The sequence below is a fragment of the Netta rufina genome (genome assembly GCF_964035555.1).
Source record: "Netta rufina genome assembly, chromosome: 21".
NCBI lineage: Eukaryota > Metazoa > Chordata > Aves > Anseriformes > Anatidae > Netta > Netta rufina.
In genome coordinates, this window is record NC_140145.1 from 11,974,836 (window position 1) to 12,046,924 (window position 72,089).

At 43.2% G+C, this 72,089-nt stretch overlaps 1 protein-coding gene across 1 annotated transcript; it reads left to right on the forward strand.

Annotated features, from left to right (window-relative positions):
• Positions 1–11,851: 11,851 nt before the first annotated feature.
• Positions 11,852–32,439, forward strand: WSCD1 (WSC domain containing 1; the record flags this gene model as incomplete). Its single annotated transcript, XM_084299865.1, has 8 exons — positions 11,852–12,272; positions 15,609–15,723; positions 16,999–17,183; positions 20,217–20,338; positions 27,380–27,545; positions 29,066–29,230; positions 30,034–30,234; positions 32,087–32,439. 8 exons carry the CDS (start codon positions 11,852–11,854, stop codon positions 32,437–32,439), a joined length of 1,728 nt encoding a protein of 575 aa, XP_084155991.1.
• Between the last annotated feature and the right edge of the window lie 39,650 nt (positions 32,440–72,089).

Sequence of the window (72,089 nt, forward strand, 5' to 3'; positions counted from 1 at the left end):
AGTGTTGTCCGATGTAATGCAGGTCTTCCCATTGCTGAGGATGGTGATAAGAAAGCACTTCACAGTGGCATCTAATCTGGTGGCCTTGTAAAAAAAGCATACACAGTTCAATTCAGATGGCTTAATTAACCTTTTGCAAGCCCTACGTAGACAACCTTACTTTAAGTTATGAATGCCTTGCTTTGTTTAACTGAAACTACTTTATAATTTATATCTTCACAGAACTAAGATTTCAAGGCTCCCACTGACAATTAACATCACCCATTCCAAAGAATTTACCAACTGCTTGTCTAGCCTCAACAGGTAAGCTACACTGAAACAATAAGATAAGCTTTGAAATTGTCTTTTGAACATGTAACTAAATTCAATTAACCAAGGAACCTGTGTACAGAAAGGCCCTGCACACACGGCACTGTGCCTGAGCAGTGCGAGCAGTGTGGCTGAGCCCATCCCTAAGCCACCTCCCAGGGCGCTGCCGATGCCTCTTCCTACTGGGCCATGTGGTACCATCACAAACCTTTGAAAGGCTGCAGAAATTAGCTGTGACCAGGTCAAATATTTCATGAAAAAAAAAAAAAGTGGATGCTATTAAGGTGTGGCTGTATGTGTCTTGTGTAAGCAGCATTTGGGGTGGGTGCAAAGCAGAATCCCCAGCTCCAGGCCTGCAGAACCTTGCATGCAGGACAGCTCTCTACTACAGGGGGGAGAAATATTTACACTGAAAAACAAGTCTGCTGAAAAAAAAATAAATATTAATTTTCCCAAAATTATGCTGTGTGAGCCATTTGCCAAAGGAAGACCTACCCAAGGCTGCACTTGAATGACAGAGCAGCAGGGGTCCTCCCGGGGAACTCAGGGAAAGCCCCGGGAAAGCATTTTGCTGTTTATCTCACAGGATATTGCTGTGGGTGTCACAGTGCAACAGGGGCACAGAACACTCCCTGATGCTCCACTGCAGTGACTCTAGGGGAGACGAGTGGTACCACCCACCCTGGGTTACAGCTCTACCTTCCGTGGCTTTCCTTGAAGATCCTAAAACAATGGTGCAGGTTTGGGTCTCAAACTAGCACAGCACTGCTGTTTGCAGCTCAAGGTCGGCTCAATGCCATTGCCTCAAGGCATGTGTCATGCTGCTGATACTCCATAGTGCAAATCTGGGGTTTGGAACATTTTATGGCATCGTTTCATTTGTAATGGTCATGTTGAACTTAATTTCCTGCCACTGTTTCACCTGGGCAGGTTCCTGTAGTCCTATCGATTTAGGCCTCAACCCAACATAACATTTAAAAATATTATTACATTAAGCATTTGATTAATTTTATTTCTGTAAAATTAAATTAATTTAAGACTTTTGCAATCTTAAAGCTGTATACACAATTTAAAGGTTGGATGGGTTGCAGTGTTACATTGCTAAATCCTGGGGTTCTCTGTTATTCATAATTCAAAAAAAATCACTGTACAATTCAACTCCTATCAACATATTAAGTCCCAGAAAATGTTTGCTAAGAGCAAAACTATTTTAGCTATTCATTTTCACATCTTATCAAGTCTGAAGGATCATCAGACTTATGTGAATGCTGTAACAGCTTGAAACTCTTTATATTTCATTCCTGAATTTCTGTATATGACAACTATTTGCAACTACTGCAAATCTGTTCACAGAAGCATCTTCTGTCAGCAACTGGCATTTTTTCTCCATAGGCAAAGACAGGCATAGCTTGTGGTCAAACGCATTCGCAGTTTCCAGTGCACCTTACATTGTTAAATTCTATCGCGAGCCCTACTGCACGATGCGCAGGCGGGCACACAAGGGGCACGCAGGGCAGGGCTGCGTGCGCGGTGCAAGGCACCGTGCGGCTTCCCAGGTTCTGCTGACGCCTTGTAGACAGAGCTGGGAAGAGACCCCCATGGCCCGGGTGTGCCCGAGGTGCTGGTCCCTGCCTCGCCACTCCCCTCGCTGCCCAGGAGCAATGGGAATAGCGCGGCACAAAGCGCCCCGCTCGCTGTGTGCAGAGGTGATGCTCAGGACAGCGGCAGCACCTGGTGCTGGGCCCATGGCAGCACCTGGGGCTTTGCTCCTGCTGCCAGGCATGGGCTCTGGTGCTGTCCCAGCTGAGTGACCGCCACCTGGTCCTAAGCCACATCCAGAGGGGATTTCTGTATTTCTGAGGGTGTCACAGATCTGACCCTCAAAAAAAAAAAAAAAAAAAAAAAGCACATCAGAAGTGCAAATTCCTTCCTCCACTACAAGTGCAGATTATTTTCCCACATTCTGTAGCCAGAAATAGAAGTTCCTGCATTTGTTTGCTTTTAAAGGAAAATAAGACAAGACATCCTTCAAAAAAGGAAAGAAAGAAAAGTAATCTGACCAACTCCACTAGCCACTGGTCACTGAAATTCTCAGGCTGGTCGGACAGCTAAGTACTGTGCAGCATGCTGATGTGAAACAGCAGCAGCCCCCACAAGGCATCTGAACTCCCTCTTCCCTCGCAGATCCCAACAAAGCAGAGTGCCGGCATTCAGTGTGGCACGACTGACCTAACCACAGGAAGTAAACCGTGGTCCAGATAACTGCATCCGAATTTAGCTTGGAGACACGGATCTCCACAGGTCTGATTTAAATATGCAAAGACTATGAGGTGCTTCAAAAGCCACATGCAGTTAAGTGCAGTAAGTGTGTAGCCTACTGCCATTTAAGTGCAGATGCTTTAAAAATAATTATAAAATGATAGATCTTCCTGCGAACCAGCAGCAGAAAAGAGTCTGTCCTTGCAGTGAAGGCGGCAGATGAGCCAGTCCTAAGGACAGCGCGCAATCCGCCGCTCTGCTCTCACGCTTAGGAATCATTTGCTTCTCTCCACCTGTGCCCAGCCTGCCGCCCCGCTGCCTGAAGCCCCCAGCCGGGGCCGGGAGCTGCCGGGACGGGTTGCCCGCCCCCCCCCCGGCCTGGGGGAAGGGGCCTGGAGCTCGGTAGGGGCTGCCCCTAGTGGGAAGAGGCACGGAGGAACAAAACCAGTTCCGATCCGTTCAGCCGATCGTATTCGGTCCACGCTGCCGCCACTTAGCGATCTGCCCATGCAGCCATCCGCGCATTCAGGCAGACGCACGGACGGATTTTGCGGGTAGAGCTGCAAGCGCCCGTAGCGGCCAAAGCCTGCAAAGCTCCTCTGCGAAGCAGGCGTAGGAGAGAGGCTGCTTCCCGAAGAGCGGAGGAAGGCAGCCCTACGAAAGGCCAGGGGCCGGCTGCGGCTGGCGGCCCCGGCCCGGCCGCGGGGGAGCCCCCCGGGAGCCCCGAGCCCGGCGGGGCCGCGGGGCAGGAGCGGGGCCGGGCTCGGCGGCGGGGTCCGCGCCGAGGGCAGCGCAGGGCTCAGCCGCCTCTCGGGCGTGTTCCGGCTCCTTGCGATTCCACCGGGTCGGCTGGGACTTTGCCTCACTACACCGGGAGTTCCTTGACCGCTAAAGAAAGGTGAGGCTTTTTTCCCCCCTCTTTTTCTTACCCAGTTACGTTATCTGCTCCTGCGAGCTGTTTGTCTGCTGGCCTTGATGCGAGTAATAACCGGACAACTTTTCGCAGATGCTGGGGTATTAACATACAGTCTGAATGGCTGCCTGATCTGTTACATTTATCCGTGCCATCTAAGAACACGAGGCTTGGCTGCGTTATTTATGAAGACTGCAGTTTACTGTCGAGATGCCCTTTTCTGAGCATCCACAAAATACTGGACTTGAAAAGTAGGAATGGATGATGCAAGTGTGTGTTTGTGTCACAGAGCCTGGCGAAGCAGACTGGAAGGCTCTGTTTCTCTAAACAGTTTCTGAAGCATCATTGTGCTAAATAGACTAAGGATTTTTAGTGGGTGGATGTTGCAGGGATTTGGGGCTGTTTATGAAAGACACCTAAATACCAATGTTCTAATTACAGATCTGCATGTTATTTTAATTTCAATAGATTACATTGCCTGCAGGCTAAGATCTCTAGCTACGATAGGATAAGGCAAAAAAAAATACACAGTGCATTTTTTTATAACAAGCTCTTGGAAAACTTCAACCTATAGCCACAGAACCATATTGTCTGGTTGTTGTTGTTTGTTTTTAATTGTGCACACAGCATCATCTGCTGGGTGTTTGAGCTCTTAATACCAAAGGAATGTACATTATACATGTATGGTTTATTATTGTTCAAAATACTTTCTAGGTTCAAGAATACTGTTTGCTGACCAGGCTCAGATTGTCAGTGAATGATTCCAGTAGACAGTATGTGCTTGTGGTTATCTTTTGAGTACACATCCCTTTATGTACAAAATACATACACACATACATGTGTATGTACGTACAAATAAAATGCAAGCTTTTATATATTTATATTTGCTTCTTGTCCATACTGGCATGGAATTGCTCCTCCTGATTTACTATTTTATCATTGACCTAGGTAAAAGTATTAGACTCTCAGAAAAAATACTGTATCGCCGTGATGTGCTTTCTGTTACAAGCTGTCACTGGAGTACTTTCCAAGTCAGTGCTGTCTCACAACAAACGTTCCTGGACCAGCTGCCTCCTGCAGGCCCTTCTGCATCCCTCTGCATAGTGTTCATAGTCTTCATAGTGTTCATCAATGTTATTTTCTAGATTTACACCTAGATATGCTAGCAAACTGGTCTTGAACAAGTGGCGTATCTAGTAAAAGAGATGCAGTGACCAAATTTGCACAAGTTAGCACTGACAACCCAGCACACTCAGGCTGCAGCTCTGTTCTGTGATATCACCTTTCATTTCCAAAGCTGAAGTATCTATCAGCTGTAGAACACCTCCTATATTGTACAGGCTGCTGTGTGCAGTGGATACTATGTTGGTGTGTATGTTTTCAACATGATTTGACTATGGTTTACAAACTATACATTTTTTCTCCACCCCCCTGCCATTTCTACATAAATATTTTTTTTCTGCTTGATCACAGTCATCATTATTTAACAGTTTTAACACCGTATCAGCATCAAAGTCAGCTTTGCAATCTGATAAATCATGTAGAAGCACATGTGTAGGAAAAAAGAACAGATGAGGGAGGAAAGAGTAAACTTGCTAGAAAGCCCTCTCAAGCTGCAATGTTTGCCACTACACCCTGTGGAGAAACTGTGGTGCTTCTTCCTTGCTTCCAGTTTGTTGACAGACCTTATGTTGTGCTTGAAGTAATGCTCAAGAAGCATTGTGTCTGCAGAGAGCTTGTCACAGCAGGGGCATGTGGATACAGGGTCAGCATGGATCCACCCTCCAGCAAGTAAAACTTCCTGAGTTGGAAGAAGCTCATTGCTTCTGAAAGCCCAGATATCAAGGCCAGATCTCTCGTTAGGGAAGATGTCATGCCACATGAGAGCATCAGTGGTCAGCACAGGCTGAAGGTCCCTTCACCTGTGTTCTTGTATTTGTGGTTTCTTTATTTATTTTTAATAAAAGGAGTTAAATTCCTTTAAAATATGATATGCTGCCTGAAAGTTAACATGGAAAAACCTCATTGGTTGCCTCTTTAATTTACTGAAAATCCCAAGAGGATGAGCTTCATTTTGATGGGAAAGGGTGGGAGGGGTAGTATGCAGAAATATTTAAAAGCCAAATTATGCTCTAAGTCAGACAATTGGCGGTGACTTGGGAAGAGATGTGGAAGAAACCCTTTCACAGCATTTCATACAAGCCCTCAGCAAGTCCCACAGAAGCAGACCGAATGACTTGGTGGGTTTCACATGAATGGCGATGCAGGATGTGCATTGGCCCTGGCTCATCTTCAGCCGCACATGTCTGAGACATCCTGCCTTGGAACAAAAGAAAAAAAGCCGCCCCAGTTTCCCACCTGTATGGGCAGGAGGGCAGAAACGAGAAGGACTGAGGAGCAGCCACAGCGGGGTGAGTGGGGTGCATGGGAGCAGTGGCATGGTGCCTGCATGCTACCCTGTGGGACGGGGATGCGTCCTCAGCAGTCGCTGTCCAGGTGCCGTGCATTTGGCCTGGCAGAGGTCCCTGGCCAGGGGTCCAGCCTCACGGGAGCAAGGCCAAGGCACGGCACCCTCTGCTCTGCACAGTGCCTGTCCCTTTCCACAGCAGCACTGTGGTGTCCTCTCCTTTGCATGGCTCCAACGACCCTGAAAAGGATTGTTCCCGTGCTGCTGGGCAGTTACATCCCTAAACTGCAATTTTTGAGTTAGAGAAGCATCCTCAAGATTCAGCTTGCTTTCCTTCAACATGATTGTGCAAGATTGGACCCAACCCTAGAGCCCAGTCAGCCACAAGTCCTCCACGAGCAGTTCAGCCCACAGCCCTGCTCCCCCACCAGCTGGTGGCCAAGCTTCCTCTGGCCGTGGTGCAGACGCACGAGGCTGGGCAGCCAGACGGGGGTTTCCCCAGGCTAGTGGCAAGCATACCTGCGTGGCCCTGTGGAGCTGGGACGGGTGTGCCCGCCTGCACTAGGGCTGGGTGTTGCTGCCTCTTCGCCTAAAGCCACAGGGCGGATTACTGGATTCCGGATGATGCTGATCTGAGCAAGGCTTTGTAACTGCCAGAAAGATCAATGATCAGTCTATGTACTCCACAGACCTTATCTCATAGAAAAGAATGTTTTTAAATTGGGAAAGTAAAAAAATAATATTACAGTAAGGTTTCATTGAAAAAAAATCCTTTTTTTTTTTTTTTCTTTTGTGTGTGTGAAAGAATAACTTTAGAAGGGTGCTGGAATTCAGAAATTACCTGTTTTTGTTTCACTTGCATAAATTTCTAAGTTACATCGTTAAGTTAGTGAGATGATGCTGCATGACACTACCTAAAGGAGCTAGAAAAACTAACAATGGACCTGAGCCAAAATCCATCAACATCAAAGTATATCTTGATCTGATTGTATTTTGGCTTAAGACAGCAGACAGGACATGTCTTCTCAGCCTTACTTTCAACATGTGCTGCTTTATACACAGCTTAATTTTGCTCCCATACCCTGTGATTCTGAAACTGGGATAATGTGGCATTTATCTGCTGAGACCATTCAAGGTACAGGGTGTAGACTGTAGATAACTCACCTTTGGCTTCTTTTCTAACCACTTCCCCAGAACCTGAGATGGCGTTGGCCATGCACAGAAGTACCACTGTGATAAGCACTTGCTGCCTGCCTGATGGGGACCAGCACTGGCAGACACTGAGGGTGCCTTTAGCTTTAGGAATAACGAAAACTGCAAATTTTTGACAGGATCCCAATTTTCAAATCATGCCTTCTTGAATATTTTTCTTCCTGCCCTACATACATGAATTTGTGAAGTATGATGTTGGCCTTGACTTTCCAAACAGAGCCTCCAGAAAATGGCATGCAAAGTCACCAGGCGAGGGTAAATGTCCAGAGTAAGCTGCAGTGAGCAGCAGACACAGCCACCTCCCTTCTGCCTCCCTGGCACCCACCAGATTTAGAGGAATCTTTCTGTTAAGTTGCTGGCTGTCCCAGAGACAGTGAAAGTAGTCAGAGCATTGCCCGTGTTAGGAAACGGATCAGAACAAATACATATTTGGAGATTCTGGAATTTGGGGTTAGAGGCATCTTTTAGCTCTGCATTTAGTCCTGCTGGTAAACACAGCATTGCAAGGTTTCCTCACAGGGTATTTCTAGCTGTGCCATAAACAGAAATACTAGAGATCTCACAGAAAAACATAAATGATATTCTTTCTAATGATGTTTTCAGGCAAAAATTTCTAGGCACAAATAGCTAAAACCCACCGTTCAAACAAATGAATGGTTATCTGACTTCCATACAGTTAAAAAATCACCTGTGGCTAGTAAAGTAAATAAATTAATATTTTATAAAATAAGATCACTCAATGCTTCTCTGAACTCCACCAGATTCTTGCCCTCAATAATTTATGGAAGTGAGCTACCTCACGTAATTATCCATTTCACAAACAGGCATCACCTCATTGTGAGCCACGCCACTTCAGCAGTGGCGGAGGGCACCCTTCCCTCACTACAGGCAGAGCACCCAAAATACCGTCCAAAGCAGCGCTCACTGCCTCCACAGCTGAACCACCAACCCTAGCCACAGCTCATTATCTTCCATTTTCCCATTGCAGTGTTAACCCTTCCATTTCTCTCTTCACCTACAGGTCTTTTCTGCTGTAAAACGGTTCTCATTATCCAGCTCAAAGTCCTTCCTATAATCATTTCATGATTGTACTGACTTTAGCTTAACTGTCAATTAATGTGGTCCTCAAAAACCCTTTGGCTATGAGAACTGATAAATAGGAATAGAAGACTCTACTTCTCTTCCATTTTACTTCATTCATTTTACGTGAAACTTGTATAAAGAGGAAATATGATACATTTTCTATAACCAGATACTACTTCATGTCCTCCTTACTCTTTCCTTTTTAATCTCATCATCAAAAGTGATGCACTCGAATTCTTTCAGGCATACTCTGATGATACTGCAGTACGTAGTTTATGGAAAAATCAAATTACTTTTTTTTTTTTTAAATGTCAGCAGCACTCTGATATTTCACCACTAAAAAGCAACATTTAATTTTTGAGTTGTACATTTGCAGCAGTTGCTGTGGGTGGAGAGTCTGCTTATTTATTTCGTTGGGTTTTACTACAATGTACTGTCATGGCAACTGTAGTGAGGGCGAATGCATCTGGAGGTAATTTATATATGTCATATTGACTGCAGTAAAATTGGCTTGTACCATTTAAACTTTTTCAACCACTGGGCAAAGGCAGAGTTAGCCTTTTGAGACCCAGAGGCAGTTTCTCCTTAGAAAGTAAATAAATAAATAACCCTTCCTTTCAGGCAGATCAGCAGGAGCTATGCCAAACGTTTCTTGGTGCCTGGATACAGAACTTGCTTCATGCTTTAGTTCGGTCCGACAACCCGGGCAGTCACCCAGTGATGCTGATGTGCAGCAGGACGCCAGCCCTGTGGTCACACAAGGCGGTGCTGGGGCGGCGTTGGCTGGATCCTGCCTGGGCACTGGGATGCAGTGTCTCAATGGCAGTGCGGCATCCTGCCCCGGCGAAGCAGATCCCCTCCTGACGGGGATGATGCAGCTTCAAGCTGCTTCAGCTGTGCATCATTGTGAACATGGAGAAACTGGACTGGAATCAGCTGAAAGACTGGGGTGCGCAGTGGTGATAAAAGGGTCTAAATCAGGCTGCTGATGCAGTTTCAGGCATAACACTGACACCTCCACTGCACAGCTCTGATGGTTCTTCTCCACCAAGCTGCTGGTCTTAGACAAAATTTGTCCTGCTGCTACAGCACTTCCTTTCTAATGCAAATGACTTAGGCACACTTGGGAACCTTGGCTGTAAGCATTTCTTGATGTTGTAACTCAATCACATTATGAACAAACCAGAAAAGCTAAGAAATACAGAATTACGATTGGGCAAAGATGATTGAAACTTTGTTAACTTTATTTACCCTCATCTTACTGCTAGGGGAAAAAAACCTTCTGAATACCTGCACGACTGCAGCCATCATTAATTCCCCAATGAAACTTTGCAGCACCACTTGATTAAGAGGCACCATACTTCTGCATTGTAGATGGCAAAACGAGAAGAGTGTGCTCAGCCGCCAGCCACCAAGGCATGCAGCTGCCTCCTCCACTGGCCAAGCCTTACCTCGAAGCACTGTATGCTTCCAGGAACACCATAATTTCCCATCAGAATTTCAAATGGCTGATACACGCACCCATCTTTCTTTTAGATTAGACAGGTTCTACTGGGAGTAGCTCTAAAGCTTCCAGTAGCCCTGTGTTAGGAGCGACTAGTGAATCAAATGGTACCTGTGCTGATAGATATTACTTCTTCAGATAAATTAGCACGGTAACAATCTGCAGTGTGTAATTATAGCTAATTTTCTGTTCATCTGTCTAGGTACTCCTGACCCTTTAACTGTAATTTCTGAGCACTCACAACGTTGATCAGAGATTTTCAATAATTTAAATCTAAGGGTCAGCTCTTCAGCTAGTGTAAATCAATTCATTTTCTTTGGCTTTGGAGCTGATCAGAAGGGAGTTGTGGTAACTTTTACAGTGGAGAAAATGATCTTAATTTATTAAAGCACACTACTGCCACACAGCCTTTGGTACTGCTTCTTTCCTAGAGTTCATCAGCTGCTGATAGACCCACAGGTGTGGTGGATGGAGAATAAGTCCTTGTCAGACCAAGCTCTTGGAGAAAGTGTAGAAAAAGAGATAAAGACATCCAATATTTTTTGATACTACATTTGAGACCAGTATAAAGCAACAACAACAAAAACAAGGAACCTCAATCAGGTCCTTAAGACCACCCGAACTGCAAACTGCCTTGTGCCAACTCCACTTAGCAATCAATGCTGAAAGGTCACACAAAAAGAATTCAGGCTCAACTGACAAAAGATTCAGCTGGGCTTTAATGTATTTTTGGCCTAGAAGTTTCTGAGCTTTGTTTCTGATTGCTGCTTAAGAGAGAAAGAAATGGTGTAACTAAATGAAAAAGGAAATGAGTGCAGACTTTTAATTGGTGCCATCTATTTAAGAAAGAGGTGTAAGTGACTATCAACAAAATAATAAATCACACATGGAAACGGGGAACACAGAGAACAGATATTTCTTTGCCAGGACTGGGAATTTCAAGAGTGTGCCCCAACTGCAAGTTAAGCAAAAGCCATAATATTTTCTTTTCTGGAAAACATTGCATCTTTTCTCAATGCTTGCCTGGCTCCACAGAGAAGTGATTGACTGGGAAAATAGGAACTTATGGGGAGATGCCAGATTGTATTTGTTACAGGAGGTCAAAGGTTCCCTAGAGCACAAAGGATCTTTTCTTACCCAGACAATCCCATCATGGTACACATCAGCAGAACTAAAGCCTGCAAAGCTCAGAAACAGCCAGGACTATTTGGTGATACTTGAAATTATTATTTTTTTTTTCCAGACATTCACTGATTTTTTTTTCTCTATGCACATCTACATATCAATATTTGTTAATAGAAATTACTTTAAACACAGTAGAATCTCTGTGGTTTCTTTTAAAGTGATGTGCACAGTACCTCACACAGGGGTGCATGTAAGTGCAGAACCACAGATAGCCTTCCAACACAATGACTGACTTTACTGTGCTGCAAAGAGATTAATAATTATCTTATCTATTGTGAGTTGATGCAATTGCCCCCCCCCCCCCCCCCCCATTCCTTCTGTTCTGCATTTGTAGCCTAGCTACTGTTCAACTGAAAAGAAAGAATTTGATAATACTTCCCTAAAAAGATGTCTATACTGTGGCGGCCTGTTCCAGTCACTGACAAAGAATGGAGATGTTGGCAATTGACAAAAGAAAATAAAGAACTTTTTTTCCAAACCCCCAAGAGAAATAGCCTCATTATAAAGGCATTTCTTGCACATTTCTAGTTAAAAAAAAAAAAAAAAAAGTAATGCTGAAGAGCTGAAGCTACCTTCTGCTTAATCAATTATTCTCACAGGATTATTGTCATTAAAGTGCACAATTATAAACAGCAGATGGAGAAATGCTCAGCTGAAGAAAAAGGCACGGGGGGAAGGAAGTCGCCCTGAAGACCAGCATTTTCTGCACGGCGCTGACCCTCTTCCCCTTGATGTTGCAGGTGTGGGCGCCAGCCATGGGCAGCTGGGCGATGGCACCAGCCCGGGGCTGCGCCCAGCCCGTCGGCTGCCTGGGAGCCTGATGGCCACAAGGGTCCGGCCATGGGTGGCCGGAGAGGAGACCACACATCTGGAGACGGCACCGAAGTGATGGGCTGAACTTATGGGAGGAACCAGCACCCATCCAGGCGGGGGTCTGGGGGCCCACTGGGAAGCGTGAAGGGCCCATTTCAGTAAGGGCATGGCCAAAGCTTTCTTCAGGCTACAGAAGTTTCTTCGGCGGACCCAATTTCTGCTCTTTTTCCTGACAGCTGCTTACCTCATGGCCGGCAGCCTCCTGCTGCTGCAGCGGACCCGCCTGGTGGTCCAGCAGGGGCCACGCGGGACCTCGGCCGGCCAGGCCCTGCTGGTGCCGGAGGCGGTGCCGGGGGCTGGGCTGGCAGAGCCTCGGGGGGCACAGAGCCCCAGTCCCAGGCTGCTGGCGGGCACGGCTGCACTGCGGGAGCTGGCGCCGTCCCAGCGGCACGGCCCGCACTGGCTCATGGCCCGCAACTCGGAGCTGAGGCAGCTGCGAAGAAGGTGGTTCCACAGGTTCATCAGCGATCAGGAGCCCATGCAAACAGCAGGACTCAAAGCAATGAAGCGTACTGCTGAACACAAAGGTAAGGGATCTGCCCTCTGGCTCATTTTCTGGCATGCATGTAAACCACCTCCTTCCAGGTCTGTTCCAGGCACAAACTAACGAGCATCACGAGCATCACAAAGTCTGCCTGTGGAAATGCCTTCCTTCTGGCTCAGCACCACTTTCAAACTAATTCTAAAACGCATACACAGTCCAGAGTAATGTTCTGATGTCCCCAGTCATGCTGAGCTGTAGCTTCCTCCAAAAATATATTCCTGTTGATTGAATTGATGCCTAGACAGTGAAATTTGCTTCCTTGATTTAAATGGTTTCCTCTTCAAGCAGGCAGAGATGAATGCTGTTTAACAATAATTATCTTTCTCAGAACAGAGAAAATTTTTAAAGTGAGCTTTTTTTTTTTTTTTTAATTACATGTCCAAAACCATGCAAGAGGCATGTATTTTACTTGTGCAAAAAGCATACCTGGAGGCAAAGAACCAGGAGCGCAAAGCTGGGGTGTCTCAGGGAACCCCACTGCATTTCCTAGCTTGCCCTGAGCACACCACCAGGGTGCTCAGAGTTCAATGGCAGCACAAAAGCGAGGCGCAGCCACCCCGAGCTGACGCCATCAATGGCACCAACCCAAGCCCAGGGTGGGGGCATTGGAGGCTGTGGGGAGCCTGGTGCCGCTCCCATTGGGGTATCTGACCGTGCACCACTGGTGCAGCCTCGCCTCCAGCAGATACACCTGGTGCCGGCCACCACCTACTTTAAGGGGCCCTTCACAGCCCTGCAAGGCTGTGCAATGACAGTGTGCCCGGTTCTCTTCTCACTGACTGTGGCTGCTCTCGTGCCCCTTGGGGCTCGGATTATTTTTTCTGTGGTTAATGTAACAGTAGACAAAAAGTAGAGAAACACAGTGTGTGTTTATGAGCTACTCTAATACGAGGCTGAGCATGAACCTGTTCTTCCACAGATTTCATGAATAACTTTTAAAGCTTCAATTAAAAACAAAAGGATTAATTTTCAAAATTATCCATAAAATTAGTTAAGGCTAGTGCCCATATCAGTCATTAAGCTAGTGCCTTGCTCAAGTTCTAATTGCTGACTGAAAGGGAGCCAGAAGGACTATTTATTGCTACAAGCCATTGAGTTATGTTGATTCAAATATGCATCATTTGAATATCTGACTGAACATGAAGTGACATTATTAATAACAGTATTGTTAACAAGCATTGGAAAGCCTTTGGAAATTAGGATCAATTAAAATTTTAACTTCCTGCATAGAGCATGTTATCTTCCTCCCCTCACTTCTCCCAGTAAACTTACAGGCTTGTTATTTCATTATGGATCCCTTCCAAGATATAATGAACTCCTCTGCGACTGTAGCACTTGTTAAAGTTCCAGCATTGCCCTACGATTCACGCCTTGCAAGGCAGTGGGGTGAGCAAGGCAGTGCTTACGATGGAAGTTGTGCTTGGCACTGCTCCTCAGCACTGTGCTGGTACCACGGGACTCCCAGTGGGCCACTTCCACACAGGTACAGTGGCCAGCCCTGGGCACAGACTCTAACCCAAAACAGAAATGACCACATCTGCTCCAGCACTCTGTATCACCTCCAGTTCCCTTTGCCTTGCCCCATGCTCACCCAGCATCCAGTGACCTTGACAGAGAAAATTCAACTTTTTATTTTTCTTTACTTTAAGCTATTTTGCTTGCTTACTTCAAAAATTGCTTAGGGCAGGGATCACATTGTACCCTGCCAGGGCAACTGGCAAATACAGTGGCAAATAGCAGTGCAACAAGTACCAGTAAAACAACAAAAAGTAGCACTTCATTAAGTAAAAAAAAAAAAAAAAAAAAAAAAAAAAGAATAATTCTGTTAAGAATGGTCCAGCTAGTGGGGCATTTTATGTTGTTTCTCCTGACCTGGTTAGAAGCAGCTATGCCATTGCAGAGGATGGCAGACGTGGCAGGACCACCGGTTCTGGTCACAGAACCACTGATGTGATGCTTGGCTCTAAGACTGCGAGCTGACAGCAGCAGGTGAGGGATGCAGGCAGAGGTGGGATGTCCTGTGCCAGCTGGTGTGCCCCTGCCCCTGGGTCAGGCACCCTGGCCCCATGCACTGAGTTTTCATCTATTGCTGGTCTGAATCAACATCCCCAAACCACAAGTCTCCAGTAAAGTACAGAGCATCCTCATTGCAGGTGTATAACTCCCATCTCGTTAACAGAGTACTGTGGGTGTATATTCACAGCTTGTGAATTTTCTAATTGCATGTTTGCAAATTACCAACGTGCTGTTCTCTGAATCCACTGTTGTGTTTGTGATGTTTAAATGTCTTTTTTTTCTTTGTTTTTTTTTTTTTCTAGCTGCAAAATCTCTCTTAGAATGGCTTGAACTTTCTTTTTCTTGTGAATTATTTTATTCTTAATATAATGCTTTTTAATTTCAGTTTTCATTGTATATTCTCTTCCTGCGCACAGCTGACATTATTTAATTTCCCAGCATTGTTACTTTAATATTGCTACTTCCAAAATCAAATTTCCCTTTTCCTTCATATTTTAATGGTAACATGCACTTATATACACAAAATCACTGTATAACAGTGGGCTGCTACATTGTCCTTCCAATCATATACTAAAAAAAAAAAAAAAAAGGCTAGGTTTTTATTGTGTTTTGTTCAAGAGAAAAAAAAAAAAAGAGGCTTAACATGGATGCAGTCTAACAGAAATACTTACCTTTCATATGCTAACTAAAGCAAGGCATATTCTAAAATACTCACTTGCACCAGAGAGAAAGAGATAGTTTAATGCAATAGGTAGACAGTGCTGCCTAGTTAAGGATGAAGTTATCTTTCCATTATAGCTTTAATATAACTCTACATACCCAAAGGAAATTGATTTTCTTAACAATTTTCTTGCACTATCTTATTCTCAACTTGAGATTTTCAAGGAAACCTGGGAGAAACGCATCAAGATTCCCCCAAGTTTCTTTTTAAAAGATTGCCTTCACTGTTCCTGCACAAACTGGCCATGTTTTACCCCCGGAGGGAGGGAGCCTAGCAGCTGGCAGCTGCCCTTGGGTGCTAGGACCAGTGAAGGCTTCCCAGTGTGCTGTCAGCACCTTGCCCAGGGAGAAGCCTGGCTTTCTGGCCCTTCCTTTCCATCGCTCATCCCAGCTTGCCCTTCTCTAGCACATACACATATTCAATACCAGCAGACAGGTCAACAGAGCGGTCAGGGCTCCAGACATGTTGCAGCTCGATCAAACACAGCCTTGTTTGCGATTTATGGCTGTGAATCACCACCAGAAGTCTCCCCTCTCCTGGAGCCTGTGCACATTTCCTGACTCTGGTCTTACATGCACATAGGTACCTACATGGGATGCTTCAGTGATGATTCGAGGGAAAGGACACTGAAGGGTGCTGTGTTTTATGACTTAAGAAAAATGACAGTATCTCACTGTCAGGAAGCTTGTGCTGAGAGGTAAGTGATATCTTTTTACTGCAACTTTTTTCTGACACTGAGCAAGGATGAATTTGAAATGGAAATGCGTGCATATATTAAACATACAGCATCTGTGAAAACTGTGATTATCTCATACCTTCAGGCATGGAGCAGCTCTGCTACCTTGCTTCAAGTAGACTGTTTCACTGCTGCCTATCTATTGCTTTTTATTATAGCATGACTATTTAAATATATTTTCTGCTGTTCTGGTCAAAAATTGGTGTTTTGTTAGACAGTTGTTAGCTATTACCCCTTGGCCCCTGGTCTGAACCATAACCCTGGGAGCAGTGCGGCATTCCCAAGGGCAGGACCGCACAGAGGAGCAGGCTTGCGGCTGCACGTGTGGCCACCCCCAGCAGTGGGGCTCACCAGGGCGGAGCCCGTTGGCCATGGACCCATGCTGGTGCTCAGGGCACAGCCACCTGAATACTCTTTGCATGAAAACGTCTTCCTGTCACTCCCAAGCATGAGAGAAAGCAGAAGTAGCACCACAATTTCGAGCTATTTCTGTGAACATTCCCTCCTCTGCAAGACAATGCAGTGTCCATGCAGCCTGCTGCTCTGGGGGGCTTCACCACAGCTTCACACCCCTGTCCCCCCCGACCTTGGGTCTCCCCATGCCAGCCCCTCAGCAGCAGCCACCCGGAGCTGTCCTGCGATGCTGGGGGCAGGCCCCAGCCGACCACCCACACGGGGCAGGGGGTGGTGGGCAGCAGCTGCTACTGGGGTCAGGGTGGGTGGGAGGCAGCCCATGGCCTGACCACCCCAAGAGAAGCAGTGAACCGCCATGCCGTGCCTTCACTCTCAGCACTTGAAAACAGCCCAATGTATCCAAAGTGCCCACATTTAAATGCTGGTTAGTGGAACCTCTGAAATGGGCCTTTCTTCTCTGCCACTCTAAATGGTCCTAAATATTTCTGGCAAAAACCCCAAGTGCTGGCTTGGGGTAGGGCTGGCTGTCACCTCTGCAGTGCCAAATTGTCACTGCCACAGGAGCCAGGGCTGCCACCTGGGTGCCCACGCCACCCGGTGAAACTGAGGGTGAGGCCACCCTGGGGCACGGCCTGGCTCCCTTTGCCCACCGTTGCTCCCTGCCCATCACCCATGGCACGGGCTCCTTGCTGCTGAGCCCCAGGGGCCAGCTGTACCTCTGGAGCAGCGGCAGGCAGAATACATGGAGGGGATCTCACATTTGTTAGGTAGGAGACAGCCCGGGGCACCCATGCTGACTGTGTCTCATTCTGCCACCCACAGGGCCTACACCTACGCGGGCCTGGCATATGGAGCAGAGTGCTACTGCGGGAACAAGCTCCCAGTCACTGCCTCCAGGCCTGAGGAGTGCAACAGCGAGTGCAAGGGCGAGAAGGGCTCCATCTGTGGCGGGGTGAACCGGCTGTCTGTCTACAGGGTGGAGGAGCTGTGGGCAGCAGCACCACGACGTAAGTGGGCGGTGGCTGCTCTTGGGTGGTGATGCTGGCACTGCAGCTGGAGCGAGCATGATGTCCTGGGCTCGTCTCGTTCCACTTGCCACCAGCGCCAGAAGCAGCAGAGGATGAAGGTACCTGCTGGGCACGGTGCCTGCTTGCTGTTGGCCCAGTCCCTGGCTCCCTCCCCAATACAGCAGTGCTGCTCAGCTGCTGGTAGCATCCACCTGAGAAAGCTAGTGGCACTAGGGGAGGAAGGGCAGTGCAGTGACTGTGAGAGCAGCAGAATTTCAGCTGAGGAAATACTGCACCCTTCTGCACCTGCTGCAAAGGCACAAAACGACGTGTTTAAGAAGCAGCCCTAGAAAGGGGTGCCTTGTAACAGAAGGGCAGAAAAATCACACCCACTAATATAATCTTTAGCTCAGACATGATCCTAAGCAAAGTAAATACTATGTGAGTGCAGCAGGAGAATAAATAGAGGCCAGAGAGAGAATTGCACTGGTACCTCTCTTAAGAGACAAGAACAAGACCACAGAGTTCTGCTTTTCCAAGGACTTCTTTCAGGCAGCAGCTGATTTTTTTGTTTCATGTTTAGATGGCAATACTTGTCATCTACTCGCTACGAGTCGTCTGTTCTCTAGTTGTCATTCAATTAGCTGTCATGGGAGACACAATAGATAAACCTTTGGGCCAACACAAGGCATATAAAATACCCCAACAGCTGAGCAGTCTTTTGGCAAGCTCACAAGACCCTTCGGCTGTTATTTGCTGAGAATAAGCACCAAGACCTTAGGTTGTGCCAGTATTGATGGTACTTCAGATCTTAAAGACAAGTCAAGGTTTGTACAATCATCTACCCAGCTACATATAAATTATATATCAAAGGCACACAGACCTAAATTGCTAGTGTCAGACTGACAGGCACATTGGCAGGTTTCCCAGGACATGCATCACTGTTTAAATCATCAGTGTAAAAATACATATATATATTTTACAGGAGAAAATGGCTTTTTTTTTTTTTTTTTTTTTTTAAGTATTAATGAATAAGTCATCAAATTAATCTAGCCTGGAGCTAGATTTGTATTTTGTTTGCCCTTAGTAATACCTGATATTTGACTGTTTGAAGAATCCTACTGACACAAGTTAGCTGAGGGGCCAACAAAAGTATTAATCATGATGACTAATTGTGAAAATATATTGGAAGTAACTCTGAAACCGATACCATCTGTGATTTACAACAGGCAACACAGAAAACAGTTCTGGCACAAGGATGCTCCTAATGCAGAGCAGATGCAGAGGTGCCCCTGTTCAAACCTCTTGCAGCCAGGGGCTTTGCTGGCTGCTGCCCCACCCAGCTCCATAAGCTGCACAGCCTCTGTGCTGCAGGACTCGTGCTCCACCTCACGCTAAATAAAATGGAGTTCCAAGTCTGCAGCCTGGGACATTCCCTGGGGCAGGACATGGCCCTCCTCACCACCAGAAAGCAGGAGATGACACAAATGCAGCCGCTTCCAGTGTGAGCCATGTATTCCCTGGGAGCCCTGCTCCCTCTTGCATGTTGATAGGGGCAGGTAAAGTCACCTGCCTGAGCAGCTGATATCACTCTATGCTCATAAAACAAATATGTCCAAAATTAAATATTAGTGTGAGTTTTAGCAGGAAGTCTTTCAACAGCATCTTGCAAAACTGCTCTTTTATTCCTCGGTGCCATGCTTGCAATGACCTGATTGATCGCCAGGAGATTCCTGTTCCTTCCCCAGCTTGCATTAAATTATTTGCACATCTCCTGAGTGATCCCAATATATAATACTGCTTCTAGTAACTGCTTTGAACAGTTATTACAGCAGTTATTGGGCAGCTTCTCCAAAGATTTGTTCTTGGTGCATGCTAGAGAACCTGGGCCCTTCTGCCTGAAAATTCACACAAACAAATTTTCCCCTCAAAACTGTACTACATCTCTCCTGTCTTCCACCACAATACATCAGTTCTGGTGAGTGTTATTTAAGGCAGCCAGTGGGCACAGACCAGGATTTGGAAGACCCAAATTCATTTCCAAATTGACCTTTCTTCCTGTTAAGTCTTGTTAGGTAAATTATGTCAATAGAGTTGAGTTGGTAAAAAGACTTTTTCCACCTTTGTAAAGCCCACAGAATCTAATGAATTACATAAATGTGTGCATGCAGACATTTTCCGTTTTCTAACCCAGCCACACAGTGTTATTTTCTTCATCATCATTAGCTCATCTGTGCAAATGCATTGCCTCACCTGAGATAGTGACAGCTTTGATTTTTTGTTTGATTCCCTCAGGGGACATTTCTCTCTAAGAGGAGGGAAAATTGTACTACTGCTTGTAAAAAGCATTTGGGCCAAATCCTGAGTTCACTCACAGTGACGCAAAAAAAATGGAGCAGTTCTGCCAAGCTCTGTGGCATTTATACAGGAGCAGGTCAGATCAGAGGCTGATGCTAAAGACTTCAAGAAAGCTATTCTCCCTGAACAGCTTACAAAAGCCTAGTTCAGATTCTGAAGACTGCAGCAAACTCCCTTGCCCTGAAAAGAAAGCGAGTGAGTGGGAAGAGGAGAGGGATATCTGCAATCGAGCAGATGTGCAGGAAGGTGAGTCCCTGTGGGGGCTTTCAGGATTCATTTAAATTCCTCTCCTTTTCTGGTGCAGATGATGTGAAGCTTTGTAGCTTTTTATCAGGGCTTTTAAGTCTTTCAGGGGAAAGCATGTCTTCAAAAGAAAACTGGCAGCTGCAAACAATAGCAATGCCCTCCACTGGTGGAATTTAATTTAAACTCTTTGCTGAAGCCCTATTTTCAGTGGTTAGTACAAAGCTAAAGGCATGTGCTCCTTTCAATACCACAGGATTTGCAACACATTTTTCTAGTGTATATCATGGTTTCTCTTATTTCTAAAGCATTTGGAATATAAAATTTATTTCATTATTCTTTAGCTTCTGAACCTAATATTGTTCTTTGTGATAGAGACAGGATACTATGGACATTGTTTTCTCAAGAGAAACCTATTTCATATCCCTGCAGGGAGGAATGTTATCTATCGAGGATGTTTTAGAGCTCCAGAAAATTTAACAGACACCTTTCCAGCCTCTTTGATACAGCCCAATTTGACGGTGGAGATGTGCTCTGAATTTTGCTCCAAGAAAGTAAGAACAGTTCTCATTTCACATCCTTTCTTCTTTTTGTTATTTTAAGTTTTAATCTACTAAGAGAATAGCAAAGATTAGTGCCTTAGAGCTCTGAATTTGTGAATGAATTTCTAAAGGACAAATCTCACCATGGTAAATACCCAGTGATGCATCTGGTCTGACCGTTCTGGAGTGGGGCAGGTGGGAGGGCAAACTACAGAGCCATGACACTGTATCATGCACAGAGAAGCCATTCCAAGTGACATTCTTCAACCCCAAGGAAACTGGTACCATTTCTGTGCCCCCATTCAAAGCACACCCAGCGCAGGATGTGGCCCCAGAGAGGTTTTGGCAGCTGCGGTTCATGTGGGAGATGTGTTGCCAGGGGACAGATGTGGGTCAGCAGCACCTCTAACATAGCTCCAGTGCTTTGGGGAGGCTCAACGGGCACACATGCAAAGCAGGCAGGACACCCACTGTGTCCCCAGCAGGAGTCTATCCCCATTTGCTCCCTTATGAGGACAAACCATGGATTTTAGTTTTGAGGTATCAGCACACAGTATTCTATAGCAGTGTAACTGGGTCAGCTAGGAAAAAGATACAATCTTCATTAAAAAAAAAAAAAAAAAAGCTGCCAGAGGAGGAAAAAAAAAAAAGCAGATAAGCTTACTAAGAGCAGGTGGGCTTTCCAGGTACTTCAATACACACATCTCTTTCCTCACAAAAAGAATTTTTGCCACTTTCACTGTAACACAAAGAATTTAAATCTAATTTATTTTAACTTCAAATGGAGTCATTGTAGAACTTCTTCATTCCAAGACAGAAGACCACCAGAAAGCAACTAAGGAGTTCAGTTGTGTGCTTACTGGCTTTTGGACAGAAGGTGTGAATGGACATGCTAGCATCTGCCTTTGTGCATGCCCTGGGGTTACATCATCACCTTTGTGCTCCCATTTATCAGTGTTATACCATGGACGTGAAAACAGAAGTTTGGTGAGCTTGGGTATCCCTGTGGGAAAAAATGTTTGGCCCATGACTATATCTGCTCTGTGGCTGTTGCTGTGGTTGGGTTCCCCCCCTCACCCCTAACTCCCATTGGGCCTGTTTGTATCTGTAGAGTAGCGTTTTCTCAGTGGTCAGATTTAGCCTGCAGCCACGTGCAGCCTTAGAACTAAGCCGAGCATTCAATTATTTTGTCTTCTGGCATCACAAAATTTATTAAAACTATTATGGCAAGAACAAAAATTCTTCTTAGTTACTACATAATTTTAGTTGCTTTTATACCATGATGGGAAAGCTTTTCCTAGTCAACCCATTGTCTATACCAGCTCATCAGTACAGTGTTTTGAGAATGCATTATGGAACTAATTCTGCGCAGTGAGCTGCAGTTAATCACCTTTATATCCTACACGCAGTGCCTCACAAACATGCATACACACACACACCCTCCATCCACATAAACATTTTGTAAAGCAGGACTTTGTGAGCAATTCTTTCCAAGATCTGCAACTGATGTATTTCTTAACCGTAGGGGAAAAAACATTGAATCTTTCTGTATTGAAGTTTACCCACAGGTAACATTTTATTAATATTTATTGATGGTGCAATTACTGCTTCTATACCTAGGAAAGTGTACAAAAACTCAGGATGATTTTTTTTAGATGTGCTTATACACAAAGTTAGTAATTTTTAAGCATAGTCATAATATTGTGGTTTTGGGAGATGGCTTTTCTGAAGAAGTGGACTTTCCGAAGTTTATGTTCCTTCAAAGTTTTCTGGCCCAAAAATGGAAGCATCTGAAATTCCTGCTGAGAAGTGTAGGTAAAAGACCAATACCAAATGTTCCTCATTAGCCTAGCAATTGAACAGGACCAGGAGAGCAGCAGGAGACTATTCATCTCCAAGCAAAACACTACAAAAAACAAACAAACACACACACAAACACACACAAAAAAAAAACAAAACAAAAAAAAAAAAAAACAACAAAAAAAAAAAAACAGACAAACAAACCCACAGAATTACACCTTTGGTGAAGGAACATGAAAAACCAGTATCAGCTTTAAATGCTACCAAAGCAAGTCCTATTATGACGGTGGAAACATTCATCCCAACTTTGGTTCCTTTCCTTTCAAAATAAGTTGGACAACTTCCCAACTGTTATAGACCTTCTACGGAATTAGGAAAGCACTGTCATTTCTGTCTTTTTAGTCTAAACTATTATGCTGTAAAGAATAATCCCACCAAATCCTATACAACCTGAAAACCTAGTGGGCTTTTTAATAGGACTAGTCTGATGCCTAAATTTAAATACATAAATAAGTCCTTTCCTATTTGGGACTCAGAAGAAAAGCAAACAGACATACCACATCAATTTGTGAGCCTCAGAAATGGCAGCTCCATCCTTTGGAAATGTATGAGATATGAATTCAAGGAAACAACTTTAGATGATACCTGCTAAATAGCCTTAATTATCTATTTCTTTCTTAATTAACAGAATGATGACATGTCTTAATTGCAACCTAGTATTGCCCTGTAACAGAGCCATGAATGTGTTTCTTTGCCAGGTCCCTTGGCCAGAAGTCATAATTTTCATATATATTATTTTATAAGCCAACATACATAATAAATAAGCCATCTCCACTTGAATTTATACTTTTAAGTAATCATTCCTTTTAACTCCCAGCTGCTGTATATAGTTATATATAATCAAAAAAAACCTGAAAGTACACTAAGTCTGGAAGAGAAAACCCCACCATTTCAATGCATCCAAAAACCATGGCAGCAAATTTGCAAACATGACCACCTCCAAAGTGTTTCTTCTGGTTTTTCATTTGTTTTGTTTTCCAAGAACACACAAAAATTCTAATTTCAAAAACAGACATGCTATTTTGGTTTCCAGATGTAGATACATCTGTTTTTTACTCATAAAAAAAAGACTCTTGGGATTTTGATTAAAATCCCATTATAGAATATTTCCATATCCTCATTTGGATTTATTTATTTATCTTAATAAAGGCAATAAAATGGATAAGTAGGCCAGAACCTCAAATGGCACAGATAACTACAGCCCCAGTGACTTTATTCCAGCACTGGGAGAGGAGTATTTCAGATCAGGGTCACACTGGGTATAGCAGTGCATTGATCTATTGTCCCCTGGCCCTAATGGATTACAACATAAAACAAGTCAGCATTTTTACCCAAGCGGTGATTTGCTCTCTGGTGTTTTATTCCTTGCTCTTATAATATCCAGGTCAATGAAAATTTGATGAATGACTTCTAGGCTCATTGTAAAGTGAACACGCCGTTTTTTAAAGTAAACCAAACCCATCATTTTTACTTAGGAGAGAAATTTTCATCTACAATTAGCCCCCATTCTCTTATTCTTTTCTGTAGATTGAGAGAAATAAAAATAACTATCAGACAGAAAAGTTAGCAAAGGAAGTTGGAAAGGAGTTGAATTTAGCAAAGTAATCAGAGTGAATCCAGTTGTGTATTTTTAACCTATTCATAACTCTTAATTTGAAAACAATCTAATAAAAACAATCAGTATCTGAATCATCATAGTATCTGTGTTGCTCTTGGAGAATGACAGTGTAAGTGCTGTAAGGAAATTTATCTAACATTCAACGTTCTTTTAGATGTTACCTGACATCAACTCTCACTGTGCTACAGCTTGCAGGATGGACACCCTAGCCTGTCAGTGCATGCTCTAAAGCTCCATCCAGAAAAATGCCCCTTCAGGCACCCACAGATTTCCCTCGCATTGCATGTGTTTAACTGAAGTGACGCATTGAGGATTTGTGCATTGGACCTGAGAAGGACTAGTCCTGCACTTAGGAGTGTGGTTGGTTAAAGCAGTAACCACAACGTGGGGCTGAGTGCAGTTGATGGCTTGTAGCTGCTGATTAAATGCGGACAGGAAGACAAGGCTGAATACACTGTTTTACAATCATTCAGTGTGCTGCTTCAGTTAGATGCAGAGTATGAATAATGAGTTGCTGAACACAGTACTTTGCACTGATGCTGTGGGTCCAGGTACGATCCCCTCAAATACCATAGCACCTCTTCCATCATGCCTTATGATCTGAGACCTGCTACTCATCAGGCCAGCTCCCAGCTTCTCCCCTTTCCCCAAGCACATGCTGAAGCTCAGAGAGCAGGCACCTGTGTGGTTAATTTTTATGTAAATAAATGTAAATGTCCATTACTGAACCAAGAAAGGCTCTGCTTTTCAGGGTCCAATCATGCTGCTGAAACCTTAGTGTTGTAAATAAAGCAACTTTATTGTCTGAAATTTTCCAGTCACTTTACAAACATACAGGTACGTCAGTTTAAAATACTTGATGAAATAAAACAATTCAAATTGCTGAAAGTAAGATAATCTTCTTTTGATTTAAAAATTGCTATCATATTAAAGCTAGTAGAACTGAAGGAGTAGGGAAAGAGAGGTGAAAGAAGCAACTTTTTTTTTGTTGTTGTTGTTGATTGCTGTTTGCAGTTGGCAAATATGCAAGGATTTGACACTTCAATGGAAAAAGGCACTGTGTCCTAAGTGTAAATTAGTGACCAAAATGTTGTTCTTACCCTAAGCAATGACATTTTATGTCGCTAGAGAAAGGATTCCTGAAATGCGCTAACAGCATGATTTCTCCTTTCAAGACAATTTTCAGACTTTCCTTGAGTCTGAAAGGCCACCTAACACCACAGGAACAGGAGGGAGATGGACTGAACTCTTCCAGAGCATCGGTAATAAGTTTTGCCAGTGCCTGTGTTTGCACATTAGGGTTGTACTGCCTATGCTAAATTTACATCAGGGTGCTTAAACACTCACAGTTAGCAAAGTATCCACAAAGAAGTGTCAGAGGTGGCATCAGGTGTGAGATCGCATCAGCACTTCCAGCTGTGCAGGATAGCACACTCAAGCAGCAGGAGATACAAGAAACATCCCCCATCACTTGTATCGCAGCCAGCTCTATTAGGTCACAAATACATGACAGAGGCAAATACATCCTTCTCTCTTGGTTAATCTGTGCTGGTAAGGACAGCCCTTCACCCTCTGCCAGCCTGGTGCTAGGACACTCATTTGTTTGAGGTCTTTTCCAATTCCTCTTCCTGAAGGTTGATTTAAATGAGTGATACAAGTAGGAGACACCCATGTTTTTCATTCCCCATCCCAGAAATACCTCTTTGCTAGATGCTTCATATGGTATATACCACTAGGATTACCAGACTTTGAAGTTAGGTGCTGATAAGAAGAAACAGTGGAGGCAAGAGGCGTAGCATCAGTAGTAAGGCTACAGGAGACAGCAGGAGCTGAGTCCAGATAAAGGTCAATGCTGCTGTTTATGGCCAAAACCAGAGCCCTGCTGCAGGAAAGCTTGGGAAAGACATTGAAAGACCCACACAAAGAAACACAAAATAGAAAAACAGCAAGAGATTGCTCTCATAATACTGCCTGACCAGCAGAGAGGCCACACACATGTGGGGGATTAGCCTGGCCACTCATGACCTCTACAAGGGCCAAACACTAGCCCCGAATCTCTCTGTCCTTAACTACCTTTAGTCACAAACAGCATTTCAGAGTGATTCCAAAACAGTACTATATTATCCCAGGCTTTTTTGCCTTCACAAAAATGATTGCACAAAGATGCAGAAGTAGAAAGATGCACATGCTTAAGTCTTGTAAAAAAAATCTCCGACCTTCCAGAAGAGTAAATCCTTTGCAGGTGCCACTTGGCATGAGGTAAAAGGCCCACTGTTATTCTAGGCTGTGCTTGAGGGCCAGGATGTTTATTAATTTCTCCAATGGAGAGACACTGCTTCAAAATAAAGGGAAAAATCTGTTTGCAAGCAGACACAGAACTCTCGCCCTTGGATCAAATCTGTAAATAGTTTTTGACAATGTCATATCTCATTCACTAAGCAAATGTTGGCTGTTTGGGCACAGATGGCACATGTGTTTTATTTGACTCCTTATCAGAGAAGGAACGCGTGGGGAAGAGTGAGAGATAAGATGCTCAGCAGTCCTGGCATGTGCTTCCAGAGGCCAGAAGACTTTTAAAAGACAAAAAGTGTTGGTAGGGAATAGGTGGAATTGAATGCTCTGTGCTTGAATAACCTGACCTTCCCTCGGCCACTGTCACCGAGGCCGGGCCCTTCCCCGCATGCTGATGTGCAGCATGTCACCCAGCGAGCTGTCTGGGAGGCTTCCAAAGTCTGAGAAAACGAAAGCCCAGTCTTCCTAGTAAAGAGGAGGAAGGCTGAATTTTAGGGCAAATTTTTGCCAACTAATGAATGATTTTTTCATGTGGAGCATGTAATCACTTCCAAATTTCTTCAGCAAGCAACTAGCACACATTTCCCTCTAAAACTGGTAGTTACTTGGAATAAAAGTTACTTGGCAGTTTGAGTAATTTTTCCAAAACATGTACACAGTAGCACTCAAACCCTACACCAACCCCTCTATACACAGTAGTGTTTTTCAAACTGTGAAGGTGTCACAGCAAAATGCGTACCTTATGGCTTTATTTTATTTTTATTTTAAACATGATTGCAGCAGTTAGTGGGTCTAAGTTCCTTTTTCCTTTTAATTTTTTAAGGTTTCTTCTGCACAAACTCTGGTGAAGTCAACAGAATGTGTCCAACCTTTTACCAGATGACTCCTCAGTTTGGAGGACTATAAATGGAAGTTTAAAACATGATACAAGTCAAAATGCTCATTTTGGGGGTAAACACCTTTTCCCATACTGCAGTTTCAAATGGAGTTACATACTAAAGACTGCAGGAATATTACCAAATGATATATTTAAGAATAATGAAAAGATAGTATCGTGACTTTTCAAACTTTACAAGATCTGTCTAAAAGCTATTTTTAAAGAAATTGCCATGTTAAAGGCAGTAGTATATAAGAAGCGAGATTTACAATGATATATCAAAGACTGCTTTGATCTTGACAGTGGCCTCGTGAAAATTTATTTTTCCTTTGCATAACAGGAGTATTCCCCACAGGCTGCTGATGCTGTGGCATTTATGCACTGATCTATTTTCTCTCATTAACAGGAATTTCCCTTGGCAGTCATCCGAGGGCGGGAGTGCTACTGCGGCTACCCCACTGGGCGCTTCTCACTGCACGGTGGCGCAGACAGGCAGCTCTGCAGCGGGATGCTCAACGTCAGCTCTGCTGCCGGGGGGAAGTACTGCCTGGTCTACCAGACGCCGGTGCAAGGTACAGCTCCAGCCCTGCCATGCCAGGACTGGACCCCCTACTGCGGGAAAGAGCCCCCCGCACTCCTTCTGCCTCTCCCTCCTGCAGCAGGTGGGAGCCATTCAGTTTACAGCAGTCTTACCCTGTATGACTAATATCACAACAGGAATTTAGATGGCATCCCTGCTCTAAATTCCCTTCTTGCAGTCATGTTCGTAAACATGCATCTTTCCAGGTATTATTTCCAATCATTCTCTTGTTAAATAGTACAGCTTCCCCATCAGAAAAATGATTTCGCAGATGGAGAGAGAAGGTAGAGCCTGGGGAGCCAAACCCCGAGACACCTGGGGACAAGGACCCTGTAGTCTGGTTTGAGTCCTGTTCATTGAGCGTACGCCCAGCCCCCTGTTAAGCAGAGACATCAAGACAGCACTGCAAACTCTAATTCTTCTCTGCCCACCTTCCTCCAAAATATTAATCTTCACGTGTGTCAAAGCCAGAAAATAAAGCAGACAGTAAGGCCCTAATCCTGTAAACTATCAAGGCAGAACCTGTAGCTTTTTCCATGTGGTGATTTACACCAAGTTCAGCAAAACTATTCACAAATTTAAAATTAAATTCTGTGCTAGGTTGGTGCAGTTCCCCATCCCATACCCTCTTTTGTTTTTCCCCCCTTCATCTTTCAATTCAGAGGCATACTGCAGATAACAGCATGTCAAAAGGTCATGCAAGAACACTCACTTTCATGAAATCGCTAGCATCTACCACATCTGAGTAGATCAGGAGTAGCACAAGACAACCTTTTCTGGACTATGCTGCACTTACTGGATCCATGGATCCATCTGTAGGCTACTTTGAAGAATGAAAAAGGAGTGATTTCTGATCTATTTCCTGGCTTCTTTTTGTACAGACACAGAGAGCTGGGATTGCTTCTCACACTCTACCCTTACTTTTAATGGCATGTTAAGCAATAGAGTTAGTATTTACAAAAACTAAGTGTAGGAGCTACACTTAGTGTACTACTTAACGTAGGAGCTGGGTTCTAGCCCCACCAGAGATCAGTGCAGCACAGGCATCTTAACAGCCTCAGGCCCTTTTCTAGAGAAGAATAGTAGTCTGGATGCTTAGTTGAGTGCCAGCTCTTTTCAGTAGGAGGGGTTTCTTCTGTGCTAAAAAATTTGCAGTTTTCGGGTATAATGACACATTTGGGGTTTCACTGCTGCTTGCCTGGCAGGCTGGCTCTTCAATTAACAGACAGGCATCAAGGGACTTTCATCAGAACTTGCTGGCAAGTAAAATGGTTTGCTGTAGCTCTAAGAAAAATGCACTGCCTAACACAAAACCAGCAAAAACCTTTTCTGAGGTTTTATTTTCTCTTATGGATGAATTAATTTTGGGAAGTAGCTGACTCACAACTGGACTCAAATTGATATCCTATATTTGAAAGGGAGAAAGAAGCAATACACCCTGTAATCTAGGGCTGCCACTGGAATTATTAAAAAGCCACAATGCTAAAAATGAAATATCTTCTATACTTGCAGACACCCGCTGCACAGACAGAAAATTCTTAACCACTAAATCCAAAGTGTTTGTTGCTTTGTCGAGCTTTCCTGGAGCTGGCAACACATGGGCTCGCCATTTGATAGAGCATGCTACGGGCTACTATACGGGCAGCTATTACTTCGATGGAGCGCTCTACAACAAAGGTACTGCTTCAGGGGACGGGACACACAAAGTGCTTCAAGGAACAGGGTTTTACTTGCGTGCTCCAGCATCCTTCTGCTTGGAGCCAACAAGGGCGTCACTGTCATCACATCTGATCCAATTTAAACACGTGTCTAGAATAAGTGGTCCCACGTGGTGCAGGCAGCAGCAGGGACTGCTCCAGCAGCGTGCTCAGTGGGCAGATACTGGCATGAACAGCAGTCTGACCCGTGTTCTGTTGCTGTGTACTTGCAAGCATGCAGCTCCCATTTAAAAGAATGGTCCAAAAGACGAAGTTGACCAAACCCTGAGGTTAAGACACTTTAGTAGCACATGAAACAAGAGTGGGTTTTTTTGTTTGTTTGTTTTAATGTTACTAATTCTTCTGGGAGGCCAGTACCCTGAGGAGGGAGGGTAACCTTGATGTTTATCATGCACCGAGAACTAGCTTCACAGAGAGCAACCCTTTTGTCACGAGTGCCTACCAATTCCTCCTGAGCAGAGGAAAGCCTAGCTTCCAGCATACAGCCCAGCTCAGGTGACCTAAGCAGCTGAGCTCCAGCCAGCCAGAGACAGGGTCCTGCTTACAGCAGCTGTGGAGGAGCTTGCAAAGTGGCTCCAACTCAAATCAGGTTAATTAGCCATGCAGGTGGCCAGCCCTGGTCTCAGGTACTGGGTGGAAGGCTTAATTGACTGGTGTTTTCACAACAGTTTTACACTTCTGTAGGGATTGGTTTAAGAACATGAAAATGCATAAATACATGAAAACAAAAACAAACAAAACATATCATGTCTTGTAAAACAGGTTTTAAAGGAGAAAAAGACCACTGGAGAAGTAGAAGGACCATCTGTGTGAAAACTCATGAAAGCGGCAAGACAGAGATTGAAATGTTTGACTCTGCCATCCTGTTGATAAGGAACCCGTACAAGTCACTCATGGCTGAGTTCAACAGGAAATTCGCTGGGCACCTAGGCTATGCCACGGACCGCAACTGGAACAGCAAAGGTAGTGTGTCAGAGCACCCAGTGCTGCTGTGGCATTCTGTGACAGGGGTAACACCGTGACAGGATGCTGAAACCTCAGTGAGCACTGCAAACACTCAGTGGAACTTGAGTCCCATCACAGCGCAGGACAGGCCCAAAAGTCTCAGGCCTGCACTCTGGGAGTGGACATGGTTGGGCCACACCTCTGCTGCAGAGAGATGCACTGCGGCTGCAGGCAGCAGCAGTATTGCTACCAAAGTACTGTGTGGCAGAGAAAACACATCCAGGCACATGAGCCCAGTGTGCAGCCCATTCACCAGGCTACGTGCCGTGAAGAAAGTTTGCCCCTGCAGCACGTAATAACCTAGAGAAATCTAATTTAAGATTTAGAGGATTTGATGGAGCATGACTTTCCTGAAGGCAGTTTTACAGCACTGCACAGGTGCTAGTGAAATGCAGATAAATAAGGATAATAGCAGTAAGGAGACTTCAGATTCAGCATTCCTTGAACACATGAAAGGACTTCAGAGTGTGACTGCCACACTTCATGCCTCCGACTAGCAAGCTGGATAGCAGGACTGTGATTTCCTTGCTGCATACAGACTCTGCAGCACCGAAAGGATTCAGCACGCATTTCTCCTTTCGTATGTTTTAGACGTAACAGATATGGCTTGGCAAACAACATAGAACAGGGCTCTGGGGATGGCAGGGAAGTGTCCTCTGTCACAGCATGTTTCTTTCCCAAGTTCATATATCACCTTTCATCAGTCACAACTCAAGACTGATTCATCAAAAAGCAGGCAAAATAGCCCTTAGAAAAGAGAAAATAAAGACTTGACGGAATGGCTTTCCTGTGCTACAAACTACAAACTGTAATATTTCAGCCACAATTTCTCCTTGTCCAGCCCAAAACTCAGACTATATTTAGCCTCAGAAAATTATCACAACCACCCAGAAGAGATTAAGGTGTCACCCAAGGCAATAGCTGGGAAAGTAATTCAGGAAATTTTGTCCTGGTGATGCTGACAAGTGACCATAAATCCCTCCCATGTGCCAGGAACACAAGAGTCTTCCCAATTAATCCTATTTTCTTATCCAATCTCCCCAGAAGCAATCAAAATGCTGTATTATTCAACAAATCTGGAAGTGAGTGAGGACCACCTCAGGCCCCAGCAAAGATCAGGGTCCTGATGCTGCATGTGTGTGTATTTTTATATACATATATATGTAAATATAGAATTGCCCTGTCTCTTTCTCAAACAACATTTGAAATAGAGGTAAAAGGGTAGGAAGACTATAGAGGCAAAAGAATCTGATTGAAGTTACATGGCAAAGCACTGCTCAAACCAGTGTCCGAGCAGGACCTGCTCAGTGCCCCTTCACTGCTTTCCTCCAGTCACTTCTCCCTTCTCTTTTTGCCCTACTCCAGCCCCTGCACAAAGCTGCCTGCTTGCATGCACAGAGTAGAGCTCAAGCCCTAAAGGCAAGACACATTAAAGATGCAAAGTTGCAGCTCTGCCTGGCCTTGTCCTGACCCTCCCAAGGGGCTTCCCGTACAGCTGAGTTTCTCCCAGCACTGTTAATGCCCCAAACCTGCACAGTCTGGGTGACTGAGGGGCAGCAGGGTTAGGCATCCACATCCACACCATCACTACTTTGAACAGGGAAAGAACAGCATCCGCCTCCATACCCAAAGCTGGAAGCAGAGCTGCTGTACCTCTGCAGCTGGCCACATTGCCTTCTCCAGCACACACCTACCCACCAACATCATTCCATGGCCAGCACCTCTACTCCTGTACCAAGGTAAAATTTAAAAAACTGGGGAAAGTATGGCTAACATTGTCTTATTTCTCTGTTTTTCCCCCATCAACTAGAGTGGCCTGATTTCGTGAACAGCTATGCCTCCTGGTGGGCCTCCCATGTTCTGGACTGGCTGAAGTATGGAAAACGCCTCCTTGTCATCCACTATGAGGACTTGAAACAGAGCCTTATACCCAAGCTGAAGGAGATGGTGGAGTTCCTCAACATGACAGTGACAGAGGACCGGCTGCTCTGTGTTGAGAACAATAGGGATGGGAACTTCAAGCGGTCTGGTGCTAAACAGAAGAATTTTGAGCCATTCACCCAGGAAATGAAAGATCTTATCAACAGATACATCCTGACAGTGGATGAAGCCCTGAGGGGAAGAAACTTCACAGGGCTACCCAGAGAGTATGTGCCAAGATGATAGCGTGGTAGCACTCAGCTATGTTTAGAAATATATTCTTTTTTTCATAAAAAAGACCTGTATAGCAGCTAAAGCAAAGATACTTGTGGAATCTGCTGAGTAATGCAAATTCTCTCTACTCTTGGATGTTCTTCAGGGCACTAAGATCTCCAAAAGACAAAACAAAGCATAGAAATTTGGTTATAGACCAAGACAAAGATACCAGTGTCTGCCTGCGTGTGCCCCTCTGTGTGCGAACAGCCAGAACTCCGCAGCAAAGTGATGCTGCTCCTGCAGCAGGCATCCACCACCAGGGCTGCTGGGGATTTCACAGCTACCGAGTTGGAAATGGGTATATGTAATGGGAGAAAAAAAGTCTCAACACTGACAAATGATTTTCAACTGAGCACGTAAGACAATAAATTCTGTTCTTCTCAGCATGGTCCATGGCTTCCCTCTTCAGGTTTGCTGGCCAGGACGGGCTCCAGACTCCCTGTGGGAGCCAAAGCAAGCCCTTACTAGGCAGGGTGAGAGGACCAGGCCCCCCAGGGAGCACCAATGTGGTCTTGACAGATGCTGAAGCCTGCACCACCTCTCTCCAGAGCCAGCCAGCAAGGTGCTCACCTCAGCTACTGCCGCTTGCTCCCCTTTGTGCCAGGGAGCACCCGGTGCTCAGCAGCCACCAGCGTGGAAGCTTATGAACGGCACAGCCTAAGGGACTGCAAGATGCTTCTGTTCATGTGAAATAAAGGATTCCTTGAAAACCTGCCTGAAAACAGTAGTTTTAATAAAATAAGGAGTTTGTATAAAGGGAGCTGGGTTTCCTCTGTGTGTGTCATTTGTGCTTTAAAATAAGTAAATAGTCCCACTCCACACAGCTCCCTGTTCGTGCTTGGGGCACTTCCCCCCAGCCTCTCCCTCCAGGTCTTCCCCAGCAGCCAAACTACCACGACAGTGGTACAGTTACAGCACTGAACAGATTTACAATGAAAGCCAAAAATTTTCTGCCATTTACATGACAAACACAGCCAGAAGAAAATCAGCTTGATTCTGATGCTGAAAATCCATGCAAAGGCAAGTGGGGAAGAATTAAAAACAAAACACGCAGAACAAAGGAGGCTGTGGCAAATGATTTGGAAAGCTTTATTCAGCTTCCATTACCTGAACCCTACTTAATATTAATACCCAACATTTTATTTTTTCACATAAGCTGTACTAAATAATGGTTGTCACTAAAACATTAACAACAGAAAAGATAATAGTAGGCAACCTTGACGAATGTCACTCTAAGTAGTTGTAAAACATCACTAAGAGTCAGACAACTGAAAGAAAAGCAGAATCCCTAAAATCCAACAAGAGGAAAGCACATTCTTTAAATATTGAATAAGCATTCATATTCCTAAAGCAACATGCACACCGCACTGCACAATGCCTTCACATCAGCAAATACAAATTTCAGCCAACTTGAGCCTTCCTCGCTCACTGACTGGGGAGCAGCGCCTCGGCACCCCCAGCACTCAGGCAGCGGGACTCGTGCTGGCGGCGTAAGGGCTGCACACAGGCACCTTCTGCCTGGGGCTGCTGGCCTGTGCCTTCGGAGTTCTCCCCGCCAGCCCCCTTGTCATGGAGAACAAGCAACAAAGTGGGTAAGTCGGGAACCTGTGAAATAGGACTATCACCACTGTTACTGTGACTTTAAAAAGAGCAGATTCTTTTTGGACATAGGCATTAAAATGCTTTGAAGACCTGTTTGGGCACCAATTCCTGTCAGTGGATTTGGGCCATGTGCCATGGAGTTTGAGCCCAGGCCTATGCCAGTTGTGAAAATTCACACGAGACCACAGGCCAGAATTGTGGTTCCACCACAAAACACGAGGATTGTGAGAATGACATCACATTGCCATTACATAGCCTGGTGTAAATTTACAGAATCATTTAAGTATATATATATATATATAGGTCATTTCACCCCTATAACTGGTGAGGACATAGCTTGCAAACTCTCAAAAAGACTGTAATTATGTGCATGTCCTGTATTGAAGGCTCCAGGTGGCTAAAATTGGAACTGTAGAACATGAATATTCATAAACTATGTGCCAAAAATCAGCTCATTGTAGCCTACCAATACTCAATAAATGAGGTACAGAGGCTGCCTCTTTATCTACATTCTGTATGTAACATATACACACTCACTTTGTATACATAGGTATACAAACACATATGTACGTATTAGTTTGTTATACATTCTGTGAGTATACATTTAAGACAGTAAGAGTTGACAAGGACTTTTTGGGCCATTGCACACAATCCCTGCTGCTGCCTGCACCACTGCATGTAAGTTATACTCACAAATATACTGACTTCTAACTTAAGAAAAATTACAGTATTTTTCACCCCTTTCTCTCCTACAAAGGCTGTAGGATTTTTGTCATCTAATGGTTATGAGTCATCTACAAACTGAGAACTTAATACATATTTGTAACTCGTGCTTCTCTTTTTTTCTCTTCTTTCCCCAGCATTATCTGTCAGTTTAAGTTGCCCTCCTTATCTATCCCCAGGTGTGCTCACAGACACAGATCACATACCCTCTCAGGCTCTGTACTGCAGGTGTAAATAATCTGTGTTGCTTTTGGCTGTTATCCCAAGTCTGCAGCTCAATCGCACTTGGCAAGACAGAGATCTTTGCCACCACTGACCTCAGGACTGCAGCAAGTTTGCACAGTAGACACTGATGCTCACATGCTGCACTGCACCATAAGTATTTTACACAAGTATTATGCCAATCCATGCAATATGCATTTCTTACAAAAACAGTGTGCAAGTTTCACTTAGTCACTGATAGATGCACAGACTCTGGTCAGACACACAGAAGGAGAAAGTGAAGCACCACGTGTCTAGTGCTGTCTAGGTCACAGAGAAAGTTCTTTTTTTCCTTCCCGAAGAGACGACCTACCACTGATCACAATGGACTTCTGATCCCCATACACTACAGGTTGCCCAGGTGGACCTCTTCATGTATTCAGACAGACAAAGCGGTAGTCTGAGTCCCAAACCCACCAGGTTTGAGAGGACAGAAGGCCCCAAAGAAGCAAGATGCTACAGCCAGTGCAGATTTCAGACTGAATTTTACTGGGACCTTCTGCTTTATGCCAAGTCAGGGAATGACACTAGCAGCAAAACTACTGTAATCAGTCTAATTCATTTGCAACTAGGTCTGTCATAAATAGAAGCCCAGTAGTGAAAGTTAGGTTTTACTGATTTGTTTCTCCCCCTGCATCTATTTTTATGACACAGAAGAGCAAACCACTGTTATGATATACAAGCTGGAATCAAGACTCTCCATCAACTTGCAGCTACATTTTGTCCCACTGCCCACCAGGGTTCAGGTTACCCCCAGAGCAGCCCCATTTGATCCCGACTGCTCTCATGCTCAGGCTATTGACTTGGGAGCTCAACATCAACCTCCAGCTGTCCCACTGGGCTCAACCCACTTCTCCAAATATGCAAGTTACTGATGCTCTGCATTCCTCATCTCCTTCCAGAATAGCCAGTGCTGGAACCCACAGGACAAGACATCTGCAGACACTCACCCATTGCTGCAACCTGTTTAAGGTTCATTATGTCAGTGAGCAATGCTCCCTGGGTGCTCAAGCTAAAAGCCCCAAAGATGATAGGCATATGGCCATGTTCCCTAGCAAACAGACCTGACATAAAACATCCATATGAGCACAAGCTTACCACAAACACAGTGTAACAGCAGACAAACATGAATAACTTTGGGAAGGCTTAACTTGAAAACACAAACAATGAATGCCCTACCACACTTCATCAAAGCCAAGATCCTGGAAAACTTTTACATGGAGGTGGGAGATAATCCCTCTAGAGAGAGGGATTTTGTGGGTATCTGTTTAAATCTGCTTACCTCACAAGTGCACTTGCACTCTTCTGGAGAGAGGGAGGGAAAGGAAGAAAATAAAGGTAAACCTGCCCAGGAATAGAGGACACAATAGGAGAGAGAAATAGCTTTGATTCCTGGAAACCAGCTGCAAAGTAAAACTTTTAAAGCAACACTTAAAATCATGAACATCATCACCAGCCTTCATATGCAATTCAGCCATTCTGCATTGCTTTATTAATTTTCCATTAAAACCATTTCTGCTGAAATCCATTATTCACTGCTAAGACCAAGCTACTGCTCTACTACAGCAACATTAACCTCCATAAAATAATTAAAGGATGGGTTTTCAGCAAGAGACCTTATGCATCACCTCTCTGGAACTTAATGTGCCTTTCAATGGCCTTGAATATAATGAGATGTTCAAATATAGAAGGTTGAGTTACTGCTTTTTTCAGTTGTGACATTTATGCAGCTAGAAATATCCAGCTTTTCAACTGTTACTTATAATTTACTTTTGACCCTTGTTAGTTGAGAGTAATCTTTAAGGAAGCTTCCTTTTTAATCTGATTTTTATATTATCATTTAATTACTCTAACAAATTTGCAGATGTACAAATTAGAAAGGACCACAAGTCAGCTCTTGCCCTTTGAACCACAATGTCTTACAGGAAGGCATTTTTATTTTTTAGCCTTCTTCATACTCAGACAAGCAAACATCTTTTTCAGAGCATTTGTTTTTCCTTATAGCATCTCTATTCTCAACTAACAGCTCTTAGCTCAGAAGTTTTTCCTTCTCACAGATACAGCAACTCACATGAATGCTCATGAAAATGCAAGAATCTTATCAGAAATTACATAATTTCTACACATGGGGCATAAGCATTGTAAATTGATCCAGTATGGACCAAGCCATCTGTAACAGCAGCAAAGAAAAAAAAAGCCTGCCCTTAGTCACATAAAATGGTGTCAAACACTCCCATAAATGAAAAGAAATATGATTAAAGTGCATTATTAAAATGAAATGTTTTATGCAACAGTTAAAATGCTGTGATAGGCCTAAAGATTTTTAAATGAAATTAATTCTCATTAATGTGCTCCCATTTCATCAATCCAGGCTTCTTCCCCTCTCTATTCCCTGCAGAGCTTCGTCTCACCCCCATTTTTGGAGCCTGCTCCTTGGACGATGGCCCAGCACAGGCTCCATCCCTTTCTGTGCCCTGTGCTAGGACCAGCCATGGAAACAGCACAGGGAGCAGCCATCACCTGGGGACCAAGCCCTCAGCACCTCCAGAAAGGCAGAGTCAGCACGGGTCTCCCACAGGACGGGGCCACGAATCTCAGAGTTACTGCTGCCCCATGCAGAGGACAAATCCTTGGAAGTAGTCAGTAGCAGGAGAGGCTGGTATTTAGCCTACTTTTAAAGCATAAGGACATGCCGGTGCAGTGCAAGTCTTGCCCTCATGCAGTGAATAACATCTGGCTGCCCACCTGGCTACTGCTACAGCCTTTCAGTGGTGCCAAGTGTGGAACATTGATATTTTCAGACTGGAGATGCTATGCAATCACAAGCTCTTAAAATTATTGAAAAGGAGAATGATTTCCTCATGTGGACGATAGAGGAGAGATATTTCAAGGTCAGCTCTGCATCAGTGGGGTGTGTCAGAAGAAATACTGTGTAAATAGAGCACTTCCTGCAGATATGCATTGACTGGATTACAAGCAATCATCATAAAACCACTGCAGAGGCAGAACAAACGATCACAGCCTTTGTTTTTGTAAGATTGGTTGAAAGTCTGCATTAACCTGTAATGCTTCTAAAATAAAGCACTTAGCACTGCCTTAGCAAAATTACACAGCTCATTTCATAGAAGAAAATTCATGTCACAATGGATAAAAAATACAGATAGGGGAATGATTTAAAAGAAACACCTTGCTAATGACAAGAACATTTCTTTGACGAGTTGGCTTATAAAGGAGCAGTCTGAAGTAAAACTGCATCCTTCATGAAGCATCAAATATGCTGGAAAATAAGCCAAATCTTCCATGCTGACATACTCTATTAAAATGATGTTGTGGAAAATTGTTATACACATTCAGGTATGTATGCACATAGCCACATGCACCATAGGGGACCTATCCTTCAGGGAGGGACCGGGAGGTTTGGCCTTGCCTCTGGTCTCCTGGATGGAGAAGCCAGTGTGGGGCCACCACACTGCCTGGGGGTGTGCAAGGCTGGGACCCAGCCCCAGGGCAGCCCCATGCCCCTCCATGTACTGGAGCAGTACCTGCACTCAGCAGCCACCCCAAGGACCCAGGTACCTCTGCATTTTAGCAACTGCACTCCACCTTTTTTTTTTTTCTTTTGTTAAACGATTGTGCAGAACGTTTGTTTTCTTTGAAACTGTATTTCTTTTGCAGTCACTCGGTTAAATGGATTCCACTGTGCCTGTTTTATGCCTCTCTTCATTCCAGCAGAGACTAAATTAAGCTTTGAAGTTTAGTGAGAAATCCCAATGGCATAAGACTTCAATGTTATTTCCTGAATCTTGGCGAATTAAAAAAGGTAAAGTACAAGAGGAAAAAAACCCAATCTTCACTGTTGTTTTCTACAGCTTGATTCTGAAATGACTGGCTTTGAAAATAACCTTAGTGCCTGACTTTATGTATTATTCATATATATTAAAACATGTAAATACAGTTTTCAAAGGTTAAATAAAACTCCTTGCCTATACAGGTCACAATTATTTAGCATTTTGATACAGCAACTTACATCATAAATATTAAATAGCAGAGAAGGGAAAAAAGTGACCCCAAACAAACACAAAGTTTTCTCCTCAATATTGAACATGTACATATCACTCAGATAAAGTTTCACAGAAACCAAAACAAGTTGCTTTCTCAAATGTGATTGTAACAAACAAACAAACCCAAACTACTCATCAGGGTAAGTCTTCCTCATGCTGTGACACACCAACTAGACAAATATTCTAAATACCTAACACCTCTGCAAATTCTGTGCTCTTTGGTCAAAAATACCATTTCACCCACTGCTGTCACTACTAAACTTCCTTATCAAAGGCAGAAACAGGCCTGGACTTTAAGCATGCATTCATTTCTTCTTAGGTTCATTCAGAAAGGAGAGAGGCAAGTTCTGCCTTTGACAACTCTTTACCAGGGGTGGATAATTGCCAGCGACAGAAATCCTGTTAGGCTACCCAGTCCAGCAATTTGATAGCACTGGATATTCCCCCAGGTTTCTAGTGCTTTGTTCAGGCTGTCTTCGAGTTTTGTGTTGATGCCCATAACTAGTACATAGCACCTCAAGCTAATTACATTGCTAAGGAATGTTAATACATCTCACAGACCCTCTGGCTCCCTGGTGCAGGTCACTGAGGCACACTGGGCAGTGGCGTGGTGCCTCACATCAGAAGCTGACAAGAACATTTCTGGCTGCATCCTCCTCCTGCCCGGTCTTATGGAAAAAGGCTTATGTGCAAAGTGTGCCAAATTAAGAAAGTAGACTGTGGGGGAGAGAGGGGTATGACAGGGAATGCAACTACAAAGTAGCATTTATTAAAAAATAAAAATAAAAAAAATTAAAAAAAGCTTTGTTTTAGTTCAAAGTATGTTAAGTTTACAATTTCAGTTTATGGTTGTTTTAGAAATGGCTGAAGGTGAAGCAACATCTTATCAGCCTCTTTTCTTGCTCAGACTAATTACTTTCATGCACACACAAATTGTCCTTTTATCTCTTGTTTAAAGTAACAGCAATATGAGAAAATGAAGAAGTATAAACAAATTGAAACCTCATATTTATTCTGGGACAGCAAACCAAGTTTTCCACTCAGATCCATGACAGCTCTAAGTTCTGAGCTTTTTTTGTTTGTTTGTTTTTTTTAAACATTACAAACCCTTACAGAAATTCTATTCAGTCTCCACATACTTGGAAAATATTTTTGTTATACCTACTGTATCTTCTGCAATATTTTACCAAGGATTGTTGACAATGTTTTATTTGTCATTACCATAAATGTGTCCAGTCATCGGTAGAACAGAATGTTCTAGAAAGTAGCATAAAACTACTTTGTTAACGTCCTTACAGAAATTCAGGAGACCAAACAATTTAGAAAGCTCTACAGAAGCTCTGCTGTGCCCCTGTCAAACTCATCTTCATGATGCAGAACAAGTTCTCATCACCTGTAAAAGTATTTCAGGCTGTCTTAGGTAGAGGACTGATTTTAAAAGCATACATTTAATTAGGGCAAGTAACAATCCTGTTTGTTAAGTTTGAGACTATCTCCGTGGAAAAAATTGATAGCCCAGATACTTAACGTTCAGCAAACATCACATGGCACAAGACAGGACAGAAGTGTTTGCTTTTTGTTCAGTGAAATCCAGCTACCAGGGATTGGTGCCTGCAGTCTGGAGCTGCAAATATTGGGAAGGCATCACAGGAAACCTCATTTCCACTGAGCCTCTACAAGAAACTGTTTGATTATGGATGGCTTGAACTAGAGCAACCAGAATTGTTCCTCTATATATCAGAACATAGAAATCTGGTCTATCCCATCATTATCAGTGCTGGAAGCATAGTAATTTTTTATTTTTATTTTTTTTAAGTAGAATGAAAAATCAGAATGTTTTCTATTTAACTAATCTGAGAATTAATTAAAATAAAGATTAACTGTCAGTTGTGAGCATCAAAAAACACATTATACTAATAACAGCTTATTACATTATTTTTCTGCTAGAATGCAATATTGATTAGAAATCCTTGGAATAGAATAAATTGAATATTTGAGCAAATTCAGTAACAACCGTTTTCTTGTAAGTGCAGGTGCATACTGTTTAATTTGAAGGGAGCATGTGGGTGAGATCTAGGTGTGGGGGCCCAGCACAGCCACAGCACTGCTGAGCAGCTGCCACCAGCTCCAGCATCCTTCCCCACACCCGATGCCCAAGCTCACCCCAGAAGCCACATGTTGAGCCCAAACGCAGGACCAGCTCCCGGCCCACCCAGGGCTGCCGCCAGCATTGCACGTCCATCGAGACGCACGGACAGCTCTCCATGTGCAGGGACCGATCCCGCAAGAACATCAATGGTGCTGAGCCAATACCAAGAAAATGTGTAGAAGTAACAACAGCATCCAGAGATTAGTCACTCTCTACTTGCAGACATTGAATTCACTGCATCTTGCACTTCAGTTTCTGGATACCACAGCTACAGCTTAATCAGTGCTGAGATATTGGAGTAATTAGCTTATCCTAACTCAATAACACAGTTTCCAAACAGCTTGCTGAAAAATCATACCCAGCAAGAGAAGTAAATTCCACTTGTTTTGCAGTGTGTGGCAAAAAACATCTCTGTGCTGACCACAAAGAACTCTCCTGTGCCACCACAGCATGATTTGGGCTAGATGCCCGTTTCAGTCAGCATTGTTAACAGCACAGAACAGCCATCCTCTTCCAGTGGGTCTGGCTCTGGGTCTTAAAACAGTCAGTGCACACATTTAAATTAGGAACAATAGTATACACATGCTCTAGAAATAATTTTCAGTGTATCAGCAACATACAGAAACCTCTGAAGGCAGATAAAGACTTTGGTAGTGTCTGTGTTTCAAACCATTGCAACTTTATTTATTTTTAATTTCTGTATTATTTATGCTGATTTAAAATTTACTAATACTACTAATCCGGTTGCAGACTTTTAATTTAAGTACCTGTGAGTGGGAATGGGGATGGAAATTAATAGAACTATACTACCAAATACTAGATCGGCTTATTCTGTTTGAGCTATGTGTAAAATACACATTATGTTTCAAATGCACCAAAGACCTTAAGAACACCTCTTTGGATCCAGTCCCAAAGCTGACACAAGCTGAAAATCTCCTGCTTTTGGCCTGGTGACTGCACCAGGCCCCAGAGCCCCGCAGGTTTGCAGCCCTGCTCTGCCTTGCACAGTGAGAGCACGGCCCCAGTACCACAACCCAGGGCTGCTGCAGGTCAGCCCCTGCCCACATGCACTGCTGCCCTGCCCAGGGTTACAGAGGGCACAGAGGAAATCTGAGCAGAGACTGCAAGAAGCAGCAGTCTAAGGATGCTGAAAGTACCTGCTTTCAAGTTACAGAAAAAAACATTAATGCACTCACTTGAAAGCTGGGACAGTCGCATCCGCTAAGCTTAAATTCCCTTTTGTACCTACCACAGCCAAGTTTACAAACAGCAGCTCTGCTGTGTCACTGAGTACTTGCTCTTACAGGAAGTCAAGAAAAAAGAGCAAGCAGGTTTTTAGTAATTTGTCTCAATGTAGGCTTTAAACCCTCAATTTATCTCTGTCATTGCCAACACTTAGCTTAATCTGTTGCTCTGTTTCTTTCTCACTGCTAAGAATCCCAGAAGGAACTAATATACATAAAGAATTGAATCTCAATTAATGCAGGCTCTTGCTAATTTTTCCAGCACATAACTAAGAAACATTTTAACTCACTATTTTCTCATTGCTGAGCCTCTAGAGAAAATGCTTCCACACGTTTATTCTTTATGCAAGTTGGTATTTATCACCCAACATGGCAATGTCATTGCTTGCAAACTTTCATGGTATTGACTCTATCTTCTACCTTCCCAGAATTAAATATTTCAATTAAAATGAGAAGTAATTTAAATATTAGCATGAGGTTTCCAAACAGATTTAAATAATGCCCCAGCTGCACATTGCCTAATTCTTGTCTGGTTCAAGAATTTTGAAGGAGAATATACGATATTAACCAAACACATTTCATATTCCTTCAGTACAACACCACTAACATGACTAACACCAAGGCACATATGAAAAATACAGATATTTGTGTTCACCAGAGGAGGAGGAAACAATGTCTATGGTACATTTAAGCAGACTTGTCGCATTCTTCTGTAAAGATAGACCAGGCCTGCAGCTTCAGGGCATGTCACAGGGGAAGAGGCTGTGCAGAACATGCAGCTGAGACCCAGCTCTGATGGCAGTCCCAACTTTCTCAAGGAGGGCAACGCCGAGTACGTGGGTGCTACGAGCAGGGCCGAGCACCTCACCAGCCTGGTGGCTGTGCTCAACAGCCAGGAAGCCATTTGACACAGCACATGCATTAAGGTAAACACACTTCCCCCGGAGACGGATGAATTTCTAACCTGTACATTTTTATTTTTTGATAAAGCCATTAAAAAATGCAGTATGCTCCCCCTACTGGATCTTAACCTCTTTCCCAGCTGAAACCTTTACCAGAGCTCAAAGCAGAACAAATGAGAACATTTTACTTACCAAGAAAACCAGATGCTTGAGAATCCTGTAAGACTGGGCAGTCCTGCAGCTGTGGAGCGTTCCCATCCAGTCAGGGATTTCCTCTGTTGCCATTCAGCCTCAGCGCAGCAGAAGCACTGCTGAGAGCCCCTTTGCCCCCAGGCCACCAGCCTGGGCTGCCTCCTGACAGAAGAGCCAGGCTCCGAGCCCAGCACTTCGCCTACCTCTCCAGCATGGCAGGACACAGCTAGTGCCTCACTGAGGAGAGGAGAATCTGCGCACCCCCAGGAACACCCCCCTCACCAGCCCCTTATTACCATGTCTGAGACAGCTGAGGTGCCAGCAGGCAGGCGAAGCCTTTCTAAACTAAGCTGGTTAACCCTGGTGGGAAAGGGAAGAGGAAAGACTCCTTCCTTCAACGACTGACAAACAGTAGAGAGCATGAACTTTTTTGGTGTGTTGTTGACAAGAGTAACTTATGCTGGCACTGCTTTGTTAAGGCTACATGGCCCTTTTGGGAAGGACACCAAGATTGGTTGTGATCCTAAGGATGATGAGCCTTGGGGCCAAAGGAAAGCCCTTGGCTACATCATACTCACCCAAAGTACAGTGGCCAAGTCTGTTAACTTCTCAGCGGAAAGCCAAAGCACACTAACATCAGCTGGGAGTTGATGCCACATACTCTCATGAAGGTTACAAATCAGGCACTTTTATTGCTGCATTTAATTTTTTCAATCTACCTCCATAGCCCTGACACATCCCAAGTTGCAAGCAAATGCATTTGGGACATACCCAACTGCATTGACTCTTCCATTTTTCATATGGAAAAGGAAATCCATTTGAATACTAATAGCATTCAGCTTTTCCTTACAAGCAGTGTTTCAGATTTGCAGTCTGGTACAGAAGAGCAGCATGGGGAGGAGGGGTATATGTAACCACAGTAGTGACAGTTACATAATTTTGCAGTTCAAAAGTTATTGGAACATTTCAGAGTATAATGCCCAACAATTTGTATTCCAGATATCTTCCATACAAACTGAAGGACTCCTAAAGGTTACATACCTCCGCTTTAATGCTTGTGCCCTTTTCTCAAATTAGTGATAGAGTCAAATTCTTATGAGATTGTATCTTTGACACAGAGTAAAATTATGGTAATATTCATGTGCAGTTTTATCCAGTATAACTCCTATTTCCATGGAATTAGAAGGGGAAAGAACGTCCCATTAAACTATATTAAAGAAGGTGATATTCACCTTCCAGATATAGGAATACATTTGAGGACTACATATAACATTATGTGGGAAAAAAAAGAAAAAAAGAAAATGAAAATTCAAAAGCAGCAACAAGGATCTAAGCTATTGTGTAATACAATTCCAGCTACAATTTAGTGCTGATTATAATTCTAGGTTTCTAGACATAAATGAAGGAAACCAGATGAAGTTTGGGGGGACTGTTTCTACAAGTATAATTTAAAAGGGTGTCTGTGCCAGCTGAGGATCCAGCCTTGCCTGCAAGAGGCAGGGTTTGAAAGTGTACTTTGCCTATGATTTGGCAATGTCCAGCATGCATTCAAATACGCTCACACTTCCTCAAGGGAAAATAAAATGAACAACAACAGCAGACATGCTCTGCACAGATAGTAAATCTTCCTCACCATGGAGGCCAGAGCCTCAACTCATTAAGCCTGCTACCACCAATTTTAATGATATCGGAAGTCTGTACATACCTGCAATATCACCTTGATCTTCAGTGAGGTTTTCCCAACTCCTGTGGCTGCTGCAGTGCCCACTGACCTACCAGCTCTGCTTCTACATGCAGGGCTTAATGAAGCCGCTTTACCATCTAACAAGGCTGCAGGTGTAGGGCTTGGATTGACACAGGAGGAATAAGAGTACTTGAGGTCACACCACAACTGAAGTGTGATTTGTTAGTTAACAGAAGTACTTAAGTGCAATAAAACAAGGCAGCTTTTGTTCCATCACTTTCCTGAGCCTAGAGCCCCTGGGAGTTTAAAACACCCTGAATTAATACAAGTGAAGCCATAAGCATTATCTAAGCCTGCTGGCTTTTGTAACAGCCAGGTGCTGATCACTCCGATGATTGATCTCTAATAGGCTTGAGATCCCTCTTCAATGGCTACTCAGCCAAAACCAAACCAACCCCCAAACCAGAAACAAACAAACAAACAAACAACAACAAATGCATCAGAAGTGTTATTTTTAATCACTGTTTATGTAAAATAAGGCTAGAACTATTTTTAACTAATTCTATGCCTGTTTTGAAGATTTGTCAAGGAATTTCTACATGCAGCTTTGAGAAGCTCAAATTAAAGACAGCATAAATAAATAAAAACTTATTATTCCCAGAATGCAGCAAAACATGATTAACAAACTAAAGCCTACTGAAAGTCCTGGATTTCTGCTTTTATGTCACATAGGCACTTTTGTGGACCATAATCCCTGTCTCCATCAGAATCCCAGATAAAAAGGAGGTTTCTGAAAGGACTTAACACATTACTTCCATTTGACTGCCAAGCAAGCAGACAACAAGAAAGCTAGAAAAAAAAAAATTCACTTGGTATTGTGGGGCAAACCCAGTGCACAAGCACTTGCAGAAAAACTCTAGGTTCTTCCTGAGAAAGTTTTGTTGTCACAAAATACAGTTGAACAAGAAACCTTTTCTTTGTCCTGGAGAGAAGAAGATGAAGAAACTCCGGGGTGTTTCTCCTCACTGTTCCTCGATAGAGTGGACAAGGTGGAGTGACCAGGACGAGGACACTATTTTGGCGTCAGACAGGTGACACGATGGCTCCAAAACTGGGGGAGCTCTGCCAGGTCTGTTGGTTGAGATTTGGCTGCTGCTGCCTGTTGTGAAGGTGTATGAGCAACCTTACAGAGCAGCTGCAAGCTCTCTGCCGTATGGCAGCCCCAATGCCTGTTCCCTGACTGCTCCCGGAATCCCAGGCTGTGCTGGGAGAGAAAATGCTGAGTGACGGAAAGCTTCCCTCATCACCACCCAGTGAAACCCTCTTACCATTCAAAATCTCTGCAGGCAGAAAGCACGTAATTTCCCACTTGTTGTGCATAAAATTGGGAGGCAGGCTTTCCCAATCCCCTGCATCATTGCTATTAGCCTGCTGTTCTCACACAGACCCTCTGCACGCCAAATGATTCAGGCTGTGCATTCTTCATGCCCAGATACTAACTGCAACACAATAATTGCAGGGTTGGGAATGAAAACATTACTCAGCTCACTATAACTGATGCCTCTCTGTGAATAGACAAAAGGCAAGCCAAGCACCCTCAGCTCGCACATTCACACATGCTGATGGTTCCTACCTTAATGGTTCTATGATTCTATGATAAAGTGATCTTGTCTTTGAAGAGCCTAAATTTAAACTAAGAGTAGTTGGTGGCCAGAGGTGTTTAGAAGGACTCTGCTCCCTTGGGCAGAATTCTTGACTAGCATTGCTGAAAAAATCTGCTCTGACATTTGCATAGGGATTGCTGGGAAGTGAACAACTGAACAAATGTGAAATGTAACTTGAACACAGGCATGCAAAAGGAAAGATTCAGGACTGTAACAGACACAAAAATTTATAGCCAACCTACCCTACTATGTAAACTAGCATATAGCTAACTCAGGGAAACACAAGGTCCATACATTTTGATACCATATGAATATATGTCTCAGTTATAAATCTAAAATCACTCCCACACTTGTACTCTATCTCCATTGACTTATTTATGTGAATTCATGCTCAAGTGGAGGGTTACTTACTTCCAAGTGTGAGAGTTTCACTAAACTGTATTGAGAAGCCTGTATTAACTTTATTGAGTGAAACCTAAAACCTGAACTCTGCCATACAGTTCTTTGTAAATCCACAGTGGCTTGTTCTGAGTGACTGAGGCAAATTTAATTACCACATCTGGAAAAACAAGGTAGTGTACACACATGCATACAAACTCATGGCATGGGCATATGTCCTGGTTTCAGTTAGGACAGAGTTAATTTTCTTCCTAGTAGCTGGTAGAATGCTATGTTTTAGCTTAGGATGAGAAGAGTGCTGATAACACGATGATGTTTTAATTGTTGCAGAGCAGTGCTTACACCAAGCCAAGGACGTTTCAGCTTCTCACTCTGTCCTGCAGAGGCATGCTGGGAGTGCAGCAAGAGCTGGGAGGGGACAGACCCAGGACAGCTGACCCTAACTAACCAAAGGGGTATTCCATACCCTCTGGGGTCATGCTGAACAATATATAGGGGTGGCTAGCCGGGGGAAGGGCGGCCGGACTGCTCAGGGTTAGGCTGGGCATCGGTCTGTGGGTGGTGAGCAATTGCGTTGTGCATCACTTGTTTTGTACACATTATTATTATTATTATTATTATTATCGTTATTATTGTTATTATTGTTATTATTATTTCCCTGTCTTAATAAACTGTCTTTATCTCAACTCACAGGCTTCACTTTCCCATATCTCTCCCCCATCCCAGAGAGGGAGGGGGGAGGGTGAGCTCTGTGGGGTATATGTGGTGGGCTGTGTGGTATTTAGCTGCCGGCCGGGTTAAACCACAACAACATAAAAGACTTGATCAAATTTCTGGAAAACTTGGGACAAAAAAAAAGTAACCCCATGCACTTTTGGGAGAAAACAACAAGAAATCCCATGAGGCTTTACACATGAGCACCCTGGAACATTGGTTTGATCTGGTGTCTGGGAGGGAGGCCAGCAAAAAATGGAGAAAAACCAAATCCTTACTGGATATGACTATAAATATATGATTGTGTATGACTGCACTTAGCCAGTCTAAAATACACCTCTTTTTGTTGGTGCCTGTAACATGCTAGACCATCCTTGTTCTCTCTAAATCAAAGTTGCATAATGCCTGTTGTACCACATGATTAAGGGCCTGAGTTTTGTGCCAAGGAAAGGCTCAAACTACATGGATAAAAATTAGATAGCATCACATGGTGGCTGCTGCCTCACTGTCCTTGCAGTTGAGAGGTTGAGAAGTGCAGAAGATAGCCAGGAAAAATATTAGAAGTATGTACACCTCACCAGGGGTTAGGAAATAAAGATTAGGATTTGATTTATGCTATTAATAAAGAATAGTTTCCAGAATTTCACAGCATGCACATACCAGGTGGGTTTAGAAAGGTAGGACTTCAGCTGTGATATGTTTGCAGCTGGTAGAAAAGAGAACAAACTCATAACTCAAACAAACCTAAATATTATATTACAACTCCACTTAATGCTATCTCAGAAAAATAGATGGATGCAGGGGAAGGAGTTCTGCAAAGCATGCACATCCTGCTGACAAAGCTGGGCTGTCTTAACACAGCAGGAGTTGTATATTAACCTACTGACTTTTTAAATCTTTCCGCTTGAGAGTTCCAATTTTTTCAGGGCTGTGAATGGACATGGGCTTGGTGCTCCCAGACCTAAGGGACATCAGCTCCATCCTCACGCTGCAGGATGGTGTTGGGGGTCAGGACACCACTGTGGTGGTCCCCTGTAGGCGGTAGCTCCCAGGAGCACCCGTGGGTGCTGCAGGAGCTGTTGCAGGCAGGGTGGAACAGGTCTTCTTGCAGCCCTAAACCACTTCTCTGTGAAGTGTCCCACGCTGCTGAGCAAACCTCAGAACCTGCTGGCTTCTTGTCCTTGGCCACCACTGGTGTCCCACAGGGGACATTGGCACTACACCAATGGTGGGTTTGGATCCAGAGCAATTAAAAGGTTTGCGTGAAGTGCTGGGCTGAATCCTCCTCCTCTGTGTCGGTTTGATTAAGGGGCCCTGAAAGTGGCCAATTATATTCCATGTGGTTCTGCTGCTAGACTTTTATCCTTTTTTTCCCCCAGTACTTGCTTTTGTTAGATATACGTCTTGATGAGGCCCTGATTCAGCAAACTCTGCAAGATTAAGCATACAAACAATCTTAATGGTTGATGTTAAAATCAAGCACGTTGCTGGGGAGCAGGGAGAGATTTACTTGTAGGGTGCCAGTTAGGGGGAGACTAGGTCCCTTGTCACAGGGTGTTAAATTGGATCAATAAAAGTGGAGCCATTAGCCCATATATTGCACTGCTCAGTGTCAGCCTTCATTGATCCTTGGCTGCTTGCAAGGTTGAAGTTTTACATATTCAATTATCAGGGGAGAGCATTTAAACAAAAGCTGGAAATAGAGTAAGGGCAAGAAAACTGCTGAGTATGTCAAATCGAGGTTGATCCAAAAACCATGCACTATACATATTCCCAGATGTTTACTATACATTTGTATAGGTAGCACTTAAATATGGAAAGTTGCACTCCGTTTTGAAAACAGCCACCAAAAGTTCATAAGTTTCATAACCTGTCATTTTGAGCAAAAGGATATATATATCTCCAGTCTGAAAGAAGTTAAGCTAGTTGAAAAGCATATCTAGACACTGAGAACAATTTTCATTCATTACTTACTATTGCAAATGTGTGCCCTTTCTTGGAGGGCAGGCTAATCTAAGCCTTATTCTTTCACTGCTTGCCTGTATTACCAGAAATCATTTTGCCCAGCATTAAGTACTGAAGTTTTCTTTCTAAACCATACCCAGTGGGCAAAATGCTTTAAATGTGTACATTTAAAAATGGGAAGAAAGGAAGACAGAGAAACATTGGGTATGTATAGTTGTGAGAAGTAACTGCAAGGAGAATCACAAACAGGCAAATTCTATTTCTAGACAGCAAGCCCTGAAGCAATAAAGAGGAAAACACTTCCATTAATTTCTACTTGAAGAGATCAATACTACCGACACCAAGTAAAAGAGACACTTTTTTCTCATGATCCATTGCAGGGTTGAACAAAACTCCCAGCACTGTACACAGAGCTGTACAGAGCTCCAGCTCCCCTGAGACTGGTTCCTTTTCTGGAGAAGAGATACAGCTGCTGTGGGGCTGCTGCATGGGAGCTACCCGTGCCATGGCAGCCCCTGATGCGGATCAGCAGTGCAGGTGTGGAAAGAAACACAGGAGTGTGTTTCTGTACTAGGAGTCAGTTTGGCCCTGGTTGTGCAAAATTTAACTTTTTAAAAATTATTATTATTATTATTTTTAAATCAGAACAGAAAAAAATCTTCTCTTTCTGAACTCATTGCCTACAAGTTCCAGTTTTGCTCATTCCACATTAAAAAATTACACTTGTTTGCTGAGCACGGCTTGCAGTCATTTGACAGATTAAGCTCCATCCTACTCTGGCTGGTTGTGGACATCTTCCACAGCCACCGCAGAGACACTCGCATACGTCCAGCTCTTTGTCATGCTTAATACATTAATTGGAACTGATGCAGAAGAGGTTGCAGGCAGTGAATTCATCACTCTCTGCATGAAGGCAGCTGCTCAAACAAGAACTGATCTGCTTTCAAAATGCCCTGCTTTAATGTGGTTAGTGATCACAGAATCACAGAATCACAGAATTTCTAGGTTGGAAGAGACCTCAAGATCATCGAGTCCAACCTCTACCTAACGCTAACAATCCCCACTAAACCATATCCCTAAGCTCTACGTCTAAACGTCTTTTAAAGACTTCCAGGGATGGTGATGTTTTGTTAAAGAAAGAGACATCAGGTATTTAATGTTCTTCATCTTCCAAAAGTGAGCGAATATTTGCAATTAAATTAATTATGATAATCATGCAGGAATCTCGTCTGTGCTGTAAGTTGGATTTTTATTTTCAAGACATTGCATACTAAAAGAGTATATTCCTTTGTTCTGTATGGATTTTGACTGAAAGGACAGTGAATAGTTACTTACAGCAATATTGCAGACCTGCAAATTGCTCTAAGAAAATGACAGGTTCTCCCTATGGCTCCCTGTCTGTTCCTCCTGGATGGCTGGGATTGGCCTGGGCAAACCTCTGAGGCAGGTGGCTCCACTATTTTGAAGATGAAAGTGGGAATGGTTTCATTAGTGAAGTGATCTTAAACCATGCAAGAAAAGCCAAGCAGATCTACTTATCAGTGCACCTTTGCCTTGTGGGTGAAAACTGCAAATTCCATTGCAAAAGTATTTCCACAATTTTAATGTAGGTTCTTCCAATTAAGAACAAAACATTATGTTTTCCTTTGAATTGAACTTAGGCAAATTCAAGACATTCTTTGCAGCTAAGTCTTACTGTGTAGTGGATGCTACACATCCATCATATATTAATGTATCCTATGTACATCTGTGAAAGGCAAGGCATAAAAGCTCTCTCTACTCACCTCTCTTAGTGCAGACACTTTCTGGATTTCAGCAAACAGGACACTCACCACTTGTTGTTTTTTCTTTAGTGAGAGTTTTGTCTAAACCATGACAGCTGCTTGAGGCTCCACCCAGGGAGAACTGCAAGAGTGGCTAAAATACAAAGGAACACAAAGTAGGGTTATGTGCAGATACTACCAGAAATAAAACCAGAGAAGTCAGTGCTGAACCTGTTAACCCCTGGTAGGATGACAGAGGATGCTTTTGGAATGGATTGTTAGAGCAAGGTAACTGGAAAATAGTAAAATGCTAACACACTACCTTTGGGAAGACGAGACAGTTTGGAATTATGTTTGAGTGGGTCTTCCTTCAGCTGCTTAGCTTGTAGCCCTTGAAAACTCTTGACAGGCTTGCCCAGCTTCCCTCTTGTGGCAGGGCTATGCCCGCTGTCCCAGGAGCAGGACATGGGGCTTCCACAATGCCAGCTCCCCAGGAAGAGGAGCAGTGTAAGAAAGAAGGCTAGCCATGCTGGAGGAGCTCCTGTAGAGCTTCTGCCTCCTTTTCCTAAAAATTTGCAGATCAAAGTTGCATAAATAGGTTGAGGAAGTAGGAGAAACAATAAAATGGACTCTTAATTAAAACATCCCATATCTGACACAATTACTGAACTGCAAAAGAAAATAAATGCCTTTAATTGATGCTGGAATTAGTGTCCTCACATTGCTCGGTTTTAATTTCCAAATTAAGAAGTCTCTCTTCCTAATAGTCACTCACAGTGATAAACTGTTACCTCTGCTAGTCCCATAAGGTGCCCAATAGCCAAATTATCACTTCTTTATTCTTCAGTAATAGCTAGACTCTTTCAAAGAAAGATCTCATTTTAGGGGAATCTCATGAAGAAGTTTAACGGTACATTAAATAATGCTGAATTACATCTGAATTTGCATGGATTTGCATTTTTACATTTATATTAATGCCAGATGAGTTCATTATGATTCATCTAACAATAATGAATGCTGAAGGAATAAGTAATGATCATGATATTACAACTGTGCCATAATCCTGTCTCTGTAATTTTGTTCTCTTTCCTATTTTCTACAAAAGTGAAGAATTAGTTACTACCACTGGCAATGTGACATTGCTCTCATATTACCAACCTGACTAAGGTCTAACTTTTATGAGACCTTCATGGCTTTTCTGTGAACATACAGCTTAAAGCCTTTGTCGATTAACATCTTTTCAGAAATCAAAACAGCTGAAAAATCATGCCAGGTCCTTTTTCATTTGTTGCTTTTGCCGTCTTTCCTCTTTCTTCCAGAGGATTGTTACTGGCTCTCATAAGCTCAACAGCACATGAGCATGTTCCTCTTGTCCCTTCTGAAGTCTTAGATCTGTCGCGAATGTCAACAAAACTGGCCAACAGACACAGGCAGATTTGGAGAAGAGGGAGAGGAGAGAAGTGCTTGTCTTTGCTGATCACAATCCTGCCTCTGTTCCTGCAACTCCTCACTGTTTCTCCCCAGACAGGTAGCTCTCATCTATGCCACCATCTAAGAATGGTTCCAAGGCAAAACTTAGGTGTAAACATTGCTGGAGGAGGTGATCAGGTTTTATCTGTGGCATGGTGTCTCCCTGAGCTCCCCAAAGAGCTGGGTGCTGCCAGCGTGGAGTGAGCGGGATGCCCCACTGCTAACGTGAGGCTGCTGGAGCAAGTTGCTGGCTGCTGCTCCTACACACCCACTGAGCCTGGGATGAGAAAGAACCATGCTCTTTCCAAACCTGCTTCTTAGGGGTCCCCTGCTCTGTGCTGGAGCACATCAGCCAGATTTGTGTGTATTCACTCACTGAAACTAACAGCAGTCTCATAAATTAAAAGATAGGCAACCAAAAATGACTAATATATATTTCCTATGCAAGCTTGTGAAGAAAAACACTGTGTTAAACATACCTGAGAACTGCAAAAGTAACTTCTGAGACCACCCAGTTAAATCCTGTCTTGCCAGACCCTCATAAAGAAGTGTTTAGAAGAGAAACTTGTTGAGGATCTTCCCAAGCCCTTGAGCACCACTGATGGATTCATCAAGACAAGGATTTGCTGTAAGGAGGGGCATTTGCTTGGCATACATTGCTGTTCTTATGCTACTACAAGGGTCCTATGATCAGGTGTAAGACAAGACAAGAAGGTGTCAGCAGGGAAATGAAAGAGATCCATAAAATGTAAGTAGGTGCCAAAACGGTCCATGGAGGAATAAATTCTACAATTTTATTAAAAAGAGAACCTTCTTACACAAAGCGTCTTAACACTGCTCTAGAATATGGCTAAAAAGTCACAAAATAAAGAGCTATTGTTCTTTATCAAAGTCGATACATCTTTAGAGCTCTTTCCACCTGCCCATGTTACAGTCTGTAGAACTGTGTTGACTTGACCCCTCTAAGTTTACCATCACTAAAGTGAAAGGTCTTGCTCTTTGAACCTCAGGCTTCTGTAAGGTGGAGAAAATACATAGGAAGAAGACCAACCTTCTGTGCACAGGGATAATTTAAGATGGTTTATTAGAAAGAGTAACTGAGGAATAGAGCCAACTAGAAACTGAAATACAATTTTTTATGATTTTTTTTTTAATTATTCTTAAATGCAAAATCTAAAAGTTGATATTATGGAAATGTACAGGATGGGTATAGATGTAATCAAACAAGACAATTGTTTTTTCTCATTCACCTTACAGAACTCCTCTGATATTGATTTTCTTCCTTAGAATACAAATAAGTCTTCTGGCAATTCAGATGTGACTTAATCCACTGTCAGTTTTTGATGCTAAAAACTTAAACTTAACTCTCATGAAGATAAAGGATGTAGCCTAAAATTGTCTCACATATGAGCATAGTTTGAAAAATATCTGAAAAAAATACTTTCCTCATAATCCCTGTAACTGTAACTCTGTTTCACATCTTTAGCTACATTATTTTGCTTTCTTAATGTTGTTTTAAACCCCTTTGGCAGGAACAGCTAATAACAGCTTGGAAAAATTAATATGTATGTTAGATGGAAACGTTCTATTGTTTCCATGGATACCAGTGCAAAATCCCTTATGTGGTACATCTTCCTGCAAAATGTTTAATCATCAGCAAATATATATATATATACACACACACCTGTAAAGCAGAGAATGAGCTTAAAAAATCTATTACACAACTCACAATATTTCTTAGGTTCCTGTAATAATGTGTATCTAACTTGCAACAGTGGTCCTGATGCTTTGTTTCTTTTTTTGGGGGGGGTTCTTATTTGCTTTATAATACTCAATGCTACATTGTCTTAGAATGAACTTGGGAGGATTAGCTTATTTTCCTTGCTGCTGGCCTCTTTGGGTTGCTTATGGTTGAATGGGTTTACAAGCTGACATTGCCCTAGGTTTCCATCAGGCTGGCTGTGTAGGCATGTCACTCTGCTGGCGGAAGCAGGGAGAGATGAGAAGCCTGGTGTGTTTTTTTCCTCTGGGTCACTATCCAAGGGGCTGATGTCAAGAACCACATCTTTACAGAAATGGAAAAAACAAAAACACATTCAGGAGCATATTCTCATGACTATGCAGTACTAGGTAGGTTCTGTAAAGGTAGACCTCAGATATATTGCTGGCAAAAACAAGGATGATCCCAGCTTTGTTTAATGATGGTGGTTTGGACTAAGATGGCTTGGCACATTATAGAGCTGAAAGGCTAATTGATTAAATCACAGAGGCTGAAACCCCCCCATGATGAGATGTCAAAAAAAAGTGACACATATTACTCTGCTCCTTATGCTGACCCTCTGGACAGGGATGGGCTTCACTTAGTTTTGGCAGCATGCAGGAGTTGTGCCTCCCATCACAGAAGTACAACAGGCTTTATAGTATTCACATAAGGATATTAATGTAGTTAATGAAGGAAGAAATCTCATCCCTAGCCAAAAGAATTGCAGTGCCAATGAAACCCTTCACAAGATGCACCTAAGAGACCCTACCACAACAAAATGTCCAGTGACAGTGACTGCAATTTCAAAAGGCTGAAACTGCAATTAATCATGGGTATCTGTGAGATGAGTGCAATTCATCTTCAAGCAGGCGTGGAAAACAGTACTTTTCTGTAGGACACCCTCTGAAATTTCCACCACCTGATGACCTATTCCAGGATATCAGATTGCTGAAAGTCATTATTTTAATTAGACATTACAATCTTCATTATGAACCAAGACTTTCACTTGCAGCAGCGAATGGTAACAGCACTTGCACACATATGTACTCATCACTGTGAAGGTTTTAATTCCCTAGACTTATGGGTTGCTTTCCACTACACAGAGGTCAGTGTATCACACTGGGCTTGTTTTCATAGAAAGAGAAGAAGCAGTTCCCTGAATGCTGAGCAAGAGCAAAGCTTTCCTAAAAACTCCAGCCCGTGAGTTGGGTCTGTGTTGCTCATTGGCTCGAGACCTGAGATGAAACAGAGTGCTCTCCAAGGCCAGCCCATGGTGCCACTGCGCAGGGGCAGCAAGAGGCACTGCGTGTGGGGACCACTGCCCCAGCACCGCAGGCAGGACCTGCAGGAGCAGAGGTTCTTGTGTCTTCCTTGCATCTCCGGGCCTTTAGCTGTTCCAGGCAAACACTCCTGCCCTGGCATTCCTGGTCTGACTCTTCCATAGAGGACTTTAAAAAAACTTCTAATGGGGAAAGCAAATTTTAAATACATTTCACCTTCTGTTGAATACCATTCTGTTGTTCCCCAGTACCTTTGCTTGCTTAAAAAAGGTTTCACTGCTTTCATTTCACTGAAAACCCACCTTAAGCTTCAGTTAATAGTGACTTAATGAGGAGTCCTTTAATTATAACAGCTGTTGTTTTAATTACCAAAGGATTTATAATTGGATCCTCTGCCCAAACCTGCTGCTAAACCAGAGGCTCAGAAAAACACCTGGCAGAGGCCAAGTTCACCAGGCAATCTGTCTGCCACAACAGAACATGTCCTTCCATTGAGAGCAGCCACGCTTTACTTTAGCTAATCTTTTGAGAAAGCAGAATGTGTGAACAGTGCTATAATTACAGATACAACATGATGAACACAGAAATATTCCTTATACTAATGCATGTTATGTATATTGGGTTGTTGGTAACAATAAACAACTCCAAACTTGTCATGTACTTATTCTATAGCTCTTACTACCATTTTACCATTTCAAGGATATATATCCCCAAGCCCTTTTCAAGCAATTAAATCAAGAAGTTGTTTTGAAGGCTTCTAGTGATTTCAGGAAATAATCCTCTTCTCACACCTCTGAATTAGAAAGTTTTTTTTTTTTTTTTTTTTTTTTTCCCTAAAAAAAGAAACACTTTTAGACAGATTTGTACACTTTTACAGCAAATCTTGTTTTGCGTTGTCAATACCACAAGGTCAAATCATCTGTTTAATTTTGGGCTCTTTTCAGAGTTCCATGGGAAAATTCAACATCCATTTGATGGAATGAGAAGTTAACATTCTGAGAATTCTCTCCAGAGGTAGAAATGCTGAAAAGCTGTACATCGGAAACATTAAAGGTAGAGTCTTTCAACAGGCAATGAAACTGTGATTTCAGAGAAGTTTTAATTTCAGTTAAAAGACAAAGTTCCAGAAGGTGAAGGACATTCAAAATGCCAGCCAGTTGCATTTATGAGGGACAGTCAGCCCATGCCAGAAGGTCCCATTTCTGTGGGGCAGGAGTGGTAGAGCATAAACATTTGCTCTGTGAACCTGTCAATCTTGATGAACTGAAAGACAGTTGAAAAAGAGAAAGAAGGTTTTGCTATCCTGTAATTTTAATTAGACTCTGAACTCTCTCTTCTTCTGTAAACTATGTGCTATGTGCTGTTAACACAGCTGCCTTTTCTTTCCAGATGGGGCTTACAGTTAAAGGGGATGAGAGATTGTTTCTTGCATAAAGCACGTATGAATCAATGCCTCAGAGAGCAGTGACCAGCAGGCACGGCACCAGTTCAGAAGGCAGGAGCTTGGCAGAGTAGGATCTGTGCTGTCCTTGCTTTCATGCACAGATAATCTCCCTTCTCTTCCACCTCCCTGTGTTTGCAAAACAGTTGGAGAGTGGTACTAGGAGTTGTAGGAGATAAACATTATCAAAGAGAAAATCTCCTTAGTCATTTGCAGTTATCTCAATTATTTCCTGGCATGTGTGCTCACTTACTCTGACAGTGGTGAATTTCAAAATTAATTTGATTTCTTTCTGCTGGGCAATATTTCCCCTTGGGCTGGCAGATGTTCAGAACCAGCAGCTCCCTTCTCCCCTCTGGCATTTCCCTTTCCCACCATCAGGGCTGGGAAATACTGCCCGCAGATGGCAGGACCTCCTTGACTGCAGGCCACCCAAAGCTAAGTACCAGAGGTGGCAGGGGCTGCCCCGAGCAGAGCTTCTGGCCGCAGCCCTTGCCCAACAGCCCCAGCACCATACACAGCAGCTACTCCCTTGCATGTCTGTTTTGAAAGCTTCACTGCAAAGGGCTGGACATAAACCTTTCTGTACACACCCCTCAGTTATGACCAGCACAGCCTCAAGTCAGTTGTTTTAGCTGCACACAGTGAGCAGCACTTGACAGGTTATTGACTTGCAGTGATACACTTTATTAAAAACCAGGAGGGACTGAAGCTCTTATCTCCTTATTAAAGTGCGGACTTGCTAGGAAAATTTAGCAATATGAAAACTATTACAGTATCCAGCAGAAACAGTCCTTCTGAGACCTTCAGAATAGCAAAAGGTTAAATCAAAACTTCTCTGCTACAGCATAATCAGGAGATGGCCAGGCAATGTCTCTACATTATCATGCTGTGCATGCTTAAATTAGAACAGCAGAGTGGATTTTATATGGGTAGCATAAATAAATTATAATACATAGAGCCTATTCCCTTCTCCAAATGGCCTTCTTTTCCACTTCTGACTGAATTTGAAACTGTTAGAGCTTGATTCAAAGCTTGCTGAAGAAAACATGCTTTTCATGTAAGAAAACAGGCTTCAGATGACCCTGAAGGGCCAACTGCGAACACTGGCAAAATGCTAGCTAATGGCTGGGAATAAGGTGGAAAATAAAAGCCCTCACAGACATATCTCTTTAGTTATAGAGTACAGGTACCATTTATAGCATGGATATGACACCATTGACCAATGCAATGAGCAAAGTCTTTGAGAACCATACAAAGGCCAACCTTGAAATATCTCCACTCTATACTTTCTATGTTCGAAAACCGTAAGTGCAGCTCAGCATGACAGACTGAACCTATGGCAACAGATACCAAAAATATAGGGAGGATCACTTAGGGAGACAAGCAGAGCTGTATGGCTGCTGTGTGTCTCAATCAATAACTACAAATCTCCTCCGGAGATAATCTTGACTTCCCTCACTTTACCACACAGCCACTGCAGCCTGTGGGTGTGGGTCAGGGTCAGTGTCACCTGAGCATGCATCATGGTGCACACAGATTTCATGGACCCAACACATGAACTGGACTCAGAAAATGTATTTATAGTAGGTATATTTGTATACTGATTTTGCAGAGCAATTGTATGCATTGCTGTTCTGTACTGGCATAATAGGCTGGGCAGATCCAGTGCCAGAAGTGAGCACAGCCAAGCGTTAGCATTTAGCAGCAAGGACCTTTCACATAGTCTGCAGAGCACAAACTTGTCTGAGATGTCAGCCCACAGCACAGCTTAGTCTGAAGATTTGTCTAACCCCAGCATGGGATCTGAAGAGTGTCAATAAACAATTAGCATGCTCCCAAGCAAGCAATTAAATCAATGGCAAGTGGGGAATTCCAGCAGACAATTCAATTACTGTATTAACCACAAAAGTTGCTATATGTAAGTAGTATAAGGAAGACAAAAAGAAAAAAAAAAGGCAAATAAAAGACTCAGGCTGTTTGCTTCACCATTTGCTTCTGGAACAGTATAGCATCATGTAGCAAGAGTTGTGGAGTGTGTTTGATTTAAGGTGAAGATAACACTTACTATTACAAAAAAAAATAAAAAAAAAATGCAAGAGGGCAGAATGTTTTCCAACATGGTTACCATTATCTGTGTTTGACAGAGTTGACACATTTCTTGGCTGCTTCAGGAAAAGGATAAAGTAGTAGTGGTAGAAACTGAGCTACAGGTAATTTTCTTACAAAACAATTAGCTTCTCTCTAAGTTATAGGGCAGCAATGTGTAAAGACCATTTAAATCCCAGGAATATTTTATTAAGGGCTAGTATATTTCATTGGGAGGAAAATGCAATTCAAGACAAAGTAATCCATCAGTGAGATGGTGCTTCTTGTCTTTCCTTAACACATCTGTGAAATGAGAGGCTGAGATGAAAGCTTGGCTGGCTGGTGGGTTCCTAAGTGGAGGCAGAGAATAAAGGTTGACTTCAGAAGCCCTTAATGGACATTTTTCCTTCTCATTCACACCAAGCAAAGTGGAGGAGCTTACCTAAATCTCTCCGCTCTTGTCAACTGTGCTTACCCATCCTGGAGAAAAGAGTGAGGTGATGAAGACCTCTGCATGCCAAGAGACTGCCTTAGCATAGGTGTTGGCTACCTGGGAATAAATAAAAAAGGAAATCTCCACAGATAAAACAAAAGGGACAGGGCTCTGCCTCACCCTTATAGTTCTCCCATCATTTTCTGTCCTCAGCAAAACAGGAGCTCACAGCACCATGGTTCAGTCTGGCTGCAGGACAGCCTGTGCTGAGCAGCCAAAACTAAGCAATTACACATGGCAAAAAACAGTCTTTCTGAAGCTGGGTCAGCATCTTGCTGCTTCCTATGTGTCTCATGCTTAATTATGAGTAACACTGCACATCTTGCTTAGACTACTGAGAACATCTGCTTAGCCTGGAGAATTCAGAATCTATCCACTCATTACGCAAGATAAAATAGCTTCAGTTTCAAGTGGAGCTGACATGGAGCCTACAGAATGAGCAGAACCATGAAACGCGCTGTTTGATCCATGATATGCTAGCTGTTGTATCAACTTTTCTCATGAGATGAGAAGAAATATTAGCTAGGAAATTACTTCCCAGTTAGTTCAAGCTGTATTTTGCAATGCTGATTGAGGTGGAAGGTGACAGAAACAATTGCTAAATATCAATAATATTATGTACACAATTAAAATGCAACCAAGTCTTCTAATACAAAACTAAATGGGGTTGTGAGCCTGTGCAGGGATTCTGTGATGTTGCTAGGTTAAATCTTCAATTTAGTGGAATATTTGAAAGTGTAATTCTTGCCTCCTCCTCCTCCAAATCCCTTTTAATATTCACAATTGGTTTCTCTGTGAGAGATTTCCAGCTCTGAAAAGTTATTTGAGCTGAGTAGCTAAGGATTGTATTAATAAAACACTGTTATTTAGGACAAATCTCTATAGGCATGTTTACTAAATAACTCTGATATTTTACAGAATAAATTACGTTAATTACAAACACAACAATAGCAGCAGCAACATCAACAACAAATATAGGTGGTTAAATGTTTGTCACAGCCATCACAAAGAAAAGAAAAAAAAAGTCAGTGTGGAACCTTCTTTTGGAATAAACACTTGAAGCCCTAGACAAGCTTGTGTGTGTGTGTGTGTGTGTGTGCACGCTTTTCTCATTCCAGAATTAATGAAAGGAGAGAGAAGAAAATGAAGCAAAACATGGGAGGCAGCAAGTTACCCTGACCTGTTGCCTGAGCTGCTGTTGTCCTAGCAAGATCATTCAGGGTGCCAGAAACCCACAGCCCCTCCAATGCAGAACAAGGCAGCACAGCCCAGGGTAAGAGGTGTGTCAGGCAATACACAGTGTTGCAACACAGTGCCCAGCACATGCTCCCAGCAGCATTGCACCAGCCACAGGGTGCCAGCAGCCCGAGCTGTGTGCTGCAGACACCCCAGCCCCTCCCTTTCCTTCTTGGTCCCACGCCGTGCTTCCAGTGCCACTCTGCCAGCAGTGGCTGAGAGGTCCTGGGGGCTGACATCACCCAAAGCCTGGCACCACCAAGAGAGTAGAGAACTTCAGTGCATGCCAAGTCAATGGCTTCCTCAAGTATCACTGAGAAAAGGTCCTTCTGTTCTCCAAATGCCTTATGCATCATCTCTCCCCTATGGCTTTGCTATCACCAGCGGCTAGGAGCAAATGGTGCTGAGAGTTCCTGCTGAGGGACCAGGATAATTTTTGCACCAAGCTACTGCCTGGCTTAGCAATCCTAGGAACACAAACTTTATGCCAGAGGAGGATGTTCTTGGTTGATGTTAAGGGACACAGTTTTCCCATGGAGAGATTTGTTCACTAGGTCTGCTCATACTTGTCAATATTCCAGCAGTTGACTTTGAACAAAGTCATTTTCTCCTCTCTGTGCATTTCTTTTTCTGTGGGTAACAATCTTTGACTCCTTTATAAGGCACTTAGAGAGAGCTACAACCGAGAATATCTGCAATCTCTGTGCTGGGAGAGGAGTTGTAGAATAAGACTGGCTGGGATCCATGTTGCTCTCAGCAGGAGTTGTTGTCCAAAAGCTTAATTAGATACAAAAAGCTGATTAAAAAAAAAAAAAATTAAAAAAAAAATTAAAAGATTTCAGCCAGCACAAGGTCAATTTAAGTCAGAATCCTGTCAAAGTAATGAAGATAGAGAGAGTCAGATTTAGATAGAAGAGAGAAGAGTAAAAGCAAACTGCTCAGAGCAAAATGACACCAAGATTTCTGGTCTTGGGACTCAAGTGAAGGTCTAAATCAGGAGAAGTGAGAATAGCCACTAAGGCTGGCGAGAAGAGCAAGTCTTTCCTCATTAGTAACAGAAAGGACTGATGCAGCCACAATGACCCTGAGAGAATTCAGCCTCCCAGGGGACATCCATGGTGCTCCCCCACAGCCCGGTGTGAGGCCACACACAGGCTGCCCATGGGCACCGCCATCCTTGCTTGGCCCAGCACCGCTCATCCCCCTGCACCCTCCTGCAGCCAGTTGTATAGCTTGGCATGGCCCCATGGACTCCAGGCAGAGTCCACTGCCCACCCTGGGGTCATTCCTGCAGAAAATGGGGAAAACATCCACAAAACACTCAATACATTAGTAGATAAACCACAAGTGGTACTCAAAAGTGAAATGATTCAACGTGAATTACTTGTTTGGTTTCACAGATGACACACCAGCCGAGGAACACCCTGATGGATATTACCCATTTCAGGTCTGCTACATTTAGTGAGGAACCAAAATTACTCTTGTGAGGAGAGGCGCTTTGTATCACCTTCAATTTAAAAATTCAATTGTCTGAAATGAACTCCCTAATATAGATTTAATAAGATTGTCTATGTTAATTATATATCAATTTATTGTTAAAAGAGCACTAAAGATGTAATAAGATAAATCTAAATGTTCTCTCGTTAGCTGAAAGCCACATGAAGTAAGGGTGAAATTCATGTCTGTGCCACTCAACATTAGACCGATGCAGGATTTGTTTAAAGCCCAGGAGGCACAAGTACAATGTTGGTCTTGATCTGACCTCACTGCACAAAAGCAGAAACTGCTATAAATGCATAATGACCTTTTTGTCAATACCAGATACTTGCAAAGAGATTTTTTTTTTCAAATCAGCTTAATGCTTTACCTGCAATTCCATACCAATGTAATTAGATCAAAATTATGTACTCAACTATTATTCACTTTGCTGCTACTCAGCTACACAATATTTGAACAGAAGAACATAAAACAAAGCTTCCCTTTAAAATATGAAGAGTGAAGTTTTAACAGGTATTTCGTGGAGGGACATTTTAAAACAATTAACAGGTGTGTTCATTTGCAAACTGGCTTATCAGACATTACCACTTGTAAGATAGACTTTGCTCAGGCTCCCAGAAAACAAGAACAGGAGCTGGAGAAGTCACAGATCAATAATCTGTCCTCCTTTCCATGGCTAAACCCAGAAAATATTGTTTAACCTGTCTTTTCAGGCTCAACTTCTATTAACACACCCTCCCTAAACAATCCATTTCAGAGCTCTCTGGTCCAAGAAGACTTCTGCAAGGGGAATAAGTAACCACCCATGCTTCAGACTAAAACCTTGAGCTCCCATCCCCCAGACATTTAAGTCCTTGTCTTGCTGGATTGGGATGCTTTGTGCAAGAAGTACCTCAATGTAATGGTACAGAGTAGAAGGAATGGTGCAGGGCTGCACAGCCCAGTCCAGGATGCAGTAGTTTGCCCAAAACTGGATCTCAGGAATTTGATCTTTTCATTCACAAAGCATCCCTCTGCAGGATGGGAAGAGGAAAAAAAAAAAAAAAAAAAAAAAAGGAAAAAACAGTTACTGCAGATGCTTCACTACTTTAATCCTTCTCTCCCTCTTGTTTTCACTTTTAATTAATTGTATTACTTTGTCACAGTTTGGATTGATACAATCGCAACTGTTCTAATCACTGTGAGCACCCGCTCATAAATACTATTAATTGTTAATATTGTACTGCAGAATAACTATCACTTTTTTTTTCTAAATGAATTTTTGATTTGGTAAATCAATTTTTGAAAGTCACAAATCTTATTTTTAAGTAATTTAATTAAAACTAATTAATAAGGGAAGGAGAGTAGACAAAAGAGCACACAGGATACCTAGTTTGCAAAGGCGTTGGGTAGAAGAGATCCACATTGGTTCAAGCAATTTACAGGCAGTAAGAGTCTGGCTGGCTAGGGCAGAAAGTAAAGCACACACACACACAAAAAAAAAAAAAAAAAAAAAAAAAAGGAAGTTTCTCATAGTATAATTAATGACACAGAACTAGCTGTAATATAGAAGTGTCTTGTATTACTTTCATGATACGAAATGCTTGCTGTAGTGATAACGATAGGACATCAATTATCCTTTTAAGTTTCTTTGCCTCTGACGGGTTCATTTTCTGTGCTTGCTTGCCTCCATTTTAAATTACTCAAGTGAATTTGGATTTCCTGAGAGGGATTAGCAGCCCATGGAGCTGAGTGAAGCTGTTGCCTGCTTGCAGACCTGAACCGGAATATCCCATTTGCCTTCCTCCTGCTGTGCAGTGCAAACCTCCGGGCTGCGCAGGGCTCACACAGCCCTGTGTCAGAGGGCTATTTGCTTCCCCTTGTGCCAAGTTATCCAGAAAAGTAGGAATGAATACGAGGAGCTTTAGAAGAAATGTATTGAGATGCTTAGATTGCTTACATAATTTTAAAGATTTCAGATTAGATCCTCGGGAGGGATTGACGTTTTTGAAATAGTGTGCCTCTGTCTCCGGCAAGAAACATGTGGGTTGTCTCTCTCTAAAGCACAGTGACTTTATTCAGACCTAACGCAAGTGAAATTTAGTCACCTTACTCCAAACAAGCAGGTATTAGAGAAAAGAGTTTTGACATGAATATCAAACACACTCAAAGAAACAATATTCATTAACAAACAAATAAAAAAAATAATCATTCAGAATAAGACCAGCTGATGTTATCATAAGAACACGTAGGGTACAAAATAAAGACAAAAAGAAATCTTGATATAAATCAAGTTTAAGCACTCCACCAATCATCAGCTCTCTAAATCAAGAGCTCCGGCAGATTTTCCAAGCGAGAATCAATCTTCCTGTCTCTGCAGCAAATACCATAATCTTTTTCCCACCATGGTATAGAAAATATCTGCCACATTCAAAATTTACTGGAAACTCTTCCACTAGCCTGTTTGAATGTTGCAATTTAAAATGCTTTTAAACAATAGGCCAGAACAGTTAGCACCACTCTGCCTTCATCCTCTGTGCAAAAAGATTTTGATAGACAGACAGATCTCCAACTGACATTCACAGCATGCAGACCTGATCTGTGGTTACCCTGAATACTCCTTTATGCCTAAAGCTCCTAACGCTGCTGCAGCCACCCCGTGCATCTGCTGGAAAAGCTGCTTTCCTGCGCCCTCCTGCATCACTACAGGGTACTGCTCCGGCCACAGAGCTCTGCCCATGTTAGGGATGGGGCACATGGAGGCAAGTCTTCTAGATTCATGCTGGGAGACTGAGTAGGGGAGAAGCCACCACACTTGGTGTGGTCACACCTGCAATACGATAGGGATGGGTCCCTATAGCCACCCATCCTTAGACACATCTGACCCAGGCTTGGCAGGAACCAGCTGGTGCACTAGAGCATCTTGCCCAAACTAGTCTGACACTCACACAGCAGGACTGAGTTGCCTTACAGTTTACATAGGAGGTATTTGTGTAGCCTGAAGGCTGGAAGGGCAATACAGGAGATGAGGTACCTTAGCCATACAAGGAGCCCACATCAGTCCCTGATGGGATGGTCAAGTGGCACCCAGCAGAAAGACAACAAACCAGGACCACCTGCCAAGGCAAACTTATTACCAACATTCACCATCCTATACACATACACCAGTATCCTGCATTTTCCCCTTCAGCAGTGGGACTCACATTTCTGTCATTCCAAAGGTTTGAGCAAAAAGGTGACTGCAAGTAGAGGTTGCATGAAAACAGACTGAATTGCCTTCGCTATAAATTCTCTAAAGCTCAGAATAGATTACTTATGCTTACCCCGCTCCCCATCTGCCAAACTCCTAGACCTCCTGCATCTCAGACAACAGGAACATTCAAGAAGGGTGGAGGTAACCCTTTGAATAAAAGAGAGACTACTATATTAGGAGAGACTGCTGCTTATAATCTTTAGGGACTTTTCCCCTCTTCCATCTTTGACAGAGATTCAATATGGAGGTGAACTTTGTGGAGTCCTCCAGGAGCTGTGAATGGTGGTGTTCATATTCCTGCAGCAGGTGATATGCATTTCCTGAGCCTGAGGAGATGCACCTGCTAGCTCAGCTGACATCCTGTCACCTCGTGGGGTGGCAGAGATGCTGCTGAAAACACACAAAGGTCATGGTGAGGAAAAGTATACAAAAAAAGCAAGTATAGTGTAAGAAGCAGGAACTTAGGGCCAAATTGTTAATTCTTAGTACAATGTACTAAATCAATACTTCTAGCATTAAAATATGTTTACGTACCAAGAAATTCTAGTGATTTTGCAGAAATAACCCTGAGGCAACAGGTAAAGGAAGAGGAAAAAGCCTATCAGATTAAGAAACTATTTGAGTCAGTGTCACTGAAACAACTAAGAAACCTGACTTTTCACTAGAATTTTTCCTAAAGTGTTTTACTTTATTTCTGCACAACGTACATTCTAAACTTATTTCTTAAAGGTTATTTGTAAAGCATAATTGTGAACCAACAAGCAGTATTCTTCCCTTCTGCCATTGTTTAAATTCCACAGGACTTCAGCACATGCTTATAACGAGGCCAACCTGCAACTGTTTTGCTTGGTTGTAGCTCATGCTGGTGCTATATGGATGCCTGTGGGTTTTTAGTGTCATTTATTAAGCTGTAAAGTTGGCAGAATTGCAGTGAATTTGGATCCCCTGGAATATTAGAATTTTTGTCACTTTGTGTTAACACTGGTGTCCTGGCTTAATTCCAGTTTGTTTAATTATATCCTAGAGCTCCCAAATACCCCACATTGTTAGCTGGAGAGGATGAGAGGAAAGCACATAACTGTGCTTTCACCTAGCTCTGCACTGCTGAGCAGCTGCAGCTCCCAGTCCTGGGGGCAGCTGCACTTCAGTGGTGGGTGAAATGATGGCTATATATCATTCATGTACCCACTAGAGATTTCTTAAAGCATGTGCTTCAAAATGAAAGGTTATATAAGTGGAAGAATTATATTGTATATCTGTTATACACAAGAAGAGAGGGGATGGCTCCAAGCAGTACTGTTAAGGAGAGGCAACATTAATAGCACAGAATTCAGTCTTGAAGACCCCTTTATGGAGAATAAACAGATCATTTTGAAGCTGGTCCAGAAGGTACAAGGCTGTGAGTCATAAGCGAACTGCCTCATTTGACCCTCAAGGTATAGAAGAGATCTGAGCAAAACTTTCAAAAATACATTATGTTTATCACTGGTGAGGGCAGGTTGTTTCCCCCCTATTTATTCTGTATCTTGTAGTCTCTCTCAAAAAACAAAAACAAACACACAAAAAACTTACAAGTGCTGGGTTCTGTTTTTTTTTTTTCTTTTTTTTTTTTTTTTTAAACAAGAAATAATTTGTATGCCAGCCAGAAAAACTGAGGTTTGATTTTGCTTCAAAGTATATATGATACAAGAACAAGTGTCTCTGTAAAGCAGCAGAAGGGGACCTTGCAGATTTTTTTCTATTTTGATTAAAATAATTGTTTTTTTTCCAAAAGGATATACTTTGGAAGTCCCCACTTCCAAGTGAGGACTGCAGTGGATCACAGAAATTGAGCGGGTTTGGTCCCAACATTCTTGCCAAATTTATTTTCCAGCATCTTCCTCTTGTTGTATTGCCTTTTTAAATTTTTATTTATTTATTTATTTATTTATTTTTCCTCCTTTGCTTCTTAGCACTTTAGAAACAAAGCTAATTAGAGATGTCTCATCAGAGACTTCAGTTTGGGGAAGTAGAAGGAAACAGTATTAAATGCATGTTGAATATTCATTCAACAATGAAATCCTAATTCTGCTTAGCAGTTCATCTTGTAGAAGAGCATTTCAAAGTTAAACTTGAACATCAAGGTGAATATTAATTGTGGTGCTGCTGTTTTTTTCTCAGCAAATCTCTTTCTAAGTCATAGTTCTGTAAATTCCTGTGCACAGCTAAACTCACTTCTCAGTACAAGCAGAAAAATAACATAAATGAGGTTTATATGTGTGGTGTCTGTAGCAAATCCTGAAGAACTGAGAAGTGCAAAGCCAACAACAGTTTGACAAGTAACAGGTGAACCCCAGAGGCTGTCCAGGGCACCCTGGTTTCAGCAACAAGCCCTGCCTGGCCTGTGGCTCAAGGTGCAGCTTCTGTGCAGGGTTCCCCAGTGCCCTTGGGGTTCTTGTGCTGGCACCTGTACCCTGCCACATGAGAGCTGCCCAGGCCCTGCGGCCACCCCAGGCTCTCCTTTTCTGGCATGCAGCCACTGTGCATCCAGCTGCAGCCAGACCTGCTCCACAAGGCAGAGTCCCTAGGCCCTGTCCTGCTGGTGCTGCCACCACCTCTGTAAGTGCCACCATGAATCTTGGCACCTGCTTCCTGTCAGGCTGCCCAGGGCACACCAGACAGCATCCTACAGATCTCCAGGACAGGCCTCCTGCTGGAGGAGGTGCTGGGGCCGGGTAGGTGGCACTGTGATGAGAAGGTGGCTGCCTGCCTGCAGCCCGTGCACCTGTTGGTGCCCAGTAGGACAAGGTGGTGCCTGTCACAGGTGAGCAACATCGCGTCCCACCGGTGGCTGGACAGTGCAGAACGCCCCAGCTGGCAGCCTGTGCCTCTGTTGCTTTTTGTCACCCTCATGCTGTCACCTCAGAAAGGAACATTATGGGGACAAGAGGAAAATCAGCATTATCACTGTCAGCATGTGATCACAATGTCAGGGCTGGGCTTCATGCTGAACTCTCCAAACGCCTGTTTTCTAATGAAGGTCTTCCTCACTCTCTTTACTCAAAAATATTCCCTGCTTCCCAGAAACAAAGTCCCAGTTCACTGTTATCAGATGTGAATTGCAGTGTACATGTGCAAAGAAAGTAAGAGAGAGAAGCTTTTTATGGAGAAGCTGCCTTAGGGATTTCATTCAAAATGATCGTCTTCAATTTTATTAAAATCAATAGTAGATTTTATTACAATATAAATTAAATGAGAGGCTATTTGCTCCTCAGATACCAGAAGCAATAGTATGAAAATCACTTCAAGCACTGATATTCATCCAGATGTCTTAGCTAATGTTATCTATGTGCAAGTGTGGAGTTTCATATCTTTTTCTCTCTTATTTTTTCATCCCTTAAACACTAGGCGTAAGTTCATGAAATTTGGCTGAGGCTTTCAGATGATAGTCAGATATTTTTTAAAGGCTCAGGCTCAATAATGGTTTAAATACGGGAGGGAGTTCAGCAAGGACCTGAAAAAATTATTGAGGTCTGTAGGAAATGCTCTACAGTGAGTGATTAAAGAGCTCAATCTGTTTAGTTTATTAAAAAGAAGGCTAAAGGTGATTTGATTACAGAGTATTAATATGTTCACAGGGAGAAAAATACAAGGGTCTGAATGACTTTTAATCTAACCAAGAAAACAGCAACAAGAATCAGCAGCGTGTCCTGTGCAGGCATGTGCCCTTAGCAGGGAGGGCTGGAGTGCAGTACTGGGCTCTGAGGCAAGCCACCTCTCAGTGCCTGCCATGGCTGGGTGCCTCTTGGAGAGGTGGCTTCTTCCACTACAGAGAAACTGCTAAGGTTTTCTTCTGTCCTTAGAGTCTATGAATAAGCAAAGGAGTCTACACTGAAAGAGGTGAAACTAAAGAGATAAATGGAAGAGTCTGCATTATCTTGTCAAAGAATTAATTCTCCACCTTCAAAAGGAAACCTGTTCAAATCTTAACATGGGGGCATTTGCGGTAGGCAGTAATATTTACACAGACTCTTCACACACAAGAACAGCTTGTTCCTTTGCTTTTCTGGAAGGTGCTACCCCTAAGCAGACCACAGACGAACCCAACCGCCTATCTGCAGCTGAAGGGCTCCTGCACATCCAGCTAATGCTTCCCGTGGCCGCTGCACACTGAGGAGAAAAAGCTACAAGATACTCCAGACATTGATAGTCACGCTTTCTAATAGCACAGCTGCATCTACAGCTGATCAGTCTGCCCTGGAGGGGACTAGCACCTGCTGACAAGTATGCTCTGCAGACCTTTTCAAACTTCGCTTCTTCCTAAAAACATGGTCAAAATCAGGGAAAGCCCTGGCAACTCTTGATTCCTATGTTGGTGTTCATATGACTGTCCCCACTTGCTGCCTGCCCTGCATGCTTGCTGTCTCAGCATTTTAACTGCAGCAGCAAAATGAGGAGCTAAACAGACCTGATACAATCTATACTGCTGCTTTCAAGGAGCTGCCAGCATCTGCTGTGGTGTATTTGCAGCATTGTTTAACAAAAATAAGCCAAGAGAATCTTCACCAATCCAGGAGTCCACATGCCTGGAGCAGCGTGTCCAGGGGATGTGCAGACTGACCTCCAGACCCTGAGAGGCTCCTGCCTGTGAATGCTCCCCACTGCATGTCCCCCACAAGCATGCTATGACCAGCCAGGTTCATGACCCAATGCAGACAAGAGTGCTTAGGGGAATGCAAAGTGAGTCTGAGCCTATACCAGCCTTCAGAAGGACAGAAGTTCAATGTCTTGTGTAAGCTGGTCCTCCAGGTAACTGCAGTGAGTGGCAAGAAAGGAAAACAGGGAAAAATAATAAATCAATAAATAAAGAGGACTAAATTAAGTGGGATAAATATCGTCTTCAAAATGCCCATCTCTTATCGAATATGGCATTGCTGAGCAGGTTTTGAGCAGCTACCTTTGTTAATCAAACACTTTTTGGCACCTAGCCTTGTTCTGTGCACTGGATTATTATTTTCTTAGCACAGAAAACAACATTGACAAATAACCAGTTTATTTCTAACATCATTGTATCATGCTCATGTGGTGGAGTTTAGCAGGTAAATCTGTTATTTTTCCACTAATTTGAAGCTAGATTTTTTTTTTTTTTTTTGAGGAAACATGGTGTCCCTCAGCCTTAGATGCTGACAGCAAACATTTCTGTGAGCCTCTGATCACATGTGTCCAAGGTTTTCTTGGACACATGCCTGCAAGATGCTGCTGAAGCAAGGCAGAAGGGCAGCTCTGTGCTCAGCCACCCACTGCCACCCTGGGTGAACCCCTGGCAGATTTACACCCCACCAACCACAAATCTTGATTTCCACAAGTGGCTATGCCAGACACCATAGCACTCAGCAATGGGCATTGGATGTGCATTCATGGAGATTTTGCATCCCCAGAAAACATCACTTACAAGAAGCAGGTGGGGAGAGCACTGGAAGGCAAATACTAGAAAGATTTAACAGCTTACATGAAGAGATTTAAGTTCACATTTTTGCAGCCAGCACCTGCAGTCTTCTAGAGCTAGAAAGTTCTTAAACACATTTCAGTGACTGTCTGGTAATAGCAGTGTTTTGAGAGCAGAAATTTCTAAAAGCAGAGAGAGAAAACTGAGGTTTTAATGGCAATGGTAGCATGTTGGTGGTTCTTTAGGGGGAAAAAAAAAAAAAAAGAAATGCTGTATTACAGTAGTGTGTGATAATCTGTGATAATAGCCAATACCCTGTCAAAGTTGATCTAATAATCACTTAAACTGGACTTAAGTGCTTTAAAGGTTA